This window comes from Nicotiana tabacum, chromosome 12 (assembly GCF_000715075.1).
Source record: "Nicotiana tabacum cultivar K326 chromosome 12, ASM71507v2, whole genome shotgun sequence".
Taxonomy (NCBI): Eukaryota; Viridiplantae; Streptophyta; class Magnoliopsida; order Solanales; family Solanaceae; genus Nicotiana; species Nicotiana tabacum.
This window is the reverse complement of record NC_134091.1, coordinates 118393675-118465763: the sequence shown is the minus strand read 5'-3', so window position 1 is coordinate 118465763 and position 72089 is coordinate 118393675. Positions and strand designations below refer to the sequence as shown.

Sequence of the window (72089 nt, the reverse complement as noted above, 5' to 3'; positions counted from 1 at the left end):
ATAATATACACCGGAGGTGTGTTACAACAGACTAGGTCAGGTTTTTATTGAGTACACTTTTTAGTCATGTAAAATGTTTAAATGATAAATGACTCAGTTGAGGTGTTCAAATGATCGTTATGGACAACTTAAAGGGGCCGTTTACATATTTCACCAACAAAAAAATCTGAAAAACCCGACGAAACCGAACCAATCCCGGTATAATTGGTTTGATTTGATTTTGATAAAATCCGAACTAACCCGGTCCATGTATACCCCTAAATTATCAAGATAGATACAAGAATGTCCAGATACAACACAGTTTAGATACCGTCACATATATATCAATCAACGTTGTCTCAATCTCAAACTAGTTGAGTCGGCTATTGTTTAGACACCCTTCCATAATATACTAACTACCACAATTGTACATGACTTCGCTCAAGAAACCTACAATTACAAAGAGTGATGTCTTAGGGTTAGATGAGAATAAGTATGACGGATCCTTCTCCGACAAGCACGTTCATTGGCAACAACATTGAGACCACTAGCAGAGTAGAGCAGGTTAACTATCAATGATCAGTGAAAATGTAAAGAATTAGCAGTCAGTGTTCCATCCTGTGCAGGAATGCAATACACTGAACTCTAGCACGGTAAAATACAAAAGCATGCAGTGCAGGTAGCTTCAGATCTACAAAAGTCGCTCTCGAGTTCAGCAACATCATAGTTACTTCCCGAAAATATTAGATCGCTATTCCATGCAATAATGGTAAACTCATGAAACTTCTTGAAGTGCTAGACTTAGTTCCTGAGCAGATTTGGCAATGGATCCTCCTCTTCTAAATGAAAAAAGGTACAGAAATAGAGATATGTTAGCAATGTAACCTTTCCACGGACCACACAAGTTGCTTAAGATGCTTTGACATACCTAGAAAGAGCAGGCAGATGGTTCTTGACTTTTTCAAGCTCAATAAAGCAGAGATTGCAGCGCTCCATCCTTTTGTTGTCAATAAGCAATAAAACAGTTCAAACTACATCTAGAAAGAACATATAAGTATAACAAAACATGTAATAATACCTTTTCTCCGCCTCAATATCAACACCAACTGATGTTGGAGTAGACAACGAAGTATAAATCAATGAACCAAATACTTTAGCAAGTTTGAGCAGCATGGTCAATGAAATATCTTGATGCCTAAAGGAAGTGCACCAAGAAGCAAACATGTCAATCATGGAAGCTTTTGAACAATGTTAGCTGAAGAAAACGAAAATAAAGCTCATTTAGTTCTACCTATCCAACTTGCTCTGAAGCAGCCCCGTGAGAAGTGGTAATAGGCATGTGCAAATCTCTAATGTGATAACGTCATTTTTCTCAGTTAAGAAGCTCACTAAATCAGCAAGCACCTGTATAAGCATCAGTAAATGGTAAACTTATGGTGTTAAAAAGGTAAGTACTGAGATAAAAAGTAGGGCACAAAAGCAATAGACTTACAGCATTATCTGCCATCTTCTCCAGTGCACTTACTGCCCCTTTAATATCATGTCTTTGCCAGTACTGGTACACAACCTACAAAAGGTCAAAATCTATATCTGATTAAGCGGACTCTTGAAGACCAATATAACATGGTAGAGATCAGCTGAATGAATCCATCCCCCATCCATCTGCACGTCTTAGCGAGGGCGATTAGCAAGAGAACCTGCAAATGAGTAGGCTAAACATTGCATGCAGGTCATCATCTCATGATAATGCAAATCGCTTATAAGGGACACATAAATTAGTTACAAGGGACTGAAAAAGCTTTATAATAGCCAGACACAAATCGGAGCATCATATAACCACGAGTTTTCCAAATTGTTACCTGTAATTTAGCCAAACGAGATTGCAGCGAGCCAACAAATTGGTTGTGCTGTTCCATCAAGTCAGCAATGGTATCCTCATCGGCAGCAACAACCACCTCACTTACAGCTGAAAGGGGATCTTCTCTCTTTTCATGTATGATTATTGAATTACGATGAGTTAAATTCTGTGTCAGGAAAGACATAGATTTACTATTTTCACATAGATGACTTTAATCCTATGACATTCATGAAAGAAACAACTAAATCATGAACATTACGTGGAAAACTTTTTCAGGTATTAACAGTTGTATGTCCAGCAATCACGTGTCCCAACGCATTGTCTATGTAGCCATAGAAGTGCATGTTTATCTATGAGGTCTCCACAACTACTATAATACTGAATGAAATTGCAGTTGCTGTCCAATATTCTTCTCTAATAATAAGGAAATTTGTCAGCAGTAGAGCTACCAACCAAAATGATAGAGATCAAACAAAACATAGGAAAAGGAAGTTCCAATGATGAATTTAGTTTTCCTTTTTCCCTCAATGGTGGCATGCTAGCTGCCCCACCGCCCTTGTGATTCCCGTTTGAATTAACATGTCGTGGGTTCTACCTTTTGCTCTTTCGGTTGGATAAATTAGGAATCGGGTTTCTGATAATTGTTGTTAGGTAGGTGATTTTGCAGCCTTGTTGATTTTATTATTTTATCACTGAGAGCTTTCAAGTATTATGTTGGGCCAAACATTATCTTGCCAAGCCTGGCAGAGTTTTGACTCAGCTTGGCTTAAGCGCACTCCTAACTATCAATGGAAACCCAAGTCTCCCCTGTTCCTGCACTATCCTTGTCCATGATTGTGAAAGAGCTAATATAACTAAAAATAATTCCACAAGTTATATGTGGAAGCAAATCACACTCTGAAAATACTGAAATGCTTCCACATCCTTTGTATAATCATCATTAAATTAAGCAACAAATGGTTAATATTAGTAAAAGGGGAAAATCTCAATATGAAAAAACATTTCGAATAATAAAAAAGCAGAACAACTCAGATTAGACTCATACCATATTGGTTGGAACCACATCCGGATCAGGTACCGTCCTGACAATGGAGGAAGCAAGACCCTCATAATTAGGAACGCTGTCTCTCTTTTCCCAGTTTGCAACAGTAGACCGTGTCCTTCCTAATTTCCAAATTCAACGCAGTGAGACGAGCTTAATTGAGAAGCGCACTAATGGCAGTAAAGAATGTTCTACCTCTTAGTTGACCTTGCATGGAATAAGGATTCCTATTTAGAATATTTCCACGGGCTTCATCTGGAACAGATGGTAAGTTTTACCAACATAGTTAGTTCAAATTATTCTAAAGAAAGGGAAAAAGAAAAATACATTTGTTGGTAAACACAAAACTATGAACACATCTTTTAAGAAATTGTACTGAGTAGAAGAAAGTGAAAATTTATGGGAAAGAACTACAGAAATGAATAAAGCGAAGGATTAAACAAAAAAGTCTTTTCCCTTCCATAGAAATTATGGTGATTGTCAGTTGAAATAGTCAGAAAATAAGAATGGTGCAACTTACCAGTTACCACTAAAGAATGGTGCTAAACTTCTAGATCTAATAGCGGGCATGTAAGTAATTGATACTGAATGGGAAATTATACCTAACAAAATTTCAAAAAGAAAAAAACCACAACACACAAAAACATAGCAGATGAAAAAGATCAAGAAAACGCACAATCTTCAATTTGGTGTCCGGAGAGCGATTCTGGTGCTGTATCCATTTCATGTTTTGTGGAAACTAAATTCTTGTCATCATTCACGTTTCTATCAGTTGCCGCATTTCCAAATATCGAGCATTTAACAAAAGGGAAAATGTTCCTATCTGCAGGACTGCTACTTTCAATAGCCTTAGGTACTTCAACTTCAGACTGCACTGCAGCAGTTGGCCTCCCAAGGTTTTCGTTGGGAGTAGGAGACTTCCAATCAGATACTTTTGGCTGCAATCTTTGTGGCATTTCCCTTCCTGCAACTCCTCCTTTCCTGCGTTCGGGTGCTAGCTCCATTCTTTCATTATTTCTTGGGACAAGAACAGGTATTATCTCTGACTTATTGACAATAAAAGCATTTTCTGTTGCCTGGGCTTTTGCTGAATTCCTCTTTACACCAGTTGTATTAGGAACTGCTCTTGAGCTGATTGGAGGTGCTCTTGGACCAGTACTGAGATTTATTTTTTGTGAGGTGTCAGGAGTATCCGTGATAGCTTCATTCAAAAGATAAGTGAGAGTCAAATATATTGTGGTAGCCAAACTTAGATAAAAGAAGATAATCAAAGGCTAGTAGCTCGAAAATAAGTCGCAAACAGGGAATTAAAGAAGCAGAGTAAAAACTTAAGATAAGGTGTCAAGCTAATAATGTTAGGCAAACATATTAAAAAGGAAGAGCAGCATACTAGTAATAGTAGTAGAATCCTTCTGAAGATCCTTGTTGTGTGACAAAGAAAGTCTTTCAAAATACTTGGATTCTTTCACAGGATCAGAATTTGGGGAACTTAATAGTCTCCCGAAACTTGCATCTGTAGCCTCCTCAGCCGGAGTGGATAAATTCGCTCTCAAATTGGATTTCACTACTGAGTGACCATTTAATCGTGTAGTACTATCCATTGTATATGGTTCAAGACACTGCAAAAGACAAACACGACAAAGTTAGACATTACTTCAAAATCTCAGAAGAAGCAAAACATCAAAAACAATTTCAATGGAAAAAGGTAACACTTACTGAAATATCGACAACCCACACTCCAACACAACTTTGATTGTAAGAACATCCAAGAAGTTTTCCTTCATGAATACTAAGATCAGACAATGTAGACCAGCCAACATCTACTGTATCATGATACCTAATTGGTTCCCACGAGAAAACCTACAAAGAAGGACTACTTTCTTTAGGGGCACGAAATGCCACAATGTATTAAAAAGCTGTTTCAAGGAACAGCAAATGCATGCCTACCTTCAAATTCTCATGTAAACCACAAAGAAGGGTTCTTCCATCAGTATTAAAGGCCATGCAACGCACTCCTGTTGTCTAGATTTGAGATAAAAACAGTAATGTTTGTTATACTGAAAATTCGAACAGTTACCAAGACCCATGAGAAACATTCAGCAGTTATACTGTAATGACAAAAAGAAGATAGAAGAGAAGAACTCAACAAAGATGACTACAAACCTCAGGTCCAGCAGAACCTATGAGTTCAAAAGTTTCAAGGTCCCAAAATTTAACGGTTTTGTCAGCAGAACCTGGTAAGACAAAAACCAGCAACAAATTATAAGGCATCTGACGACTTTGATGATAAGAGATGATGCAGCCCAACTCTCAAGCGACCCTTTTTAATTAATTTGAGCCCTTTCTTCGATCCTCACACACCTACCCCCACCCCGCCCTGAATTTGGTTAGGTTATCAACACTACTAGCCTGCAACTGAAGATGCAGGCTTCCATTACGTGAGCACGTTATAATTTCTCAAAACTTAATATAGCAGTTTTCACGTCTCAGTTCCCCCTCCCTCTTTCTCAACTGCCAATTTAATCACACAAAAAAAAAAAACTGGTAAAACTTAATCTCCAATAATTTGACACTAAAATGTAGATATCACTTTTAAAATGGGCTTCCTGGTATATTTTCAGCAGAACTGCCGCAGGAGAACCTCAAAGCTAAAGAAACTAATCATTAGTTTTAATATTGGGGGAAAGAGTGCTAATGTTCGGATTTCCTTTATTTTGGTTGAAGAAGGAAAACTCAACTATAAGGAAAGAAGAGAGTATTGCTTCATGGGGCAAGCGACGTTTATATGAAAAACATATTGCTAGGTATCATCTCCTCAACGTATATGCACCAAAATGAGACAAAGCATTTCTATATACTTTTTATGTAAATACTTACATAAGAAAACAGATTTCTTATATAAGTAGACAAAGCAGTTCTATAGATAGTACCCCGAGATGGAAATCAACAGATCTGATTGGACAGAAAAGCACTTATACTGGAGATATTAAATACTGGAAGAACGAAAAATATGAAACAAGAATGAGACTAATCACAGTGGATAAACTTATTTGGAGCGTGAAGAATCAGTAGGCAAAACTTATCAAATCTGGTCATAAGTCCAGCTAATGAGTATACTCTTCTCAATTTGTCATTCTTTTTACCTTATCAAAAGAATTGTCATTTCTTTTTCAAAATGTCTGGGTATTTTTCCCTAAGAATATCGGCATGGGAAAAGTTTAGGTAGTCACTAGATTCAAGTTCTACATAGATCATAGCATACATCAGAGAACTCATTTCAAGAATACAACAAAAGTTGCAGGAGGATGTACAAGACCACAAGAAGTATAACCTTCACTTAAACTCCAGATTTCTGGGAAAAGAACAATGTAGCGCTATGTGACTATGTCAAAGCTTTATCTAACCTGTTGCCAGTAAAAATTCATGAGGATGAAAGTCTATGGACCGAATTTGTCCTTCATGACATTTGAAATCATGTAAAAGCTTTCCTGCAGTCAAATCCCATATCTGCCACAACACTAAATCTATTATCAGGATAACCATACTTAAAGAGCTTAAAAGCTGTTACACACCTACTTGATATCAAGCAAACCAATAATGTCCTAGAAAGAGAGGCACGTGGAACAAAGAGACTACTTGAAAGATTAGTTTTTAAACACGAAAAGCGCAACAAAAAAGTCGACAAGGCTCCTGGGGCTTTTTGCAGAAACCAAACTGCGCGCTCTAAAAAATAATAAAAATTACTTCATATAAATGAACTTAGTAGTTGCAACATCAGAATTGCACTTAAAATTACTAATTTCGAAAACCAATATACAATAATGTCAGTATTAATCTGAATTCAAATTCAATATGTCAAGATGTAATCTCAGACAAGCCACTTCAATCAAAATATGATCTCCTTTTTTTCTTCAATTGATCTGACAAACATATAAATTTGTATAAATTTATTTCATATTTAATTGCCCAAGTAAACTGTATTAAGAGTTACTCTGATTACAAGTCTTTTGTTTTCTAACAAACAGCCTATAAATCAAGAATTGAAGAACACAAAACAAATTAGAGATCAGATAAGGGAACAAAATAAGAACTTTGATAACAAGAGACTAGAAGAAAGATGCAGGCAGAAAGCCCATAACCGTAGCAAAGAAAAGGAATTGCACACCAGAAGAAGAAGAAAGGATCTTCATGAAGAAAGAAGAAGGGAATAAAGAGCAAATCAAGAGAAGCGGAGAAATAAAAGTAGTAAACAAAGAGTCAATCCAAACTGGAAAAGAAAAGATGATGGCACGAATAGAAGACTGAGTGTCGAACTATCATTTTTATAATCATTTAAAGACAGATTCAAAGAAATTCCTTCTCACTTAAAATGCTATGCACTCCATCACTGCAAGCGCACAGTTCTTGCAAGTTGCGTCACTTCACCCATATAAACTGATAACCACTCACTTTGCATCGCTGTCACTTTAAGTGACGAAGCGACACTTTTTAGTAACAGTGGTTTTCATCATGGTCATAAAAATGTATTAAGTACATCCGTCATTCAATCATCCCATGACCATGTTTAAACTAGCAATGGACTAACCTATAACGAAGTAGATCTAAAACAAGTAGTTTCTGTAAGGTGCAGCAAGTTTGAAGTCCATCACCATAAGTGAATGTTTCATAAGTTGGTGAATGGCAATAATCATCTGTCCTTTTTTCTTTCTCTTTTTGAGTTTTGTGGTTTAGACATCATCCAAAACAGTACTAAGAACACTCTGAAATGGCTCCACCCAACCATAAGAAGGCACTTCAACGTGTTAGTTCGCAAATATATTACTGAACAAGGAAAAAAAATAAAAGGGAGAAGTCTGACCTTTACGGTACTGTCTTCTCCACCAGATACAACCCAGCGGCCATCTGGCGTGAACCTGATGGTGTTGACACCTCTAGTGTGCCCTTTGTATGTGTGAGTGCACCCTTTGCGTCTAATATCCCATATCTTTAGATTTGTGTCCAGAGACCCAGATGCAAAGAACTCACCAAAGGGATGGAAGTCCAATGATATACAATTGGATCTATGTCCAGTGAGAGTCCGAACAACTGAGACAGACAGATAGATAAAGAGAGTGAATTTATAAATTTCACAGTAAACAATAAACATTTTCACAAGGAAAAAAGATTATAACAAGCATACTCTTGGCCTCCTCTAAATCCCAAAGCTTGATAGTACCACTTGCTGCTCCTGCAGCTACCAGAACTTCTGAAGAATCAAAGCTAACTGAATCAATTCCGCTTGAATGACCTGACAAACTCTACAGAAGAATACAGATACAGGACCATGTGTAAAAACAAAGGATATCGCCGCTAAAAGTTTGCATCTTAACAAACAAAGAAAATAATAGCGTAAAGGTTAAGCCCCAAACAACAGCCTCAATCATGGAAAATATTTTCCAGAAAGACATTTCTCCCGGTTTCTGAGCCGAGGGCCTCCCGGAAACAGCCTCTCTACCCCTCCGGGGTAGGGATAATGTCTGCGTACACTCTACTCTCCCCAGACCCCACTAGTGGGATTATTACTGGGTTGTTGTTGTTGTTGTAAAGACATTTTCTCCCGCTCTCCAGTACTCTCTAAAAAGGTCATTTTCCTCTTTTAGTTGCCAGAAAAAGACTTAAACATAACAGATTCAGCTGCTTCAAAGTGTAAATTATATTTTATGATTAAGTATTCACCATTTGTACTCATATAGCTTCCTTTTTGGTTAAAGATAAAACACATTATGATCTCAATGCGAATATATACAGAACAAAGGAATTGAAAGTAGAGCTAAAAGAGAAAAAATACTCCAGGAGGTACTAACCAATACGGCATCAGGCTTGCCAATGGACCAGAGGTTAACTTTGTGATCTTCTCCCCCGGTTACAAGAACCCTGGATGATTTCCTCCCTATCTTTAAGCAATTCACACTTAAAGAATGTGCTACAAATTCCTCTAATTACAAAGCATTGTCAAGGTCTGCAAATTATAGCTTCAGTTCTCAAATATACCATTCATTCCCCCCCACCACCACCACCACCCCGTTTCCATAATAACAACAACTAAGCCTCAGTACCAAACAAGTCAGGGTCGACTATACGAATCCTTACTGAACACATTACTCCATTTAAACTCATCCCATGCCAAGATTATGCAAAGAGTTTAAGTTTTATGCACTACTGTGTAAATTTTTCTTTACACCGTCAGGTCACTTAAAAGGTAATTGTAGCTAATTTCAATTAATTAGCACTAACTGGTGACATGTAATAAAGGGTAAGTAATGCTATAACACATTAAATTGCACTCATGATGTAAAAAATTCTACATTATATATACCTTAAAATCTTATGCAAATACTCCCCCTTTTTTACACAATAAACAAAAATCATTAAGAGCCTAATCAAAACTATTTGTCTACCTACTATATCAATCTTCTATATTCATTTAGATCTTTCATTTATTATGAAGAAATTGTGTCCCTATATGATAAATTGCAAGACAAATAACAAAATTAAGAAAATAAAATGAAAATTTAAAACAAAACAAAAAAGGATACGTAGCTTGTAAGCACGTTTAGTGGTTGTCATCGAGAAATCAAAACCAGGCATCAACTTGTTGATTCACAGAGCCAACCGCATTCAATAAACCCCTTTGATTTTCGTCCTTTCAGTTAGAATTTAGAGTCAGTGAAATTCGAAGTGAAATGCATTACGTATATATATTATTGGAGAAATGAGTAGGTTCGGTTGAAAGCTTACAATGCATAAAAGCTGTGAATTTGAGGATTATTCTATGGAGGATAAATTGAAAATTAAAATGGCTTAGAAATTTTAACAATGGCGAAATGCAGAATGAGAAAAAGAAAATTTGAGAAGGTGAAGGAGAAGAAGGAGAAATGGCGCTTTCGAGAAGACAAAGTTAATAAATTAATTTGTAATGTTTTATTTAATCATGGAAATTCAAAATGATTCAGAAAAAATGGAAGTGCAGCCAATCTGAGCCGTTAATCACTGGACGATACCTCATCCAACGGCTGAGATCTGATTGTTATTTTTGTAGAATGACTTTTTAAAATTTTGAACAAAGTAGGTGTTTTATATAATCATTTTTTTTTTACTTTTTAGAAAGGAAAAGGTGAAGTTTAATTATTTAAGGCTTCTACTTTCTTTCTTTCTCAAATTTAAAAAGGGTGTTGTGTATAGTAATGATTAAAGTGTAGTTATCATATATTTAACTCATATGGTTATTTTGTTTCAAATTAAAATTTGTGGTTTATCAACCCTTTATAATTTGAAGTTAGAGAGGGAAGACAAAGGAATAAAGAAAGAGTGAAAGCAATTTGGTGGGAAGACAACTCAAATGGAAATATTGAAAATATTTTAGAGAAATAGTTCCGTAAGGGGTCATTTGATTCGGAATATTATAATTCTGGAATTATAATTCTACATCTTATATGATATACTTAATACTAAGACTTTGCTATAAAATTTATTTTGATATTAATTAATATTCATAACCAAATCTGAAATAAATATAATCCTAAATTTTATACAAAAATTAATACTTTTATCACGATAATCAAAAGACCCACTAGAGCTAAAGTTTTTGTTAGGAGTAGGGCAGTACATTTGGATTTGTCTTTTACTATAATAAGAAAATTATTACCAAAAAATTTTACTTGCACTCAATGTTTACGTCAAACATATGGATGCAAAGACATATTTTTCTCATAGTTATTAACTAAGAATCCTAATCAAACAATAAGAACAACCCACAAATAAATGTTTTGAAAATATATACAAAACAAAAGCCAGAAATATTAAGTAGAAGTGAAATAAAATAATGTGTCATACCTGAGTTATAAAATTGCATTTGTGCATGAACTATCTTTTTTAACTTGCAAAAAAAAAAAAAAAGGTTGGTATTTGTTTCAAAAACTTTTGGATCATTTTCGGCAGTTGATTTTTCTTTTTCTTAGCAAAAAATATTTTTAAAATTGTGTTGTTAGTGTATCTTTTAAATTTGAACCACAGCCTAACCAGTAACCAGAGAAACCAAAGCTAACTTTACCAGAACTAAGCTACCATCATCTCATTAGTTTAACTAAATAACAAAAAAAAAATGGAGCAAAAAGCGAAGAACTTGAACTTCTGTTTTGGTTAGACAAAATTAAATTGATCTACACCTAGTGCGGAAAATAACTTGGTCAATAAAATATATCGATACTTTTTCATTAAGAAGTTTACAAATATTTCTATCAATCTTATAATTTACTTTTTACTTGATAATAAGTAAATTATCTCAATCCCTTGCTACAAGAGAGAAAATGAGATAAACTCATTTTAACATTTTTTGATAACAACTGTCATAAGTTTTGAACATGTAAACTTTCAAGTGTCAAGCCGGATCTGATGTATCATAGGGATTTGCGTGTATGTTCCATATTGGGATTTTCTTTTTGTAATTATTACTATTGCCTTTTGTCTTATTATATTCAATAGTATTTAATTGAGTACAAATGTTATTGTTTTTCAGAAGTAACTGCTAGTATATTACTGAAACAAGAAAATTTAAGTATCTATAGGATCAACGTAGGGCTGTTAAAAATCGAATCGAAATCTATTGGCTTATTGATATTGGATTATCAGAGTAATGGACGGTGAACGGATTGAAATTTTATAATTAACGGTTTGGGGGCGGATTACTCAATTTTCTTATCGGATAAACCATTAACCCGTTAAGAATTTTTATATTTACTTTCCTATGGATTTTGAAGTAGCAAGAACTCCTAAGACTCGATGTCCATTCCAATTTATAACTTTTTCACCCGAATTTTCAATTCTATCCAGCTCATCAAGTCTGTTAGGATGCGTACATGAAGTTTGTTAACAAAATCACCCATAAAAAAGAATTCATTTCAATATTATACCAATTTTTTTTATTTGGTTTATGATGGTAGGTTATAATCTCGTATTTTAGTAGCTTATTGCACTCTAATTTACTATATTTTACTCATGTTGAGCTTTAATTAGTAGTATTTTATACTTATTGTGTGTTTTATGTTGTGTAGACTGATTTTGTAAGTATCAATAATAACCCATATAGAATCGAACTTACGCTGGGTACGAGGTCAGCCTATGATGAAATCCATGTTAATCACTTCCCATTTCCAAGTCGGAATCTCTATAGCCTTCAATAATCCATCGAGTTTATGATGCTCAATCTTAACCTGCTGACAATTAGGGCATTGAGCAACAAACTCTGCTATATCCTTCTTCATTTCGTCCCACCAGTATATTCCCTGATATCATGATACATCTTCGTCGCTCCTGGATGAATAGAATAACGAGAATAGTGAGCTTCTCCGATAACCTAATGGCGCAACCCTGCTACATTAGGAACACATAATCGACCTCGATATCTGAGGACTCCATCTCCTGTAATCTCCAATGGTGTCTTCTCCTTTTGAGGGGTTGTATATATGTAATGAGCTAGCACTTGATCTTCATACTGCGTTCATTCACTTCAGTTACTAGAGAGGATGTTGTCGTGTCCTAAATAGTAACTCTGGTACCACCTGAATCTAATAATCGAACTCCAAGATTAGCTAGCTGATGAATCTCACAAGCTATCTCACTCTTCTCTGGCTGTAAATATGATAAGTTACCCATAGATCTACGGCTGAGGGCGTCGGCTACTACATTCGCCTTTCCTGGATGGTATAAAATATCAACACCGTAGTCTTTTAGTAGCTCCAACCATCGCCTCTGATGTAAATTCAATTCCTTTTGCTTGAATATATACTGAAGGCTCTTATGGTCCGTATAGATATCAACTTGAATGTCATACAAATAGTGCATCCACATCTTTAGTGCATGAATCACCGCGGCTAACTCTAAATCGTGGGTCGGGTAATTCTTCTCGTGGTTTCTTAGTTGTCTAGAAGCATAAGCGATAACCTTACCATGCTGCATCAATACACAACCCAATCCAACGCCCGAAGTGTCACAATAGATAGCATAACCATCGGTCCTTCTGGAAGTGTTAGAACCGGTGCTAAAGTCAATATGTCCTTCAATGCCTGGAAACTCCGCTCACAAGCATCAGTCCACTGAAACTTGGTTGCCTTCTGAGTCAACTTTGTCAATGGTGCTGAAAGGGAAGAAAATCCATCTACAAACCTCCTGTAATAACCTGCCAAACCTAGGAAGCTACGAACCTTTGTCGGTGTCGTGGGTCTAGGCCAAGTCTTCACTGCCTCAATCTTCTGTGTATCGACCCGGATACCCTCACCCGAAATAATATGACCAAGGAAGGCTACAGAATTCAACCAGAATTCATATTTAGAGAATTTTTCGTACAACCTCATTTCTTGTAGATCTCTGAGCACAGTACGCAAATGATATGTATGCTCAACCTATGAACGAGAATAAACCAAAATTTCATCAATAAATACAATCACGAGCAGATCAGAAAGGGCCCGAACACACGGTTCATCAAGTCCATGAATACCGCTGGGGCATTGGTCAAGCCGAACGACATAACACGAAACTCAAAGTGCCCTTATCTGGTCCTGAATGCTGTCTTCAGAATATCTTTCTCTCTAACCCTTACCTGATGGTACCCCGACCTCAAGTCTATCTTCGAGAAATATCTGGCACCCTGCAACTGATCAAATAAATCATCAATCCTCGGGAGCGGGTACTTATTCTTGTTCGTCGCCTTATTCAACTGTCTGTAATCAATACACATCCGCAAGGAACCATCTTTCTTTCTCACAAATAACATAGGTGCTCCCCACGATGATGTAGTGGGTCTGATAAAGCCTTTTTCAAGCAAATACCCCAGTTGTTCTTTCAACTCTCTCAGCTCTGCAGGTGTCATTCTATAAGGAGAAATAGATATCGGCTGAGTATCTGGTAATGTGTCAATAGCAAACTCAATCTCCCGCTCTGGCGGAAGGCTTGGAAGCTCATCAGGAAACTCATTAACCACCGGGATAGATTGAAGGGTCGGTGACTCTGCTTTCACATCCTGTACCCGAACTAAGTGATAAATATAGCCCTTTCTGATCATCTTCCTTGCCTTGAGATAGGAAATAAACCTATCTCTCGGTGATACAGTATTACCTTTCCACTCTAGAATTGGCTCCCCTAGAAACTGGAACCGAACCATCTTTGATCTACAATCAACGTTAGCATAACAAGAAGCCAACCAATCCATACCCATTATAACATCAAATTCCACCATATCAAACTCAATCAGGTCTGCTACTGTAGAACGACTATGAACTACTACTATACGGTCTTTATATACCTGTCTAGCTATCACTGGATCCCCAATAGGTGTAGACACCTCAAAAGGTTCAATCAACTCAGGTTCTATCCCAAACTTACTAGCAACCAACGGAGTGACGTACGATAAGGTGGAACATGGATCAATCAATACATATACATCATATGAGGAGACTGATAAGATACATGTAACAACATCGGGTGATGACGCATGATCTTGTCGACCCGCTAAGGCATAGATACAGTTATGAGGACCGCTCGAGCTAGATGCTCTACTTCTGCCTCTACCACGACCAGTTGGTGCCTGTGAACCTTGCATAAGGGGGCGTACTGGTGATAACGAACTGGCTACAGATCTCGCTGGCTGAACTATACCTGCACCACCTCTTGTCGTACAATCTCTCATAACGTGGCCTGGATAACCACAAGTATAACAAACACCTAACCCTACAAGGCACTGCCTGACATGCTGCTTACCACACTGAGCACATCGTGGCAAGGGTGGCCTCATCTGACTTGACTCACCCCTATACTAAGAACTAGAGGCCCTGAAAATCTGACTGGACCCTCAATATGTGGAACGATCAAATCTCCTACCGGCAAACTGAGGGGGTGCATTAGCCGATGGCTGGGCTGAATACCTCGGGTATTGTTGTCTCTGATCATCTCGAAACTCACCAAAATGACCTGAAGATCTCGCTCTCTTACTCTAGCCCCTATCATGCTCACGATCGGCCCTCTGCTTCTGCTTACGCTCTTCTACCGATGAACTCGATCCTCTATCTTAGCTACAATAGTGGGAGCATACCTAGCCAAAGAATCAAACTAAAGGTTGTACTCCCGAACACTCATATTACCCTGTCGAAGGGTCAAGAACCTATCAAATCTAGACCGTCTAAGCTCTGGTGGCAAATAATTACGAAGAAAAGCCTCTGTAAACTCCTGTCATACTGCTGGAAGAGCATCCTCACCTCTGGACAACTCCCAAGACTCGTACCAATTAATTGCAACATCCCGAAGTCTATAGGAAGCTAGCTCAGCTGACTCAGTCGCAATGGACTTTATTACCCTCAAAGTCCTCTACATCATATCGATAAATACCTGAGGGTCCTCGTTTGGATCTGCTCCAGTGAGTACATGAGGGTCTAAATTAATGAAATCACGAACCCTCGCACTGATGGCCATATCTTCATGACCGATACCTACCTCCTGGCGTCGAGCCTGTGCGACCACTAATTGAGTCAATAGTTGAATAACATCTCTCATTTCCTGACCCGGTGCATCTGGATGAGGAGCTGGGGGTACTGGAGAGGGTGCCGGAGAGGGTGTTAGAGCGGGTGCCCCTCGGATCTCCTCTGGAGAGGGCAGGGTATGTGAAGTCTGAGATAGAGTCCCACTATAAGACTCTCCCCGAGACCTGGTAACTCGTGGTGCTCTACTTGTAGTCTCATCATCCACGGACTTGCCCTTCTGGGCGGCTGTAGCCTTCTTGGGCATCGCTGAAAACATAACATGTTGTTAGGAAAATGAATTCTTGTATCGCATGATCTAAGATAAGAAATAAAAGTAACCATCCTAAATATCTTGTAGCCTCCTGACTATAAGTGTGGCGCACAACACACCCATAAATAAGACTCTACTAGACACGATCTGTAGACAACCCTAGGACAGAACTGCTCTCATACCACTTTTGTCACGACCCAAACCGATGGGCCGCGACGAGTGTCCGAGTTTTACCTATCGAACACCCCTAAGCATTCGTCTAAGATATAAATATGAAATAAGTGTAGGTCATGCATAACATTTGAAAATAAACTACTAATTAATATGAACAACCTACGTGAGAAAACATTCCCAAAAGACACACACACACACACACATACACACACACACACAGATATATATATATATACACACACACACACACACACACACACACTGTCTACAGACCTCTAATAGAGTGTACAACTGTATAAAGGATGGGACCGGGCCCCGTCGTACCCATATATGTATGCAAACACATCGTACCAAAACCCAAAGAAGCTCCGGATCAAATGGAGCACACCAACTCTTGCTGATCAAGGATCCTAAGAAGGGGGACCGTCAGCCTGTCTACCTGCACCTGCGGGCATGAAACGCAGCGTCCCCAGGCAAAAAGGGACATCAGTACGAATAATGTACTGAGTATGTAAGGCATGAAAATCAGTACATAAAAGAATAGATGAAACATTGAGTAAAGAATTCCACATGTGAGTCTAAATAACTTTGTGAATCTAGAAACATTTATAATGCCATGCACGTGCATATAAATGTCGTATCCTGCATAGGTATAGGTGTACATAACATCATCAAGCTTCTGAGGGCATCCCATCATATCATCTCGGTCACTGTGGGAAAATCATCAACGTATACCAGCTGATCATGTGGTGGTGCATATATAATACCGTAACCTTTTCCCATATCACATATACATATAATATACGCGTATATAACGCCTTCTGGTCATGGGTCAATGTACATGTATAAATGCATGAAGTGCATAAGAAATACGTTAATAAGATTTCTCGAATATCATAAAATTAATATGCCTTTCGGACAAACTTTATCAAATGTGTATTTTTCTGAAACCCATGACCAGAGGATATAATAATAATTCACATGGGTAATCAAGAATATAGACACCCCTAGTATTTATATGAATAGATTCATTTATGAAAGTTGCGTATTTTGCTCGTTTCGCTTGTATCATTTGGATCATGCCAAAAAGAAAGAAGGGATAGCCTTAACATACCTCAAGTTGTCAATGCAACTCAACAACAAGCTTATGACAACTAGCACGCCAAACCTATAATAAAGAAATACGTGTACAATTTAGATGGCGATAGTATATTACGTATCTCAAACGATAACTCGATTCTAAAATAAAACGGGCAGCATTTCCCCTGATTTTACTGCTCCCTCAAGCCTACTATAGGCGAGATACAAACATAATACAATCAACAACTCAAAACCAACCTAATTACAATTTTGTACCTTCAATACAACAAAACCCCCAAATATACCATAATACACACAATCAACAAGTTATCAATTAGCATGTAACTACAATGATGAGCGACCAACCTACTACCCTACTATATGTGGCATTTCTCCATGCCCTTTTTATCCTTTCAAACTCCATAAATCAGAAGTACAATAGACAGCCCAAAAGCAATACGAAACAGCCCATAAAACAGTCCACTACAAGTCAAATAACTCGAACTCACGGTTTTCGATCACCGTCCCGTGAGGTCTAACTATTAGGAAATGAATTTATCAACCTTTCTTGATATTTTAAAGCTTAAATACAGAAATTAGTAATTTTTATTAACTATTAAATATATTTCAAAACTCAAACTACAAAGAAAAAGAGAGGCGATATAGCGATACTTACGTCGTAGGGATCATTTTGATGTTATCACTTCTCGATTTCGTACCTAGGATGTTAGTATTATTTGAAGCACTATTATAGAGCTCAAGGACTATTTTTATGATGTTGTCTGGTCGGGTTCTATGTAGAAATGAAGAGAGAGACGAGTTAAGACATATATATCAACTTTTGAAAAGTCAAAAGGTGCTAGCTTGGCACCCTCTCATTCGCTCATCTTCCAGAGTTTATATCTTTTTATCCGGATATCGTATGAATGAACGGTTAAGAGAGTTGGAAACTACATTCCAAGACCTTTAATTTTGTATATAATATGTCCCAAAAATACTTCATATAGTACACAAAAATTAATTTCTCAAAAAGTTCTATTATAGGGCAAATTCTTAGTTGGTTTTTCCGCAACTTTAATCCGATTTTCCCCAAACTTTATATGTTTTATCGAAACATCATATATAGTAATATTATGACTTTAAAATCATTTAAATCATGATTAACAAGTCTCATATTCATTATACGTCACCTTGAGACGCACATGGTGTAACAACTATAACTTTGAGAAGTGGGCAAGTGTTGAAAGATCCCACCCCGATCCAAAATGAGGTGAACTTTGAAAAATAAAGTGAGAAGCAGTTGAAGGGTGATGTTGATAAAAAGAATAAAGGCCCGATGAAAATTGAGAAAAATGAGGAAGAAAAATCAAGAAGGGCGGAACATGATGAGAGCAAGCATATGTCTGTGCTGCCTTTTCCCCCAAAAGTTGAGTCGAGAAAAGATGGACAAGCAGTTTGAGAGATTTCTAGATGTGCTGAAACAGGTTCATGTAAACCTACCATTCACAGAAGTGTTCTCACAAATGCCGGCTTATGCCAAGTTCTTGAAAGAGATTCTGACAAAGAAGAAGAAAATAGAATAGACCTCAGTGGTCAAGCTCACAGAGCATTGCAGTGTAATATTGCAAAACAAACTCCCACAAAAGTGTGGATATCCGGGGAATTTTACCATACCTTGCTCTTTAGGTACTACTAATTTTGATAAGTCTCTATGTGATTCTGGTATCTTAATTAATTTAATGTCTCTATCTATTTACAGGAAACTGGAGAAGGAGATTGGAGAGATAAGGTCTGCACCAATATCTTTGCAGCTGGCAGACCAAACGACTCTAATACCCGAGGGAATAGTTGAATATGTCTTAGTTCGGGTAGATAAGTTTGTATTTCCTGTGGATTTCATAGTGGTTAATATGGAAGAGAAAAATGAGGTCCCCCTCATCCTAGGAAGACTATTCCTAGCAACGGGTAGAGAAATATTAGATATACATGAGAGAAAACTCATGCTTAGAGTGGGCGAGGAGACTGTGATTATTGAGATGGATGTAGAAACGGGAGTAAAAAAGGGAGAAGCTAGCTGATAGTGTTGTGTGGAAAGTGAAGGGCGAGAAAGAGAAGACTGTGGCGAGCGAAAAAGATAAGTGTGGGGTGTATCCAAAGAAGGCCGAGAAGAAGTTGTCTACATGGATATGTGCATTAGTTCGGGCGCAAGGGATGGAGCCCAACTTCGATTCAAATCCCGACTAGATGTTCAGAAAAGTTGTCCTTACCTCTTTCTTTTTATTTGTGTGTCATAGAGACATGACACAATTTAAAGCATGGGGTAGGGATGTATATATGTATAAAATATATAAATATTTGTGTTTGTTTTTTTTGCAATTCATTTGATTGAAAATTTTAAAAATTTTGATTTTTCCCGATAATGGATGTCAATCGACAGGTTTCTTGAGGGATTAAGTCGAAGAAAATCATATATATATGTAATTTTATTTAGGTAGTATAATAATCCCCCCTTGATTTTTTTTTGTCGCGATTCTTTTCTAAGGGTTTTGTTTGAACCGGGTGTAGTTAATTTTTTTTAGGAGTAGGAGACCTTGTGCTGTGATTTTAAATGAAAGCAATATCTTTTGACTTCATTATGCCTTGAGAATAATATGTGCTTTAGTTGTGATGCTTAGTCTTAGTTTTTGACTCTCGTATAAACATCTTAAATTGTATGTTCTTAACTTTGCTTAACTACTTTGATTAGAGTGTCTTGATGAGTCTGATCCTGAGTGAGTTTTGTGTCATATGTGTGTGAGGCTTTGTGTATTCTGTGCAGTACAATTGATGTCTAGAACTTGGCCCGTGTGTTTGCAAGGATAAATAGTAGATTTGTTCAGTCTTGGAAGTGATATAGGCGTTTCTTTGTTGAGCCAGCTATATATGTTACCCACTAAATTGTTATGTATCGTAGTTAACCCCGTTGAGCCTGTAATCATGTTTCTTTGGTAACCACATTACAAACCTTATCTTTTTGAACCATTTACCTCTCGTGAACACTTGAAATTGGTATGATTCTTGTAAAAGTTGAAGTATGGGGTAGTTGGTTTGGCTTTTAAGTGGAAATATTGAAATAAGGAGAAAGGTGCACTGTTGTGAAAAAGTATGAGCCACTTGAATCGAAAAAGAAGATGAAGAAAAAAATAGTTTATATTCATTGATAGTGGTAACTCTTGATGTATTTGTGCTTAAATAATTTGGGAGTTGACATATACGGATGAGAAGATGGAATTATGGTTTGACATAAGTATGGGGTTTAAAGGTTAAGTATATGTATTAAAAGTACTTAGGGAGGTGTAGTTACTCTTATATCTAAATGCATCATACCCGTCCTACAGCCTACATTACAACCAATTAAAGTCATACTCGATCCTTGACTGAACAAACTCGATTAGTAGAGTAGTACACTACGGGCAAGCCTATGGTGGATCTTTTGTGGCATATGAATGTTGTTCTGAGAGTGAGTGAATTCTTTCTATCTTGAGTTCTTAATTATTCTTAACTTTTATTGTGTGTGGAACTACTCTCTATTGTTGTGTGAAGGTACTTGATTCATGAAGGAAAGGTAATGTCATTGATCTCTATGTTAGAGTAAGTGAGCAGGTTGTACAAAATGCGTGGTGCTTTTGAGTCAAATCTTGAACCGAGGATGTTACGGTATTATGCTTAATATGTTCTATTATTCTTGGTATGATGAGTTAAGAGAGTTATTTAAAAAGGCCGTATCTGTGTGAAGTGTAGTTTGATTGCTCGAGGACAAGCAATGGTTTAAGTGTGAGGTGCTGATGGTAGGCTATAATCCCGTATTTTAGTCGCTTATTGCACTCTAATTTACTCCACTTTACTCATGTTGAGCTTTAATTAGTAGTGTTTTACACTTATTATATTTTTATGTTGTGTAGGAGTGATTCCGAGTTATTTAGATGTTATGAATGAATTCAAGCTATTTTGGAGCTTTGAAGTCTAAGTAAAAGCCCAAGGATTAAGTTGGGATCATGTTCGGGGATCAACGGATGATAGTGCACTTTAAGAACGAAACGAAGAATCGAGCAGGCATACTGTGCATTGTCAAGTAAAATGTACATAACTTTTCGTTCAGAAATTTGTTTGGGCTCTACAATATATCGTTGGAAAGCTATTTAAAAGGGCTACAACTTTCATATTTTATATTTTTTCAAATTTTCAACTTTCGCGGCTCATGGGGCGATGCGAGGTGTGGCGCGACTGTGCAAAATCTACCCAGAAAGTGATTTTACAAATGTTCTAGAATTCTCCACAAGCGCGCCGCATGGTGCGGCGCGGCATGCAACACGGTAGTGCAAAAGTCTTAGAGTATTTTCTCAATTCCGATAAAAAGGGATATTTTCGTTTGGGGTTTATTTGGGGAATAGTTAAATACACGGAAAAAATACCATTTCTGCACTTTTGGACTTACCTTAGACCTAGGGAAGCTAAGGAGAAGAGGGAGAAGCAAGAGCACAAGGATTTCATCCCTCCTTCCTCACTCAAGATCCGGGTTTGGATTGTATTTATATGTTTCTCTACTTTTATTTTATTTGTGAAGAACTTCTCCATATCTATGGAGTAGAACCTTTTGTGTTTTGATGGATTTGGTGTATTGATGGTTGTTTGTGGATTATAACTCTATTTTTATGTATTTGAATCATTTTTGGAAGATTTAATTATTGCATCTATGTTCACTTGTTCTTGTAATTGAAAGAGGCATAACTTGTGATATATTTGCACTATGTTGTTGGTTGAGTTCATAGATTCTTCTAAATAATCGAAAGAGGCTAGTTGAATTCTTGATTAAACCTAGTTAGGAGGATAATCGAAAGAGGTTCTCCTAAAGACCAATCCATTACGAATTCTTGCATATCTTCACCGAGCTTAAATTGGTTCATATTGTGAGGTTGAGACTTAATCGAGAGAGTAGTTTCTACTAACAATTGTATTGATAATTAAGTGAATTTGAGAGACTCACTTGAACATTAGAAGTGAATTATCTAGAGTTAGATTCCGAATAATTATCTTGTACTTATCCTATCAACCAATATTTTCTCCCATTGATAACTTCCTTGCTTACCTTTGTTGCGATTATCATTAGTCAATAGCTTAGATTCTTAGTTAATTTTAATTCTTAATTGTATAAATCTCAACTGTTGATCCTCCTGAATAGCAATCGAGCTACAAACTACGATAATATTGTTTAAATCCAATTCTTGTGGACACAATATTATACTATACTATCTTTGACTAGCGAGCACAATTTAAGTGTGTGTTTTGTGCTTGTTAGTTTAGCCGATAAACCGTCATATAATCGTTAATCCGATACCAATCCGTCCGTTGTCTTATTGGATGGCTAGCAGATTACTACATTTATAATCCGATAACCAATAAGCCAAATTGTTAAGCATAATTATCCGTCTGATCTGCCCGATAAACACCCTTAATCACATGGCATCATTTATGATGCAATTTGTGAAATTTTGCTCCTCATGGAATAAACAAATGGAAAATAATCCAAATTTTATATGGACTTAATTCCATAAAATTCTGCATGTCTCTATTTACTATAGCAGGCAAGCTAGTTACATAGATTATAGCTTAGCTAGCACAATGTTTAGCTTTTTTACATTTGGTGTCCGAAACTTATTCATCCGATTAATTTGAATCCGCATCGTAAAAAAAATATTATGGAAGGGTTCCCGGAGAAGACGACTATATTTCCAACTTAAACTCGAGATCTATAGTTTAGAAATAAAGAACATTTATCATTAAAACCTTCCAAATATTTTTGCAAGCCGTCTACCTTCTAGGAAGTAGCCACCTTTTGCACATCATTTCAACTGCACTCTTTGCATCAGATAAATTCTACACTTTCTTTCGGCCATTCTGTATATTTTTTGTTTCCTCAAGAGCATTTTATATATTATATCAATAACGATAGGCAAACTGTAAAATTAGTGGTTGAAATGGTAATAAAAGAAATATTGCATCAAAGTATAAACTTTGTATTATTTAATGAACTAGAATTGTAGATAGTTGTAAAATTATTGAAAAGTAAAATTGGTCAAATATTTTAAACATTTAATAATGGAATGAGTAGCATGAAATATAAATTGCAGTTCACAAGTGTGGAGGCTTAATTGTTGAAATCAATTTGCATATGAGATATGCTTTGGATTAGTTTTTTCTCCTTTTCAGATTCTTTTTTTTTTCCTTGTAAATTTAACATATCTTTGCTTCTTTTTCTGTATGCTATGTCCGCAAACTTCAGATGGGTTTGAAGTTCATTCTCGTTTAGTAAGATTATATTTTTGTCCAATTATTAATTTGCTTACCACAAAGTGGCTAAACTTGTAAATACTTTTTAACCGGAAATAGGCTATTTGTGCACTTTCCCCATGAAGTGGTACCTATATAAACTTCGATGGGCCTAGTGTTAAAGAATTCTCGGCCTCACAAAGCCCAATACGCTGAAGAAGAGAGGAAGGGTCTGTATCGCAACTCCAATGGCGTTATCCTCCGTTGTTATGCCGTCGTTATCTTCTCCGCCGCCACATACGGCGGCGATGTTGAACCGCTCCGGTTCACCGTCGTCGACATCGTCGTTTGCATCATCCAGTGGCCGGCTCACCGGCCCAACGCCACTAGCCGTCGCTTTTATGCCGTTTGTGAGACGGACATCGCTATCGTCCTCTCGCCGGAGTTCACAAATCGTACGTATGGCACCGGAAGAAGAGAAGATGACTCGCCGTTCTCCTCTCGATTTCCCTATCGTAAGCACTTCAAAAACTCCTTTTTCTGGTTATTTAACTTCAATTCAGCTGTGCTATTCTATCTGAAAATAGAAAGTGTTATTTTTTAGATAATATCAGCTATTCGGAATTGCAGTTTAGTTTGGGATAAGTTTAAAACCTATTATATGTAGAAGATAAAAAGTTCAAGTTATATACAGTGTCAGTGCAAAACTGATATCTACAGGTAAGCCTCCTTAATATGTAGGATATGTATTCTTGAAAATAAGACAGATTATGTGTTGTAAGCTTCCTTACATTGCCAGTGTATATGACTTAACTCTTTGTTTAATCTAGTTATAGTTTTTGGTCATTTTAGTGTGAAAGATTGTTATTATAGATGTAGTTATAGATGTATTCTTGAAAATAAGACAGATTGTTGTGATGTAAAACGCCTCGCCTTACGCCCACGCCTTTGGTCATTTAACACACAATCTTTCACAATCAGCGAGGCTTAAGCCCCGAGGCACGGGGCGTAAGCCCCATAGGTATTAAATTTTTAATATTTTATAAAATAATATAATGACGGTAAATATTTATAAACAGGTAAAATTGCATAAAAATTGAAGAAAACTATAAATATGTGAAATATATATGTATATATATGTATATGTGTGTTTGCACGCGCGCGCGCGCGCTCCATTCCCACAAAAAACTAGTCAAAACAATCTATTATACGCTACTTACAAGCACAAGTAACGTGAGTCTAAAAGAATAAAGTTTTCTACATGGAGGAACAAAAAGGATGATTAACCTGCAATTTGAATTTTGAACTTGCTCCTATGAAGGAGAATGGAGTTCGCCCCACACCATCGCCTCGGGGCTCGCCCCGAAAACGTCTTTTAAAACATTGATTGTGATAATGCAATCAAAGTGTCAAATCCTATTAGAAAATAGCAATTTCTTGAAGTTGCAATTTGGTCGTGATAAAGGTTAAAACCTATGATTAGGAGGTAAAAAGTATAGTTTAATCTAGTCATAGTTTTTGGTTTTTAAGTGTGAACAATTGTTTGGTTTGGATGAATTAAATTTTGCAAATGTCTAAGTAGTAATTATTTGAAATTTACAGTTTGGGATGTGAAAAAAGTACAACATTTAATTGGAAGACTAAAAGAGAATGAGTTACTATAATAATTGGTAATTTCAGCTCAAATGATTATTACTCGTTAGATGAATAAATTGGCAAATACTCTCAAACTACCAAGTTATCCTTTCATGCCAACCTATACTCCCCCTGCCCTCATAAAAGATAGTTAATCCCTTTGTTTGACTAGTCAGTCACTCAGTTTTCAAGAGAGCTGTTCTTCTATTAGGCCTGGTCGAAACAAATTAGAATAAAGGTTGTCGACCTATATGGTTAACTTCTCATGCCGAGAAAGTCAGGTATCAGATATATGTAGTTCAATCCCCCTCTCCTTACCCATTTCCAGTTCCAGTGTGTGAAATGATATCCAGTGAGTGAAGTAGTCTTGGTCTGAGGAAAAGATACCCCTACCCACCCCCACCCAAAAAAAAAGAGGGGCCCTCATTGTCTTTATTTAGCCTCCGATCTATTATAGCTCCTTCAGATTTCTCTTTTAGTCCTCAAAGTGGCTATCAAGAGAGTAAGGGGGAAAAAAGTGCTACCAAGAGACTAAGGAGAAAAAAAAAGAGAAGCAGAATAATTTTGGCAGCTCTCCCAAGTCCACATCTGTAGCACTCCTTTCCCTCAGTAACTCTGCTAGTCAGCTGATTCTCTTTTGCTCCTCCATTGGACGCACTACTCCAATGGAGAACATGATTTGAAGGAGGGGTTTCTTTTTCTTTCATGATAAGATAAATGATTGGAAGGAGGGATAGGGGAGGCCGTCGGACTTAGGTGGAGGGAGGGGGAGGTTAGTAGATTTACATATTGCAATCTGCTTCATAGGCTACTCAACATGATCGCTCGCTCGATTTGTCAACCACTGGCCTTTGTGGAGCCCTTACTTGTTTGCAGTGACATCTCTCTCTATCTCTCCTTTGTTTTGCACGATAAGTGGGTCTAGCGACATCTCTCCATAGCCTTTTTCATTCTTTCTAAACCTCCATGGCCATTATTTTAGGAGAGTGCTCATCCTCTTATTAAGAGGTATTGTCTCTTCCAAGTAGCTAACCTTTATATTTCATGAATCTGGTACTATAGAGAGAACACTTTGTCCATGTATATGTAATTTCTTTTGTATAAGTCACTCTTTGTCCAATTAATATGCAGACCTGATTTGCTTCATATATCGAATAGTCAATTAATCTTTCTTAGCGGCAAAGCCTTTCATTGTGTCATTGATAAAAGAGCTTGTGAAATAGTTAGTGACTGGTCCATATTTGCTCCACACAATAGCGACTTTAACCTTAGGGCCACAAAATTGTCTATCATCCTGCCCAATGCTTCCATAAAAAGTATAAACAGAAAGGAAGAGACATGATCTTCCAGCCATAAATCCTGTATGATGGAGAAAGCTTCCGGACCCTTTTTTTTCCTTCTTTTGTTTTAAAGAAAGCTTCTGGATTCTTTGGTATTTATATTCTCATGGAGTCATATTTCCATTTGGGTCGGTTAGCTGCCTTTATACAACCACCAAATGTGTTCACACCAGGTGGGTTCTTAGTTAGTTAACAGAGACAAAGATTTAATACGACTTTGGTCTTTCATTTGTTATTTCTAGTAGTTTCTAAAAAAGCCCTTAGACATGTCTTTGTGGAAATTTTGATGGTCCTCATTAACAACCTTTTTGCAATATGCTACCAGAGGAGTTTGAGCTGATACTGCGTTGTGCTTTCTAGAATAGTACCATCCAAAGCATTTTGATGAAACATGTTTATTGACAGGAATGGGAAAGGCCCAAGCCCGGACGAAGACCGGATATCTTTCCCCAATTCAGTCCCATGAAAACTCCCTTGCCACCTCCTCTGCCAGCTGATCCTCCGGAAGAGGATGAGGAAGAAGAAGAAAAGAAAGAGGAAGAGGAAGATCCTGAGAAAGAAAATCCAGATAAACCAGATGAGTAGTAGCTGCAATCTGATGAATTTGTTCCAACAAGTCAGGCATGCGTCTACTATTGTCATCTTAGCTGTTGCGGCTTATATGCACTGGCCCTAGGCCATGTTCTAGATAGAATTAATGGCACGAAGAGTTCTCGACTTCAAAATTTTGTAATACAGTCTACTATCAGGACAATCAGTAGTGCAATGTAATCTTTGTTTCAACGAGACTCGCATTTACTATTCTTAGCCTACTCGCTGCATCATATGTATGTTGGCTCTATTCATATTGTACATTGAGTTGATGCTATGAGTAGTTCTTGACTTGAAAAATATGGAACAAGGAGGTGCTGTCAAAAATATTTACAAAGTACCTGCAGAATATCCCTTCCTATTCTTAAAGGAAGTCTGAGTTCTAACACTGTTTCGGCATTCTGTTTACACCAAAAATGAAACAAAAGCAAACAGTTCATCTTGGTCTTCTGGATAAAGTTTCTGTTATCTTCAAAACACCTAGCATTTTGCTCTCTCCGACTGTCCACCATATAAACAACTAATTTTTCTACTTGACTCAGTTGATATATCCATTTAGATGAGATCCATTATGAGAGAAAAACGCAACTATCAGGTAAAATTGGGATATAACTTTGAGAGACACTGAAGGGACTGCTGCTTGCAGTTGGTAGTTCCAGTTATTGCGAGACGAAAGTTCAATGAAAAAGAAAACCAATTCAAATAAAAGATCTCTTTTCCTTGTTCTTTGTTAAAGTATGAAATGGTTTATGAAACTGGATGTAAAGAACCTAGTTTCTACCGCAGCTTCAATTAAAAATACAAAATCACACACTTCAAACTGAAACTCGATTCCAAGGAATTGAACTATTTCTCGACACAAGCAGCAAAACTAATCATGAAATCTATTTCTTGTCAGGCCGTATAGCGTACAAGAAAAATGGCTGCGAACTGAAATGCTAGAATACATAAAATTAGAAGAAATCAAATCTACTACATAATCACCTAGGTATGAGAGAGCAAGGAATTATCAGATTTGACAAAAATAAGTTCTGGACACTGGCTTCAAAATGATACATGAACTGCCCACGAACTGGCAGAGAGTACTCTGCTTCATACCCTCTTAAAAAACAAGTGTCCTGAGAAAACTGTCTTTTCTCAGCTTCCTTTGATCATGCGAAATACTTGAGGATTACTACAGCTTCTGTCTCTTGCTTTATCTCCTTCTTGAACCAGAAGATCCTTTACTTCTTGCTTTATCTCCTTCATCGAGTGCTGACTTTTGCCTCCGTTGAATATCTTCAACATATCGGCGCCATAAGGATTCCCTATCTTTTCTAGGCATTTTTGAGTACCTGGGATCGGCTTTGAGAAGAAGTTTGGCTGTTGACCAAGAGTTTGCAACTGTTTTACCATCTTCTGTTTCTCGTGAACAAGCTTCAACAGTTATAACCTCGGCTAGTAAAGCTTTAAACTCCTGTGCGCTCCGCTGAAAATCAAAATACATAGTATGAGAATAAAAAAGGAAAACCATGTACTTGATAAATAAGGAAGTACATAAACTGCGTGAGAAGGACAAACAAAGGTACAACTCATTTAAATGATGCAAACTGCTAGTAACTATGAGGGGCCCATATGACATTTTTCTCTTTGGTAGATCTTAGGTACTTGAACACCAATAAGGCATCCTCATTGCAGTCAAAATCAAACAAGATTTGGAAAGGAAAAACAAGTGAAGAAAGAATGTCAGTACAGGGCTTTGGCAGCCAGCAAATAAAGTTTTTCTAAAAGATTGTTGCTTAGATGTAGTTCTTCAAAAAAATACTGACAATTTCTTATCTGCTATTGTATAAAAACCACTAGGAGCATCAATTATCACAAACTATATTACATTCACTTTCAATATACTTAAGTTAACACTTAACTTATACTCCCCTGTTGCTATGTGCGTAGTTTGACTGGATACGGAATTTTAGAAAGAAGACTTGGCTTATGGAACTTGTGGTCTTAAACATGCCAGGAGACTTTTGTGGCTAAAAAAGCATATCATTAAGGGTAAAAAACAGATAACAAGGATTACATAACTTTAAAAAGACCATCAGTAGTCATCTTACCTCATACAATATCTTCACATGTTCTCGAAAGAGCTTTTCCAAGTCAGACTGATCCAAATGAGGATTAGCTGCACGTCCTTGGGGATCTTTCTCTAATTTAGGTTTTGACTCTGTCCAAGATGCCTTAGGAGCAAGAGAAAGATATCTCAACAATTTGAAGATAAACTGAAAACAAGTACCATCCAGAAAATAAAAAGGAATAACCTTTTCAACAATTCTACCACATAATAAACACAATCCTTCCATACTTCATCAGTAGAGGTAAAGCCAAAAGACAAGAATTTTTAAAGTTAAATAAAATATCATCTGATGAGCACCAAGGGGGAAATCCTATTTACTGCAAGTTTAAAGACCAATTATAACCACGTGCTGCACAGAACAGGTAATTACACAAAATAAGCTCTTCCGAGAAGCCAAGCACCTCCTGTAAAGATGGATAGTACTCTTTCCACCAAACAAAGTTCTTTCAAATTTTATTGTTTCTGAATAAAGATGAGGCGGATCTTCTGGAACTATCTAAAACTGTCTAATCAAGTAATGGAATATGATCCATGACATATGTTCTAAGATATGTCCTTGTAATATTTTTGGGGTCTCTACAAGATAATACCTGAGGATCTTTAATTATTTCAACCAGCAAAGCTTGATAGGATTCAACAGCTTCCTTTCTACGAGCTTTCGACCGCACCCTCTCCACTTCTTGCTCTTCTCTTTCTTTACGTTTTCGCAAAGCTCGTTCTCTTTCCTTCAATTTCTCCTAAAAGCGTCAAGCAGAACACCATTAACGCCTTCAACTGAACAATCACACCAAAATGTAGAATCAAACAGAACCTGGCGTTCTACATTCTAAATTTGCCAAAACTTCAGACCAAATACAGACATACAGATGAAATAAGTAAATGCATTAAAATCACAAAGCACAGTGTTTTTAGTTTTCTACCAGGATTATTTAATAGGGAGAATCAGCAGGAAACCTTAGTTGGAGGCACAAAGACAGTGGCTCGGATCAGCAGAGGGAAGAGGCAATCAGTGAATAAAGACAAATAGACATGATTAAGCTACTAAAATGGGTGATTTATGCTGATTAATGTGTATTTTTTGTTTGAACTACTTTCCTTTATAATGATCACTTTACTGACGAGATTTGAAGTTAAGGGGATAAGTTAGTATTCTATAGCTCCATACACTTTATAAAAGTAATCGGTTAGAGATATAAGTACACGAGGAGGTGAGAAGTGGGACTCTATAAATGGTTAACAATGACCGAGTAGGCCTTGTTAGAGTTTGTTAGAGTCCCGCATTGCTTTAGAGTATGGGCTATTGTCTTATATTGTCCTGCACAATCCTCGACCTTTTGAGCTAATATGGATTAAGTTCAAGGTCTATTTTCTTTACATGGTATTAGAGCCAAAAGTCCCTACTCTCGGTTTGACTTTGCCATATGTTAGGCTCCCCCGTTATGTTATCCATGTTCTAGATGTCTGGTCCGGGCGTGCAGGGAAGTTAGAGTCGGTATGGGCTGTTGTCTCTTTATGTGGTTTTGGGTAATCCTCTCATGACCTAACTTTTGGAGTTGAGTTAGGTTCAAGATCTATTTTATCTAGATATGTTCATATTGGATGTGCGAAGTTTCTTGAGGAACTCGGTGCATGTGGATTCAATGGTAAAAACATAAATCTCACCTTAATTTCAGCTACAAGAAAGCTTTTATTTTTTATCCTGAGATCATTGCATAATGATTTGGCTATCGAATTACTTTGAAGGGGCTGACAGATTTTTTTTGATGAAGTAAAATGATACCATTGATGAGCGTGCATCAGGAGGATGCCAAATAGCAAAAGAGTTACAAAAGAGGGTAAGCTCCAGTACATGAGTGACTAAGCTAAGACCAGGGAGCTAACAAAATTCAAAAAGTTGAAGGGGCTGACAGCTTTATGCCGCAGCTTAATGATTTAGTGGCATATTGATTGGCTGATGAAGTCAAGGGAAGAAGGGAGATAGTTCTATGCTGGTACTTCCAAATTGACTTGAAAGTGAACACGGAAAGTGTGAAAGATAAAACAAAATTTGTGATGTGTGATGGAGGGCGGATTGATAAGAGCGGGTTAAGAGGACTGGCAAAGCTTCTAAGTTGGCAAGCTTTGGAAGAGGCAAATCCCAATTTGGAAAGGGACTGGAAAATAAAGCTTCTAGTTGGGTTCATCTATATCCTCTTATTTGAAATTTAACAATGAGAGTCAACCTACTACAACCCTTCCTTTTCAACCGGACTTGAGACCAGCTATGCTTTGCAAAACTGAAAAAGGTGGAGTTGTCACAATAAAAACTAACTAGACTAAACTTCATCAAAAAAGAAACTAAATAGACAAAACCATTCAGGTCTAAGGTTCACTTGTCAAGCTTGTACCAAGAACATTCAAATTTATTCACAAATAAAAAAGGAAAAACCTACTGCAATGCATATGCACAGAAAATTCCTCATCAAAAAAAAAAAAAAGAAAAAAAATAACATATGCACAGAAAATAAATCTCAGATTGACATCAGTCCATCTAGTTTTCTAGACCACAGTAGGGTAAGATGTCTACATTATACCCACTAGGGTACGGCCTTTCCTGGAAACTGCGTGAATGCGAGATGCTTTGTGCACTGGGCTGCCCCCTTTTTTTAAACATAAAAGCCCTATATTAGAAAGAAAGTTAAGAGGTATCTAACTGCCAACCCCCTCCCCCCCCCCCCAAAAAAAAAAAAAAAAGATATCATTATGATACCTTTGGAGTATCTAATCAATATTCATACAAACAAAAAAGGCAAGTAACAAGAAATCTTAAAACAAAGAAAAGTAAGGCCCCAAAGATGGAAATAAGAGTATTCTCACCTCTTCATCATGTTTTGCTTTTGCAATTCGTGCAACTTCCTGTTCAGCAGACTTGAGTTCCGATAGATAATCATTGAATAAAGCCTCTCTGTCCTCATGCTTAACAGACTTATAACGGGGATCATCTCTTAAGCTATCCTTTACCTAAAATAAGCAGAAAGTTGCAACTTAGGGAGGGAGAAAATATAGTTAATTGCATTTATCCAAGTAAAGGGGGAAAAGGAAAGCTTAAAGTAAACCACAAGGGAAAATATTTATGTCCTCCAAAATGAGCATTTTAAGAAATGGGAAACTTCAAGAACGATATCACCAAATGAATTTTGGAAAGTTTAGCAGTAAGCATGACAACTTCCATTGGTTTCAAGGAGAGACATTATGCGGCTGAATGAGAAAATAAAACAATGTCCAAAATACAAATCATCTTTCTATCTTGTTGATTCGCAGACATGATATTCATCATCTAATTCAAATGGGAGCAATGTCGACATTTGAATTTTATTTTCGTTCCATATAGCAACAACAACAAACCCAGTGTATTTTCTTATAGCAAGATTTTTTAATTTCTAATATTTCATTACTCCCTTTCTTTCAGGTTGATGCCTGCTTGACCTCTGTTCACCTCTAAGATAAAAATATTGATCTAGGATGGTATATTAAATTGCTACATCCAAATAAGGGAAATTAACTGGGGGAGTGAGAAGTGTGACCCTTAAATTTGTGATTATTGTATAAAACAAATGGTGAGACATTCTGGTTTAGGAAAGACAGATATTATTTCGGCATTGCCCAACATAAAACCATGACATTTAATTTGAAATAACGGACTTCTTTTTCCAGAAAGTTTAGGAATTAGTGATAAATTTGATGACGTCGTAGACTTTGAACCAATCATAGTTCAACATGACATGAGTTTTGTGAAATGACCAACTGTATTAGTAAACATGAAGGGAGGTCTGTTAAGCAGATTAAATTGAAGATCAAGTGTAACAGAACTGAGAAATTAAAAAGCTGTAGGCCTCATATATTAGTCTATTTAGACTTGAACAATAAATACTACAAGTTTAATCTTAAATAGAGATGCCAATCCAGACTAAGCATTCAATTTGCAAGCAAGTAAAAAGATCTAAAAGGCAACTAGTTACATTGATATTTTTTTGGCATCATATCTCAACATATAAACCAACCTTTGACCACCGTGTATTTAAGGTAATATCTTCTCGTTCCCGAAGCATGGACTTGAACTGTGATATAGCAGCAGCACGTACAGCATAAGCTTTTTCTTGAGCTGCCTTCCTAAGCTGAAGCACCCTACACATTAAGTAGATTCTTGCCTAAACAACCAGATCAGTAGGAAAAGAAATGGAAATCGAATCATCCTAGAAACAAAAGGTGAAGAACAAATTAAGGCCAGTGAGCAAATAAGATCAAAAGATTAAGTAAGGCGATCAGTCTTCAACTGGTTGAGCATAGTCACAACACAGACTTGCATGGGCCAAAACAAAAAACATGTTCACTTCACATCGAAATCTCTTTTGGTATACGCACCACTCCAACTCGTTAGATCATCAAAAAAGAAAAAGTGGAACAGTCGGGAAGATGGTGCAACACCCCCCCCCCCCCGGGGCAAAGGTATCATGGCCAAGGTGGTCAGTTGAACAGCTTTTGCCAAAAAATTATACCGTGTATATAGGTCAAATGTTACTTTTAACTAATATATTATGGATGCTAGAGAGTTCTCCATGAGAATGTAAAAAACAGAACCGTAGAAAACGGAATAAGGAAAATGAAGACTCTAAGAGAATATATGGAATAATGAGAAAATTATACACAGAAGCTTACCAAGATTAGTAAAAGCCAAGAAGAAACATAGAATAATTCTGCTGAAGCCTTTAACATAAAGAAGTCATATAGGTTACTTAGAGTGCTACTAAGCAACCTAATGGTAAAAGGTGATCCACAAAGGTCAAAAAATTCCATTGGTTCATTACTCGCTGTCTCAAAAAATTTGGCCTGATTGGATTTGCAGGGAATCAGGAAAAAATTGCATATATCAAAATCGGAAAAAGAACCACTATTGGACTCCAGATATGTGAAAACAAGGATGGCCACTATGGAAAGAGGGAATGATTTTTTGAAATGTCAAAATTAAAAGTTGCAATGGTATCACAAAAAGATTACAATAATATAAAGTATCCAATGATTGAAAAAAAAGGGGAAGTAAGTTGCATTCTCCCTGTAAGCGCTTCACAGCACATTCTTGTTGCTGGATATTTCAACGCATTATCTTTAACAATCAAAAAGAAGGAAAAAAAAGAGGGGGGGGGGGGGATGGGGATGTTAACTTTTTCTAAACTAGGGAAAGGGCAATACTATAAATGGTGCATCAAATTCGGAAAAAAATCACTTGTTAAGGCTAATATCAGAAAACATATTAGGAAATAAGTGACACCAGAACTAGTAAATCTAAACCAAGATTGGAACAGCTGACTAATACCTCTCATTCAGCAGCACTTCTCTATCCTTTCGATCTAAGGACTCAAAGCGTCGATCATGACCCCATTTCTTTTTGAATGATTGATAATCAGTGTCCTCGTTGATATCCTGAACATAAGTAAAATAATCAGCAAGTAATGTAAGCCGCTAAAGTTATAGATCATGTTCCAACAAAAATTTCAGCTTTAATTGGAAACAATTTACTCCCTTCACCCTAAAGTGAATATTTACGTTTCCAAAGAAAGCTATATCATTTATTACATTAAACCAAACTGTTTATGATGCTTTCATGATTTATTATCTCCATCCCAGATTCCCCTTTTAACCATAAATTAATAAAGTTTTAACCATGCCAAGTAGAAATTGGGCACTTGACTACCTTAAACAAATAAAGTTTTAATCATGCCAAGTAGAAATTAGACAGACATTCAACTGTGACAGAAGAACTAGTGGAAAAATATTGTGAGATTACATCTGAAAGAACTAAAGAGCGCTTAGTAACAAGATAAACCTCCTTTGCTTCTTCCAGTAAATGCTTGAAGCCCTCCACTGCAGCTTTCTGTGCTGCCCGTTTCTCCTTCCTTTCTTCGTCCGCACGTGTCTTGACATAATGCTCAAACAGAGCTTTTCTAGCACTGTAACTTGGAATAGCCTGGACAAGGAGACCCGCTATTTAGGAAAGCAATGAAGAGAGCACCACAAATAAGAGATGGAAAAAACACTTGGTAACATGATATGTGCATGAATGATTATATGGCAGCTTTGAACCTGGAAGAGGAAATACATACATCATGAACAGACCATATAGTTACTCTCAGAACAAGAGACAAGATCTCAGAAAGTTATTAGCTTGCAGATAATCGATGAAAACAACATAATTTTGGTTAGTGTCCCGCATTAGTCCAGGATATGGGTTGTAGTCACCTCAAATGGTATTAGGCAACCCTCACCTCATGAGCTAGCTTTTGAGGTTGAGTTAGGCTTAAGGTCCATTTTATTAACATAGTATCACCATATCAGAGCCAAGCCGTCCCTATCCCAGATTCCCAGGTTTATTCAATTTTGGGCCTTGATGTTTTGTTATCCATGCTACAAATGTCCAGCCCTGGACGTTTGGGGAGTGTTAGTGTCCCATGTCGGTTGAAGTTATGGGTCGTAATCTCCTTATCTAAGAACCAAAAAGCTCATCAGCCCAGGGGAAAGTGCACGGCATGATCTAGTTTGATCCCAGAAAGACCTTTTGGAAAAATGACTATGGCAAACTGACAACTGATTGCATCTTCCATGTTATAAGGGTAAAGATGTACTTCTCGAATAAGACAAACAATACATGTCTGAGAGCTTCTTTAAAGAAGCAGAAGGTAATTTCATTATTTAGAGCAGAAAAAAGCTATGTTGCGCGGACTCTCTAAAACAGCTGCCGCACCCATGTCGGATCCTTCGAAAATACCATCGACATTTTCGGAGAGTCCAAGCAACATAGGAAAAAAGTCGATGTTATGTACATCTTTCACTTTTTTCCTTCTTTTTTCCTTTTTTTTTTTTTGTTAAGTACATCTTTCACTTTGCGCCAAGAAACTAAGAAGATGCATTCATTATCAGTTTGAAAATTCAAAAGCCTCGATGTGTTTATCAGTTTGAAAGAGAGACACATACAAGGCTACAACCACAAATTTTGACAATAATGTATTAGTATAGTATTTGCAACAACTGAGATGCACTTTCTTCACATGAGTACACTCTACTCGGGAAGAATGCAATGTTAAAAAAATTCCAGGATCCTCCTCCTCCAATCCTTTTAAAGCAATAGGCCATAGCTACCTTTTTTAAGGGTAGTGAGTAGGCCTCATCTACCATAAAGAATGGGAATGTGCCAACTTTTCATGTAACTTGTAGCTTTCTTGGAGATAGGTTGTGCTCCACATATCCTACTCCTTTTTAATCTCACTTTTAAAATTTTGGTTTGTACACACCGAAATTCTGCCTACTTTGAATGACTAGCAGCTTTTGTTAGAATAGTAAGGACCTTATAGTTAAATGGATAATAAAACCAAATTCTGAACCACCTAGTACCTAAGCTAAGCTATTCATTCCCGTTACAGCTACCACATACAACCCAAGAAAGCACTGCATTCCTTGAGGATGGAAGCACAAATATTGCTAAAAGGACATTCAGTTGGCTGATGCAGCAAACTAGAGACGTTAATTCACAAAAATAAGCTCATGCAATGTAGGAAATGTACGATTTATAGAGATAAACCTGTCTTTTAGGAGGTGAAGAAAAGGCCACTAAGTCCCACATAAGTCTTTAGTTTCAACGAACCTTAAAGCGTGGATCAAACACTATCTTCGGTAATTCCTTCTCCCACTTTGAGAATGGTGCTACTCCACGTTCCTTCAGCATCTCCTGTAATTCACACGCATGGGATACATTTAGAACCAAAAAAACAAGACTCACAGGACAAAGATTCGATTGCAAAGCAAGAGACAAAATGATGATATGCCCAAAACCATCTTCAGGGTACTTACAGCAAAGAAGCTTACTGAATAACAATAAAGGAACCATTGGAGGGTGGCAACAGACCTTGAACTTTTCCGAAGTTATAATCAATTTAGAAGTATAAAGTATAAACCAGGTACTTTTAGCACTCACATTCACTTCGGGCCCAAGACTTTAAGGTCTTGGCTTGATATCAAACACAAAAAGCAACAGCAGATGATAGTTCAACCATTCTGATTAAGTTTGAGAATAACTTAAGAAAACCTAGGTGGTTGCAATGAATGACTACCTCTTTTGAATTCACTAAGTGTATGTTTGGATGGAACGAATTGCAAAGAAAGAAAGGAGAAGATACAAAAGATACTAATTGTTTTGTGTCCAAGTATCTGTCAGATTGTGTAAAATATAGAGAAAATGGAGCAATCTCCTTGTTTATTACTGCAAGAAGTAACAAGTATATATACAAGTACATAGAGCCCTAACTATAGAAAGAATAAAAAAAAGGAGATCCTATAAATCTGTTGTGAATCCCTATAATTCTGCTAGCTATGTACATTACATAAAAGTATGTCTATATTCATTCCGTCTACATTCAATCTGTAACACTCCCCCTCAAGCTGGAGCACAGATATTGATCATGCCCGGCTTGTTACGAAGGTAATCAACGCGAATTCCATGCAACGCCTTTGTGAATTAATCAGTTGGTTGCTCTCATGTCTTCACGTAGCCAGTGGATAACGTATCACGTTCTCCTGAATCTTCTCACGAATAAAATGGCAGTCAACCTCAATATGCTTAGTTTTTTCATGATACACCGGATTTGACGCAATATGGAGTGCAGCTTGATTGTCACACCAGAGTTTTGCTGGTGTTAGAGAGTTATGTAAATAACCCTAGTCCACATGGAATAGGAGTAGAATATGTATTGTGTATGGCCATAAATAGGGCTATTGTAAAAGGCTTAATAGAATATCAATAATAAATTTTTCTCCCGTGCATTCTCACATAGTATCAGAGCAACCGTGAGAACATTATCGCTCTTGGACAGTGGGTCGTGGACTCAGGCGCCTCTAATCATATTTCTGGTCATAGGTCAATTGTCAAATATTGTTTATTCACAGTCTCTTCCCAATGTTACTTTAGCCAACAGAGTCCAAACAAAAGCAAAAGGACTTGGACAAGCTAATCCCTTATCCTTTGTCACTTTAGATTTTGTTCTTAATGTCCCTGGCTGTCATTTTAATCTTGCATCTATCAGTCGGTTGACTCGTGCCCTCCATTATGGTATATATTTTATTGATGACTCTTTTGCTATGCATGACTGCAGTACAAGAAAGAAGATTGGCACTGGGCATGAATCACAAAGCATTCACTACCTTGACTCACTCAATACTTCCACAGCATGTCCAGTTACAAATCCTCCAGACCTAACTCATAGACGTTTAGGACATCCGAGTTTATCCAAAATTCAGAAGATAGGTGCCTTGTTGTCTACAATAGATTGTGAGTCGCGTCAACTTAGGAAACATACCCAAGCCACCTTTTTGTGTAATGTTGAGAGTCGTGCAGAGTCGGGTTTTTTAAGTTCATTCTTATATATGGGGTCCTAGTAGAGTCAATTCGGCCTTAAGATTTCGTTATTTTGTTAGTTTCGTTGATGATTACTCAAAATGCACTTGGATTTTCCTAATGAAAGATAGTTCTGACTATATTCCAGAGTTTTTTTGCTGAAATAAAAAACCAATTTGGCGTTTCTATTCGCATTTTTCGCAATGATAATGCCTTAGAATACTTGTCCTCTCAATTTCAGCAGTTATGACTTTTCGGAAAATTATTCATCAGACATCTTGTCCGTATACCCCTCACCAGAATGGGATAGCAGAGAGAAGAAGAGGCACCTCACTGAGACTGCTCGCACACTTCTCATTGAGTCCTATGTTCCGCTGCGTTTTTGGGGCGATGCAGTTCTGATAGCTTGTTATTTCATTAATCTGATGCCTTCATCTTCCATCCAGAGTCAGATTTTGCACTCAATATTGTTTCCTCAGTCACCCTTATACTATCTTCCCCTCGTGTGTTTGAGAGCACATGTTTTGTTCATAACTTAGCTCCCCGGAAAAGATAAGTTAGCTCCTCATGCTCTCAAGTGTGTCTTCATTGATTATTCTCGAGTTCAAAAAGGATATCGTTGCTACTCTTTGTAGGTACCTTGTATCAGATGATGTCACATTTTTTGAGTCTTGACTTTACATTACCTTTTCTGACCACCTTGATATATCTGAGGTCTTACCTATACCGATCTTGAGGAGTTTACGACAGCTCCTTCTACATCTTCAGCCACAAAAGTCTTAGCCATACCAACCATTGAGGAATCTAGTGTTGCTCCTCCTAGATCCCCAGCCATATGAACAACACTTTTGACTTATCGTCGCGTCCACGCCTAGCATCAGGCCCAGCTGATTCACGTCCTACACCTGACCCTGCTCATACTGCGAACTTGTCTCCTTCTAGTTCACCGATTGCATTTCAGAAAGGTATACGGTCCACACTTAATCCTAATCCACATTATGTCGGTTTAAGTTATCATCGTTTGTCATCACCCTATTATGTTTTTGTATCTTCTTTGTCCTTTGTTTCTATCCCGAAGTCTACAGGTGAAGCACTGTCTCATCCAGGATGGCGACATGCTATGATTGACGAGATGTTTGCTTTACATGCGAGTGGTACTTGGGAGCTTGCTCCTCTTCCTTCTGGTAAATCTATTGTTGGTTGTCACTGGGTTGATGCATTCAAGGTTGGTCCGGATGGAAAAATTGATCGGCTTAAGGCCCGCCTTGTTGTCAAAGGGTATACTCTGATATTTGGGCTTGATTACAGCGATACTTTCTCTCCTGTGGCTAAAATACCATCAATCCGTCTATTTCTATCCATGGTTGTTGTTCGCCATTGGCTTCTTTATCAGTTGGACATTAAGAATGCTTTTCTTCACGGTGATCTTGAGGATGAAGTTTATATAGAGCAACCACCAGGTTTTGTTGCTCAGATGAAAGTCTAGTAGCCTGGTATGTCAATTGCGTCGGTCACTCTATGGTCTAAAACAATCTCATCAAGCCTGGTACGGTAAGTTCATTACAATTATTCAGGAGTTTGGCATAATTCATAGTGAAGCTGATCACTCTGTGTTTTATAAGCATTCTGCTTCAAATCTCTGTATTTATTTGATAGTTTATGTTGACAATATTATTATTACTGGCAATGATCAAGAAGGTATTGCTAGTGCCTTGGAGAGCGAGAAGCAGAAAAAAGCGAAGCGCGCGCTTTTTTTCATGTGAAGCGCAATTTAATACTTAAATAAAAAAATATTAAATAAGCATAGATAAATGACCAAGAACTCAATAAAAATAACACATTAAGCGAATGTTTCAATTCTTTAATTAAGAAGTAAATAATATCATTAAATTTCTTTAGCTCAAGCCTATTCCTCTTCTTAGTATGAATCTGCACATAAGTTGTAGAAAGTAATTAAGAGGAGGACTTAGGACAATTGAGATACACTTTAATTTAGTAATAATGTAATATAGCTTCTCACATGTTCATAAACGCTCCAATTTCTCTTGCATCTGGATGAACTACAAGTTAAACTTTGAACTCTAATAGCAAATTGTTGCAAGTTTGGAACTTCATAACCAAATTGCATCCACCATTCATCGGTAGAAGTATTATTTTAGAAGTTAATAACTTAGAAGTTTTTTTGTTTTTGATAAGGTAAATTGTATTAATCAAAAGGGAGGAAAAAAAAACTCCCGTATATAAGAAGTATACCAAAAAGTAGAGAATTTACATCAAAACATGATTCTCTACAAAAGACGTCCAATCTTCTAAACAAGTAGGGGCTATATGAGTGCACCAAAAAGCGATCAAAGATAAAAGACTATTCTTAAGATGTGAAAAAAGAGACTCAATCCCATCAAAAGCTCTCCTATTTCTCTCCCCCAAACTATCCACATGAGAGCTAGCGGGGCGAACTTCCACGCCTTTTACTTTCTTCTTCTACAGGATTCGGCCCAGCTATATAACATTTCCTTTACAGTGCTCGGCATCACCCATTGAACACCAAAAAGATTCAGGATTGCCCTCCACAAACCCGAGGACACAGGGCAATGCAACAAAAGATGATCAACTTCTTCCCCTGAGCTTTTACACATGTAGCACCAACTAACAAGTGTAATTCCTCGCTTTCGCAGATTTTCAGCAGTCAAGATCACTCCCCTCGCCGCTAACCATGCAAAAAAGCACACCTTCGTGGGCGCCTTAGGAATCCAGATCGAGCAATATGGAAAAGTGACCTCCTATCTCACCAACATACTCTGGTAAAAAGACTTTACGGTGAACAAACCATCGCCACGCAACCTCCATCTCCAAGAATCACAAGGTGGCTGGGGCTTGTCTTGCCCATATAGCAGTGACAACAAATTTTGGAGCTCCGCAATCTCCCAATCTTGCATGTTTCTTCTAAATGAGAGGTCTCATACTACCCCCTTCATGCTCCTTGCGAATCTGTTGGACCATCAATTCCTTCTGATTTGAAACTCTGAAGACGTGGGGGAAAGAGACCCTCAGAGTATCCTCTCCACACCACCTGTGATTCCAAAAGCTGATTCTCCTTCCATCTCCCACCCTGTAAGTGATGTTGCCATTGAAGGCTTCCCAATTCTTCATGATGCTCCTCCACATGCCACACCCGAAAGGAGCTGTGATTGCCTTGGTCCTCCAACCCCGTCCCGTGGAATCGTACTTTTCTACTATGACCTCCCTTCATAGAGCATGCTCTTCTATCCCGAATCTCCACAGCCACTTCCCCAATTAAAGCTCTAAAGTGTAAAAACAATTGAAACAACTTGCTCACCTTATGACAATTTGGTTCTGGCTCTAATGGCCGAAGCTAATCCAAGTATTCCATCGGCTGGCATATACTCACCAAGCTCTTCTCCCATTTTGTCTTGTATCGCTTCATCTGGCACCAACCTCGCAATACATGCATGATACCCCTCCACCCCCACCCCCCACTTCTTTATCTAAAGTCTTCTTCTCTTTATTTGTATAAAAGAACCCGGGGATCAAAACATGCCCTCCTACATGCAAAGGTTGATGAAGTTGATCCGTCCACCTTGCATTAATGATTTCAAAAAGTTTCTCAAAAAGCCTCTTATCATGATCAAATGCCTTCTCAATAGCTTCTTTGGCCCTATCCATGGCTTCATAAATGTACTCCATTGGTGGTTTTCTCTCCCCATCCACCAAACGAAGTACAGTAACCAAAGGATTACCAACTTTAAGTGCTTGAACAATGTCATTCCAAAAATATGGACCAACAATATATCTCGCAACTTCTTTCCCAAGAGCTTCCTTTGCACAGATACTCTCACTCTATTCGGCTGACATGAACAAGGTTCGCGAGTTTTTCTTTTGCAAGTAAAAACTATGCAAAGTCATGATAGTTGTTGTGCATCTTGTCTTAGCCGATTTCACCAAATTTCTTTGGTTTGTGTAACTCCTCATCATGTTCAACAACAACGGCCTCTGACTAATGTAAGAATGTATCTTGACCGCCTTAGCAAAAACTGTAGGAAATCAAATTTCATGAAGGTTAAAATAGAAAACTAGAAAGACTTGTTCACCTGTAGAATATGGGGCTAACTTGAAAATGTCACCAAACATCAAGTTGATACAATGTGCAGCACAAGGAGTCCAAAAAAAATTCAGGAACACTCCCTTCAACATGTCACTTGCTTTTTTATTCTCACTTGCGTAATCGGTAACAACTTGTACAACATTTTCCTTTCCAACTTTCAATATAGTCTTCTCAAACAAGTTGTACATTTTATTGGAATCGGTTGAAGAGTCACTAACATCATAAGATTCAAGAAACACACTACCTCTTGGAGAATTCACCAAAACATTAATGACCATTTTCCCATTTTTTGTTGTCCGTTTATCCATCATAATGGAACATCCATAAGTTTGCCATTGCACCTTATGCTCCTCGACAATCTTGTTTGTCTTCTCCACCTCCTTTTTTAAACAAGGAACTCTTACTTCGTGATAGGTTGAGGGGTTTCATTCCTGGGCCATATTGGCCTACGGCCTCAATGAATTCACCAAAACTATCGGTGTAATTGACACAATTGAAAGGGAGCCTCGCATCATACATCTGCCTAGCAACTCTACAACGCGCTCCCTTAAACTCTTCCTACAAGAATCTAAATCAACAACGTCACCTTTCTCTTTTCATTTGGTTTTTGCGAGAAATAAAGATTAAGAGGACCTTTCACATTGCTACCAGTGGATGATCCACTTCCACGTGTTGAATTCTTTCTTTGAGATTTTGAGGGAGGCGACCCCATTGATATATCATTGGCTTCAAAGGCATTCTCATCCATTTGACTATCTTCATCAACAAGATTAACCATAGATGCTCCATGGCTCATTGGATTTTTTAACTCATTTTTTTTCGCAACATACTCTCTCATTTTTTCCTTAACAGAATCCGGAACACTTAGGACATACTTTGACATCTCTAAAACCACCAATTAGATGTTTCTTGTGACAATGTAATCCACCGTTATATATTTTTGACAAAAGATATATTGCACTTTTGTGCTACTTCCAATTGCAACTCCATACGCCCAAGCTGGATCTTTTTTTGGCTTGATGCCATTGAATATAAGATAGAATTTACTACAATCAACAACCAAAATAAAACAGAACTGTTAAAACAGGGCAGAACAGTGAACAACAGAAAACAGAGTAGAAGCATAGTGAACAGCGGAAATTAAAAAAAATACAGAGCAGGAGCATAAAATAGAAAACATGGCAGAACAGAGAAAAGAAGAACTGAAGAAAAAATAAGAGAGAAGAGGAGAGGAGTCGAACAGTGAACAGCATAAATTTTTTAAAAACAAATAGAGCAGAAACATAAAATAGAAAACAGGGCAGAATAGAGAAAAGAAGATCTGAAAAAAATAGAAAAGAAGAGAAAAGAGGAGAGTAGTCGTCGAACAGTAGCATGGTTTTTTTGATAAGGTAAATTGTATTAATCAAAAGGGAGAAAAAACTACCGCATACAAGAAGTATACAAAAAAGTAGAGAATTTACATCAGAACATGATTCTCTACAAATGACGCCCAATCTTCTACACAAGTAGGGGCTATATGTGTGCACCAAAAAGCGATCAAAGATAAAAGACTATTCCTAAGATGTGAAAACGGAAACTTAATCCCCTCAAAAACTTTCCTATTTCTCTCTCCCCAGACTAACCACATGAGAGCTAAACGCCTTTTGCTCGCTTCTTCTACGGAAACCGGCCCAGCTATATAGCATTTCCTTTACAGTGTTTGGCATCACCCATTGAACACTAAAAAGATTCAGAATTGCCCTCCACAAACCCCAGGACACATGGCAATGCAGCATAAGATGATTAACTTCTTCCCCTGAGCTTTTACACATGTAGCACCAACTAACATGTGTAATTCCTCTCTTTCGCAGATTTTCAGATGTCAAGATCACTCCCCTCGCTGCTAGTCATGCAAAGAAGCACACCTTCGTGGGCGCCTTAGGAATCCAGATCGATGAGTATGGGAAAGTAACCTCCTCTCTCACCAACATACTCTGGTAAAAGGACTTTACGGTGAACAAGCCATCGCCACGCAAACCCCATCTCCAAGAATCATAAGATGGATGGGGCATGTCTTGCCCGTATAGCAGTGCCAACAAATTTTGGAGCTCCACAATCTCCCAATCTTGCATGTTCTTTCTAAAAGAGAGGTCTCATACTATCCCCCTTCATGCTCCTTGCGAATTTGTTGGACCATCAATTCCTTCTGGTTTGAAACTCTGAAGACGTGGGGGAAAGAGAACCTCAAAGTAGCCTCTCCACACCACCCGTGATTCCAAAAGCTGATTCTCCTTCCATCTCCCACCTTGTAAGTGATGTTGCCATAGAAAGCTTCCTAGTTCTTCATGATGTTCCTCCACATGCCACACCCGAACGGTGTTGTGATTGCCTTGGTCCTCCAACCCCCTCCCGTGGAATCGTACTTTTCTGCTATGACCTCCCTCCATAGAGCATGCTCTTCTACCCCGAATCTCCACAGCCACTTCCCCAGCAAAGCTCTGTTGAATACCCTGAGATCTTTTACTTCAAGTCCACCCCACTTCTTTGGGGAAGTGACTGTCTGCCAATTCACTAGATGAAACTTTCTAGTTCCGTCTGCCGCATCCCAAAGAAAATTCCTTTGAAGCCGCTCCAGTTTTTCTGTGATGCTCACAGGTGCTTGCAACAGGGATAAGTAATAGGTAGGGATACTCGACAAAGTGTTTTTAATAAGCACTTCCTTACCGCCTTTTGACAAATACCGTTTCTGCCAGCCTGCTAATCGTTTTTCAACCCTTTCAATGACTGAATTCCAAACCGTAGTATCCTTTTGCAAAGCGCCCAATGGTAGACCCAGGTAAGTAGTGGGAAGAGAGCCCATCTTGCATCCGAGAACATGAGACAAAGCATCAATATTAGCAACCTCACCCACTGGAAAAATCTCACACTTGCCGAACAGTAGCATGTAAGGCAGAGAAAATTAGAAGAGGAAGAGAAGAGAAGAAGAGAAGAAGAGAAACTTACCTTGAGAGAAGAAGAGAAGAAGTCGAAGGCTTGCAGCAGTTGAGAGAAGAAGAGAGTTGTCGCTCACTTTGCAGCAGAGAAGCAGAAGTGTTTGGAAGAAATGTGCACAAGTGTATTTGCAACTTTTTTTACAAAAACCCTAGGCAGCCGCTGGACCTCGCTTAAGCAAGCTTTCCTCGTTGTTTTGCCTCGCCTTGCTTCTCGTTTTTTTGCCTGAAGTGTGCACTTATTTACAGATGTCGCGCTTTAGGGCAGAAAAGTGCAGACCCCTCGCCTCGCCTCACTTCTGCGCTTTAAGCGAGAAGCGTGCGCTTTTAATAACACTGGGTATTGCTAAGTTGAAGCAACATCTCTTTCAGCACTTTAAGACTAAGAATCTAGGCAGATTAAAATACTTTCTAGGTATTAAGGTTGCTTAGTCTAGGTCAGGTATTGTGATCTCACAACGGAAGTATGCCTAAGACATTCTTGAGGAGACAGAAACAACAGGTTGTAGACCCGTTGACACTCCTATGGATCTAAATTCTAAACTATTGCCAGGACAAGGGGAGCCGCTTAGCGATCTTGCGAGATATAGGCGGTTGGTTGGTAAATTAAATTACCTCACAGTGACTAGACCTGACATTTTCTTTCCTGTCAAAGTTGTAAATTAATTTATGGATTCTCCCTGTGATAGTCATTGGGATGCAGTTGTCCAAATTCTTTGGTATATAAAGTCATCCCTAGGCAAAGAATTATTGTTCGAGGATCGAAGCCATGAGCAGATTGTTGGATACTTAAATGTTGATTGGGCAGGATCACCTTCTAATAGACGTTCTACGTCTAGACATTGTGTTTTAGTAGGAGGTAATTTGGTGTCTTGGCAGAGCAAGAAATAGAATGTGGTCACGCGGTCTAGTGCAGAGGCAAAATATCGAGCAATGGCTATGGCAACATGTTAGCTAGTTTGGATCAAACAGTTGCTCAAGGAGTTGAAGTTTGGTGAAATCAACCAGATGGATCTTGTGTGCGATAATCAAGACGCCCTTCATATTGCATCAAATCCGATGTTCCATGAGAGAATTGAACACGTTGAGATTAATTATCATTTCGTCAGAGAAAAAATATTCTCAGGAGATATTGCTACAAAGTTTGTGAAGTTGAATGATCAGCTTAGATATTTTCACCAAGTACCTCATTGGTCCTCGTATTAGTTACATATGTAACAAGCTCGGTACATGTGATCTGTATGCACCGGCTTGAGGGGAGTGATAGATTATATTATAGATATGTAAATAAGCATAGTCCCATATGGAATAGGAATACAGTATGTATTGTGTATTGTTATAAATAGGGGCGCTTGTATTATAGTTAAAGTACATCAATAATATAATTTTCCCGTGTATTATTTCTCACAATTTCTAACCATCCCATTTCTGTCCATTCATCACTTCTTTTTTTAATAAGGCAATGTTCGGGCCATTCCTTTCCACGCAGATACAAAAAGTAAATAGTTTCCATTTTGTTCCACTCAGAAGCAACAAATTAAGTCATCAAGTATGACCGTTTGAATTAAAGATTGTAATTTCGTCTCTGTCTCTGCCAGGAGGATTTATGGTCGTCCCAAGTACACCAGTTTGGAACTCAATTTGCCAACAAATTTGACGTAGATAAAACATGTCAAGATAGTTGAATCCCAACTTACAGCAAACAACAAAAAAGATAAATCAAGCACCAGAGTTAATAATTAAAGTATTTATGTTCCAAAACTAGGAAGATGGCATGTTCTATTATAAGAAATGCTTTTATGTCCCAAAAGCAAGCTGTAATAGTAGGAAGCTTGAATTTTTTTTTTGATAAGGTAAATTGTATTAATCAAAAGGGAGAGAACTCCCGTATACACGAAGTATACCAAAATGTAGAGAATTTACATCAGAACATGATTCTCTACAAAAGACGCCCAATCTTCTATACAAGTAGGTGCTAAATGAGTGCACCAAAAAGCAATCAAAGATAAAAGACTATTTTAAGATGTGAAAAAAGAGACTCAATCCCCTCAAAAGCTCTCATATTTCTCTACCCCCGTATTATTCACATGACAGCTAACGGGGCGAACTTTCACGCCTTTTGCTTTCTTCTTCTACGGAAACCGGCTCAGCTATATAACATTTCCTTTACAGTGCTTGGCATCACCCATTGAACACCAAAAAGATTCAGGATTGCCCTCCAAAAACCCGAGGACACAGGGCAATGCAATAAAAGGTGATCAACTTCTTCCCCTGAGCTTTTACACATGTAGCACCAACTAACAAGTGTAATTCTTCTCTTTCGAAGATTTTCATCAGTCAAGATCACTCCCCTCGCCGCTAGCCATGCAAAAAAACACACCTTCGTGGGCGCCCTAGGAATCCAGATCGAGGAGTATGGAAAAGTGGTCTCCTCTCTCACCAACATACTCTGGTAAAAGGACTTTACGGTGAACAAACCATCGCCGCGCAAACCCCATCTCCAATAATCACAAGATGGTTGGGACATGTCTTGCCCATATAGAAGTGTAAACAAATCTTGGAGCTCCGCAATTTCCCAATCTTGCATGTTTCTTCTAAATGAGAGGTCCCATACAACCCCCCCTTCATGCTCCTTACGAATCTGTTGGACCATCAATTCCTTCTGGTTTGAAACTCTGAAGACGTGGGGGAAGGAGACCCTCAGAGTATTCTCTCCACACCACCTATGATTCCAAAGGCTGATTCTCCTTCCATCTCCCACCATGTAAGTGATGTTGCCATTGAATGTTTCCCAATTCTTCATGATGCTCCTCCACATGCCACACTCGAAAGGTGTTGTGATTGCCTTGGTCCTCCAACCCACTCCCGTGGAATCGTACTTTTCTACTATGACCTCCCTCTATAGAGCATGTTCTTCTACCCCGAATCTCCACAGCCACTTTCCCAATAAAGCTCTGTTAAATACCCTAAGATCTTTTACTCCAAGTCCACCCCACTTCTTTGGGGAAGTGACTATCTGCCAATTCACTAGATGAAACTTTCTAGTTCCATCCGCCGCATCCCAAAGAAAATTACTTTGAAGTCACTCCAATTTTTCTGTAATGCTCACCGGTACTTGCAACAGGGATAAGTAATAGGTGGGCATACTCGATAAAGTGCTTTTAATAAGCACTTCCTTACCGCCTTTTGACAAATATCGTTTCTGCCAGCCTGCTAATCTTTTTTCAACCCTTTCGATCACTGGATTCCAAACCGTAGTATCCTTATGTGAAGTGCCCAATGGGAGACCCAGGTAAGTAGTGGGAAAGGAGCCCACCTTACATCTGAGAACATAAGACAAAGCATCAATATTAGCAACCTCACCCACCGGGAAAATCTCACACTTGCCGATATTGATTTTGAATCCTGATACTATCTGAAACCACTGCAGGACCTGCTTCAAGTAGATCAACTGATCCATATCGGCATCACAGAAAACCAAGGTGTCATCCACAAAAAGCAAATGAGAGACTCTTCGGGCACTGAGCACCCCGATCGGAGCTGAGAACCCTTTCAAGAAGCCTCCGCCCACCGCACGATCCATCATTTTGCTCAGAGCATCCATCACTAGAATGAATAGCATGGGGGATAGGGGGTCACCTTGCCTGAGACCCCTGGAGCTGCCAAAGAACAGGTATACTCCTCTACTCTCCCTCAATCCTCCTCTCCCTCTATTTTTTGGTATACTTCTTGTATACAGGCATGTTTTAGCCCTTTTGTTTAATGAAATTTTATTACTTGGGAAGAAAACTGCAGGAAACTTGAAAGAATATGTATCTATGCCAGAAAGCTAATATGAAAATCAAGAGTTATCATATTATGAAGGACAATAGCATCAAAAATATTATACCCCAAATATAGCTCAGCTCCATGAGTATGTTGGAAAGCAAGCCACCAGAGGGGTTGGGGGGGGGGGGGGGGTTCCTAAGTAGTATTGCAGGACACAAGTCCCCTATTTTGGTAGCATAATTTCAGTGTAGAACAGGTATACTCCCTCAATTTCATTTTATGAGCAATGTTAAAAAGAGAGCTATTGAAAAGAGAATTTAACACAGAAAATAAACAGTGAAAATACAACGTGGACATCTGCAAATGTATCTCAGATTTCCAAAAGGGGTCATATGCATAGAAGATTTGCGGAGTTTTTATAGAAAAGCAAGGGAGTAAACATAGATTATTATAAACCTCGAAATATAAAGCTCATCAAGAAAGGCTTAAGTAATTCGTGGTGGGATGATATTAATACTTCAAGAATCTAAGCTATATCTAAAGGAGGTGTAAATTTAATCACTTCCACACTACCCAAATCATGTTTTGGAGGAACATTGATGCATGGGTCATAGAAAAAGTACTAGAAGCAAAAGGGTTTTAATGCTAGCACTGAGATGGAGGTGAGAAGGAATAGGCCAAGTCTTTTCTTTGTTCCTAACAGCAAATTAAGTCAGAAACCAGTGTCTAGAACATGTTAGCATCAAAATAAATATTTTGGAAAAATGTCAACAGAAACTAGATGTATAAGTAGAACAAAAGTATATAGATGAATGTACTTATATATGCATAAAATTTACATAGGTCATAAAGTCATGAAAACAGCAAACTAGAATTGCTACAAAGTAGCATATTCTCCAAAAGAGAGAAGGAAAAAGAAACCTTGAATTGGATGATACAGTCCTCTTTGGTTGGTACACTCTCATCATCTTCTGAATCGGAAGAGGACTCAGACATATTGCCATTGTCATTAGCTTCTTTTGACTTCTCTTTGCTATTTTCTTTTTGTGGAGCTCTGACTGTAGATTCAAGTGCTTCTGATCCATTTAGCTCAGATGATATTACTCCTGAAGAGGCTGGGGCTGGTGAAGAAACAGCAGTCGTAGCACCAGCATCCATTAACTTCTTTTTTACAAGATCCAGTGCAGAAGATCCTGGAACAACTGAAGATCTTAGAGTTGTTGCATCACGACCACCTGTATTAACAGCAGGAATGCTCAAACTAATAGGAGAAGATCCTTTTTCAGTTAATGCATTAGCATTAGGCATTGACATTGATTGAGCCTGCAAAGCATCAGCATCATGCTTCTTTTTCAACTCTGTCACGTCATTAGGAATTTGCCAGCTGCTTAACTGGGTAAGAAGGCATACAAGGAAAAAAGACATTAGAAAAAGTATTCAGTTACGTTTACTGTCTTTAAACTAATTCACCAAGAATCAATGTCAGAATGTACAACTCAATTTCTCATTAAGGAAGATTTGAAGGAGCGTGGGTATGGTTGCCAAGGAGATTCAGACGTTTCTGGAGTTTTGTGTAGTTGTGGTGGAATTTTTTTTGATAAGGAATTGACTGGAACAAAGAGAACTACTTTATTTTGTAAGTACATAGTAAAAGCTATCCTTTTTGTGAATTTCGTTTTTAAATATATTATCGTTATAATCTTTTGTATCAAACAATTGAAGTAATATATCAAAAAATCATAACAAAAAGGTTTTAAGACGACGTAGGACAGCTCTTAAACAACCATTTTGGAACATTCTCTACTTTTATACAGTTGCTGCTTTCGTCTCTGCTAAACTTCATGGATACTAAAAAAGTTTACTGTTATTGTGATTCAAGAATCAGAAACTGAAAGTCAAAGAAATCAGCACTTCACTGTGCTTCACTAAAACAAATATTATTTATACTATTATCTAAAAAGTTGCCCAACTAAATATTATTTGAGCATAGGGCTGAATGTTGTACTACAAGACACTATTCAACCAACATTTGTAAGGTTTTCCCAGTAGTAAAAAGGTCCAATGTGCCCCAAATTATTTTTATTGAACAAGTTTGGGCATAAAACCTGTATACAAGGGGTATACAAAAAAGTAGAGTACATAAATATATGATTCTCTACGAATAACACCCAATCATCTAACAAAGAGGAACTTCATGGGTGCACCAAAAAGAAATAAGGGATAAAAGGCTACTTTTCTATTGTACAAGCCCCTATATTATTAATTTATTGAGTGTAACAAACTACAAAAATCAAAAATCTTTTGTAACGAGAACAAGTCATGCCTTGATTCACATTTTATTTAACTAACGAACAGTCTGTCAAGCTTAGCTCGATCAACAGTGTATATAGCCATTACAGTTTTCTTTGAAACAAAAGATGGAGTTTTCTAAGAATCTCGGCCTTGTAGAAAAGATGGTAAAAAAAAATAGAAATGTCGTAACCGTATTATCTGACCCGCCCATTTGCTAGTACTAGTTATGTCCAACATAATCCTCCATATGCATCAGTCTATAAAATTAAGAATATACCCACTGCAAGTTAGCTCGAATAAGCAAAGTGACGGTCAAGTGAGATTACACACCTAAATATGGACAATTAGATATCTGGGCTCGGCATTCTAGGAGAAGGGTATAATAGATGAATATATAACACATCGAACTAAAATAGACCCTTGTGGTCCAACCTTCTCCGGACCCGCGCATAGCAGGAGCTTGGTGCACCGGGCTGCCCTTTTTAGTTGAAATGGAAAAGTGCTATGAGAGTGTTGGGCGATAGGAGTATAACTACCTACCAAGGTGCAAGGCAACTTCTATAGAATGATTGACCAGCAACTTTACAAGGCAATGGCGTAACCAGGAATCTCGCCAAGGGTGTTCAAACTTTAAAGAAGTCAATAATTGTTTTTCTCGATGAATGGTGCACCAAAATTTTTATATCAAACTACGCAACATTTAGCTAAATAATAAAAACACTTGTATGAACTATAAATTTATAAATCAAAACTAACATTAAAAAACCACAATAGAAATTTTACTAAAGTAAGCATAAAACAAAAGGAAAGAGAGTCGAGAGGGTTTGTAGTATGCAGAGAGCTTTTGTTGAAGAAATTTTTGTAGAGCTTGACTTTTAAATTACAAAATTTGTTTAAGTAGCAACTTTTAATTTTAAAACTACTTTTAAGATTAGTTATTTGTTTTAACACAAAACTTAAGTTTTAAGAGTTATTTATTAGGAAATTTTTTAGATTGAAAAGAGTCAAATAAACCTCATACGGTGGTCTCTGTTTAGTTCTGGCAAACAAAATGGCCAAATAAAATGTTTAGACAGGGATTTGAGCCTGTGAACAACACCTCACTTTGAACACCCTAGACCACTGGACTGCCTCACTCAACTATGTTAAAGGTGTTCAAAATGTAAGATATACCCATATAAAGTAGTATTTGATCTATATAAACAGAATGTTCGCTTGACTACCCGTGGAATAGTGGGGCTATGCCACTGTTACAGGAAGTGAAAGTTAGGCCTCAAGGACCAACACATCACAAGATGAGTCTCACAAAAATGCAAATGTTAAGATAGATGGCACTAAATACAATATTAGACAAGACAATAAATGATCACACCAGAAGGCGCAAGCAGCACACACAGAGGATAGGAGACAAGATTGGTTGAGATGGTTTGATAATATCCTACATTGACCTCAACATGCATCTGCCCGTAACTACGAAACTATGATGATTGAAGGGGAACTGAGGTAAACTTAAAATCATACAAAAGGAACTTGATGGTTTGGTAATATCCTACATGGACATGAAAATGTATCTGATAAGGGAGAAAAAGAACACCCAATATGATTTGATAGACTATTTCAGACCTCAGGCCATTCTATGCCAAAAGATGCATGCCAAATGAAACAAAATTAATGAGAGTCAACCTCTTTGTAGGGCAGAGAATAAGGTGATTGACCATACCTTTGTTTTAGTGTTATAGTAGTATTTTTGTCCATCATTGGTAGTAACCAATGCCCAATCTGTACCAGCCAACTTTTCCCTGATTATAGGTAAACAAGTTGGAATGGTTAGTAGAGCTGGTAAAGCTTGCTTCAGCATTAATAGATGCTTGCAAACAAGAACCGCAGAGCTCAAGTAATATTTGTTTATGAAAAGAAACTTTCATAAAAAACAAGTAAGCAAGCAAAAAGGAAAAAGAAAACTTAAAGATCAAGTGATAAACTCATCATAGAATTGATTTACACAATGAAACATGGGCGGTGAAACTCCTAAGGACTAACTGCTACTCCAACAAGAAAAACAGGGTAATATTCTGACATCAAACGGGCATGAATCCAAAGTGAAGTATACTCCTTACTGATGTTCTGCCCATCTTTTTTTTATCTTTTCCGATAAGTAGGGTAAAAATTAATTAATAGAGTACCAAGGTGGTACAGCAACAACTGTTCTGCCCAAATCTTTCTACGATAGACACCCTTCACGAGACAACCTAGGCTTACACTGTTAATCAAATCTCTTGTTAATGACACTATTAATCAGTTCTATGATGAAGAGAATTGAACTCCATGTAATCCTTCATTCTAACCTCTGTAGAGACACCTGTACCAGTATTGAATAAAGGGCAGCCTGGTGCACGAAGCATCCCGCCTTTATAGATGAAGAAATTGGCTTTATAATCAATTACAGCATATTGTTGTTCACGTCATCACGAAGAACAATTAATGAAGTTTGATGTGTGTGCTAATTACTGGCATTGATCTAAGAAAAGCAAAAGATGAAAGCAAATCTCGGTTCAAGAGGTACAGTTGCTTAAAACTTGCTCTGAGGATCTTGCTGAACTATGAAGTTTAACACTACGCTTTGATTAACAAGGAATAAAAGCTAGCTAGCTATTGCCTATTATTTAAGGCTTTACCCTTTAGCTGAACATTCTCTTTTGCTTGGTAGTATCCAGGTTGAGTAGTCCTCTATTTTCATTTTACTCCATTTGATTTCCAAATAAACTGTTCTTATCAACACTGGAATGCATGCATGGCATACACCCTCCTCGAAGTATTGAATACAAAATTAGATATGTTCAGTTGTCCACATAAGACTAAAATCTTTGTGTGTGTGTGCGCGCGCGTGTGTGTAGGGATAGGTAAGTAAGAAGTTGTAATAATGAGTTTCGGCACTAAGATGGTGCAGTGTATGTACAAGATTACAGTTGCAAGAACTTAGTCCCTATGTTAAAGAAGATTTATATAACTTATTGCAGCTAATAATGCAACCGAAGAAAAGTTCAAAAGTTTTTAGAAAGACAAATGTGAAGCATACAATGACCGAAAAGAATTTTTTTTGATTGTTTATAAAGATTGAAAAGAAATTTCAGACCAGAACAAGATGCAAACTGATAGCACAGCCAATGAGAAACATCATACAATGGAAAGAAACAAAAGAGAAGCATCATATGCAGACACTCATGAATCATGAAGCCTAAGAATCTGAGAATGCAAGGAGCACAGATTTCTCTGGAAAACAATGGTGTATTGAGCTCATTGACAGATCCCTGCTGGCATATTATCAAATATCATCCATTTACAAATAAAGATGGGTAGTCTTTTCCTATAGGATAAAAAGGGCTAGTTGCTTCAGTATAATTTGAGCAAACTTGCAAGTGTTCACCAACATAAAAAAATGGCAAGTTAATGAACTCCCAGCTAGCATATAATGTTCGAGTAAAATATTTACATTCTCAATATGCATGTTCCAATAGATCACTTGAAGAACATTGCATGTATACGAATATGCTTAAGCAGTCGGACTATGTAGAATAAGTCATCAGATACGAGGGTGCATTCACACAAACATAATGAATTTATTTAGAAAAACAAAATACAATAGTACGGGTCAATAAACTTATTATTACTATAGAGATTTACCATGAAACGGGAGTTGGCTGCGCAGCGACTTTGGCCGGCTGCACCAGAAGGGGAAATTGTCAGGTGCTATTGTAGACAGACATGCATGGATGACTAAAAATGTGTGAATAAAGAAGACAATTTACTCTAATAAATAAAAAGGGCAAACAGTGACAAAGGTAGGCGACAGCCAGATTATTGTAGTTAAAATTCGTGTGCAATGTCGATATAGATAATGGAACTGAAATTTCTAGAACCACCCTGTAGCCAAATTAACCATAACCAAGCCAAAAAATGATCATCTCAACAAAAGTTCCACTCTTGCTTCTTCTAAACAACAGTAGTCATCACCAAAGAAGAAAATAAACTGTGGACAAAGAAACACATGTTATCAAGAATACTCAAAAATCACAACCAGATGACGTGAATGAAAGCATATCACTTTTGCTTTTATTGCATGTAAAACAGTCAAGGATTTGGTGCTTCTAAGATGACCATGGATCACAAATTAATTAGAGATTTTTTTTTCCAAAAAACAAGAAGCAAGAGGATAAGTTACATGACCTTTGAATCGTTCAGAAGGGAAGAAAGATTTGCAAGTAAAAATGGCCAAGCGTATACTCCTTGTACAAAATTTTCTGAAGAAGAGACATTTATCAGAAGAGAATCAGAAGTAGAAAGACTAATGCTAATATAAGAAGTGGAAAGGGAGACAAGACCTCTTGTTTCTTTATCATCTTAGTTTCATCAAAAGAGGGAACTCCAAGGGAAGAAAGTAGCATCCTCATGAAAGAAAGAAGATCTAGAAGAGCTATGAGTTAAAAAATTAATAGAACTATCAGCTAGGTAACTCATTTAGGCAGCGCCCTGACCTACAGGCCTAAAAAGAAATCTAGTACTCTACCAGATTGCCATTACCCATTTCCAGATGAAGAATACACCTACTAATTAAGCATCTGCTTCACAGTTAAAGACAGAAAGTGATATTCATACCTCTCCGCTAAAGCCAGCAGGTTTCTCATAAGTAGATTCTCCAGTCAAAGAATTATAGTAGTATATGGCTCCTGTTTCCGTCCGGTGAGCAGTCCAGGTCTCCAGTTGTTCACTGGTTGGAGCTCCTTCTATAGTGTCAGCATCATTTACATGCTTAGCGCTGTCTGAAAAGGGGAAAAAAGGAAAGGAAAGGCCATATGCTGTGAAATGAAGAATGGATAAATCGAAAGGATATCATTAAAGAAAAGATTCAGCATACCAACTCCAGGAGGTAATTCTGGCTGCAACCCTAAAGCAGGGATTGACTGGGTAGCAGTAGTCGGCACTCCAGGTGGAGTTGCCACGGAGGCGACACCAGGAGGTCGAGTGTCGGGCAATGTCGCTGAAGAAAGTGGTGCACCAGTAGCTGACAAAGGAAAGGGAACAGCAAAACCTGCGGGGTGTGATGGAAATGGTGGTCTTAGCATGGTAGTGACAGGTGAAGGCTGCAACCAAGGTCCCTGGAGAGTTGGAGCCATAGGAGAGGCAGAAAGATAGGGAGAGTATATTTGTTGCTGAACAGGTGGATTGGCCAGAACAGGAACAGGAGGCCCATTGGGCCTTAAGGATAAAGAAGGACCTCCAGGTGAAGCTGTAGCAGTCATGTTGGAAGATGAAGGTATAACTGGACCAAGACCAGGAGGACCAGGTGTAACAGGACTCCTAGGCACTCCAGCTGGAACCTGAAATTGAGGTGCGTGGGGCATTCTTATATTTGGAGAGCCCAAATGAGAAGTTGGAAATGCAGCCGTCGAAGAACCAGAACTCATGTGACCAGCCTGTGAAAAAGACTGCATGAAAGAAGGTGGAAAAGTCATTGCTCCCATTTCGTGTGCAATGTCAACTCTTCTATTCTGCAGCTAGAATAAGATCAAACAGATGTGAAGTCATGATCAGTTGTTTGAATTGCTTACAATAGAAAAAGCTCTGGATTTCATTTTATATATATTAGACCAGCTAATCTTTTTACTTCAAGGGACATAGCTTTGTAATAACACATACTGGTTTCATTGTTTGATCAGTCTGCACCATTTGAGGACTTCCATTGAAAGACAAGTTCGAACCACTTAACGGGGAGGCTGCAGGTGCAGCACTTCCAGGTATGAATGAGCTTAACCTTGTAGACACCAGAGGAAGAGGAGGCTGCAATGATGCAGCAGGAGATGCATTGTTTACATCCACTAGTTGATTAGGAGCAACAGACTGCCACAAACCAATAGGTCTAGTCAGACACAAGTCAATCCCAGCAAAAAGTAAAAATTAAATTAAGAAAATAAAAGCAGTCACCTGAAGACACAAGGGAGAATCCTAGGAAAATACATGAATACGGTTTTTATAATTAGTGGGAAAGTTGATTGTGCAAATGATGACTTGGACCTCCTAACAAGATTAAGACTTTAATAATTCATGACCCCAATACAACAGTGCATCCCCCACACGTGCCAGCAGCAGAGGATGAGGGGAAGCAAAAAAGTAACAGATATTTCAGAGCAATCTTCTAAAGAAAACTACACAAAAGGACATTTCAAAAGAAAGCAACATATTGTCTTTAGAATTGATACGAACAAAGTTGCCAACTGCTTTAAAAGCTAAATCACACAGAAACACATAGCTTCATAGGAAAAATCACATAAATGAAATAGCATACTGCAATCAAGGACTTCTATTATTCTGGATCTGTTAAATCCTATCTTCTTAAGAGATGCACAAAATAAAGAGCAAAACCAATAAGTACCTTTTTATGGATTAGCAATCTTTAAATGTCCATGTAAAGTTTCTAAGTAATTTGATTTTGATAATAGACAGCAATTGTGCTCTTCCTGAATTGTAGAATGCACTTCTAAACCAAATGAAACCTGAGGTACAATGCAAAGGTATCTAGGAGAAATTCTTAAAACTTGTCATTTATTTCTTTCTTTTTGAAAAAAAAGAATCTCTTCTCGATATTTGCTTACTGTTTTGAAGCCCATACCTTCAAAATATTGTTTTCCTGTATGAAGGACTCAATACACACATCCCGTTCTTCACAATGCTACATCCTACAATGTCCAGCTAACTTCACTTACTCTTACTCTGATAATTGCAGGATTACAGGTCAAAGATTCAACTCCAGCTTCAGGCTTTTAGCGACATATCCGTGTTAAATTTACCCACTGAACATTTACCTGGGTCTAATATACACACGTCACACAAACTTACCACTTTAATAGGGTTGGCCATGCAATAGAAAACAGTAGTCCTCATATGAACCTATCCCCCCACCACCACCACCAACAATAAATAAAAAAAAAATACAGCCACTGACAACATGTAACACGTTCTGACAAAATGTATTAGCCAAAATGTATGGCGTAATATTACTGTCATCAATCAACAGAAACTAACCCTCAATGGTAGGCCACCGGAGAAATTGTTATCAGCTTGTGAAATGTTGTATGAAAATGAAGAGCCAACATTTGCAGACTGGCCGGGAATGGGAGGTTGGAGCGATGCTGAAGAACCTGAGGAAGTTGATGGAATGACCTGCAATGAAAGACAAGTAATTCATAGTTCTCTCCAGTTGAACCACTGCATCTCCAGAAACAAAAAAAGTAAAAATTGACTAACAGGACTTGAAGATGACTGTTGAGAGCTTCCAGAAGGGACACTAGCATTCACATAAGAGAAAGAAGCCCGACCAGCGCTATATCCAGGAGGGGGGATAAATTTCCCTTGGACCGCTTCCTGAGTTGAATCTGCATTTGGAGTCGCAGAGCTTGTAGTTGGTTCTCCAGTTGCTAAACTCATACCAGATGTTTGTGAACTTGAAGACTGCATTTCCTGGGGCAGCCAAGCTGGGGATGCCATTTTACTGCAAAAATTACTTGAAGAAATAAAAGGTATGATACTTTATTGCCGCTTCTTTGAGTTTTTTCTTCTTTTTTTTTTTTTTTGCTTTCATCTATTTGGTTGAGATGTCGTGTTTTATTTCAAATTTAAAAGAAAAGAAGAGAGATGGAAGGAGAGAGAGGGAAGAACAGTTACAGGGAAAGGTTTTTCTTTCTTGATAAGGAAAGCAATATAAAGTTACAGGAAAAGATTAAGGTCTTCTTTCATAATGGAATACAATGACAAAGGAAATGCATGTCCACTTAAGAAGACGCTCCCTCTGCCGCAGGATGATGGTTACTCTCATCTCCCTAGAGTTAAACTAATTCATAGTATTTCACACCATACTTTTCAAATGCAGTAGTATGCAACTCATAATAGTTCCCAAGTAGTTTCCAAGTCTCTAAAAAAATAGTTTCAAAGAGAAATTTTTTTGATCTGGAAAAAATATTTTCAAAGAGAAATCAAATGTGGCTCACATATAAAATAAGGTAAAATTGACCCTTGATAGGTGAAAAATGACAAATTAAAATGGGAACAAAAGAATCGCCATATATTAACTCACTACTCGCCAATATCTCTTACTTTTGCAATTTCATAGTACTAGTTTAGGTTAGACGTATGAATCCTCTATATCCATTCCTTCTATTAGGGCCTATTTCATTCCACTAATAAACAATTAGAAACTACTCGCGTCACTTTCATTCATAATTTGAGAACCATAAGGGCATATGGCTTGGAGATGCAATATAAAGTACGTAAAATATAACAACAATAAATGTGGTTAGGGCACCGCTATTGGTCCAGTTAAACGACATTAAAATTTGAACTACTAAGCAAGTGAAATACAAAAGAAAGCTTTGTGCCTCGTTTTTAATTACCTGATCTCTCTTTTTCCTCTCTATCAATTCAAAATTGTTGTAAATTCAAATATTAAGTTCCATATCTAATATTTTATTCCTCGAGTCCAAATTAGTTGGGGTGTGCTACATGAATCCTCTATATCCATTCTGATCAATTCAGGTTTATTTTTAAAAAATATGCACGAGGATGTTGAGATAAACGTGTGGGCATACCAGGAGAGAGATGGTCTGAAATGAAGGTATTCGGGACAAGGTGGGAATGGCCTCCGTGGTGGTTAAGATGCGGGAAACGAGGCTGAAATGGTTCAAGTATGTGAAGAGAAGATGCACAGAGCCCCCAATGAAGAGGAGTAAGAGGTTGTCATTGGCGGGGCGAAAGAGAGGTAGAGGTAGGCCGAAGAAGTATTGGGGAGAGGTGATTAGGCAGGACATGGCACATCTTCAGCTTACCAAGGACATGACCCTTGATAGAAGGGTATGGAGGTCGGAAATTAAGGTTGAAGATTAGTAGGTAGTCGAGTATATTTCCTTTCCATACCAGTAGTTCTGTTACTATTCTCGTATTTCCTTTTTTCTTAGATTTCTAATACTACCTAATGTTGCTTCTTCGGTTTTATTATTGTCTTATTGTTGTTACTGCTTCCTTTTCTTCTTTATTACTGTATTTCTTTTTCTGTAATGATGTGATTATGCTTGCTTTAGCCGAGGGTCTATCGGAAACAACACAACTTCTTTACATGCACAAAATAGGAGTAAGGTATGCGTACACACTACCCGCCTGAGACTACACTTATAGGATTACATTGGGTATGTTGTTCTTGTTGTATGCATATGAAATAGGTATTACAAGTACTCCTTTCATGTTACATTACAAGAGTAGAGAAATGTCAAGAAAGCCTAATTAATGCTTTTCTTTATCAGATCAGTTAATCAATGAACTACCTCATCTCGAACTAGTTGGAGTCCTACATATCCATTCAGTTTAATTCGAGCTTATTTCTTCCCAATACCGGTTATTAATCTATACTTTTAGCCAGCAGATCAAGAATTTTAAGTTTAATGAGTTCTAAATTAATAATTTTAATATATTAAATGTACTTTTTCAGACAAGTACTGGGTTTGGACCAAAGCTAATGGGTTAAAGGCAATTAAAGGGCTTTACCCAAATTTCACGAGCCCTATGGCTAGGGTTATAGTAACTATACTCAAAACATATGGCCATATGACGAATGCATATGTGTTGCTATCCAATAGAGAGAGAGAAAATGATAAGCGGAAACGTACACAGAGAGAGAGTGAAAAAACGAACCTGTAAATAGAAGAATGAGAGGAACTGAGCGATTAGTTTATATAATGGAGAGAAGACATGCAGAGACGATAGCACGCTGCCCGTTGGTTGTGTGTGTGCGCGAAAGAGATGTCGAGAGAGGAGAAAAATTGTGAGGGATCGGGGGCTTTGAAAGTAGATTGATTTCAAGTGTTCAAAGGATCGGGGAGTCGTTTGGTTTAATTTTATTGAGATTACTACACCCTAAAATCATTTAGCACAAGCTTATAACCAAAATAAGTCATTTTTTAAGCCCTTACACGGATTGACCGTATTGTATATAAATTAAAAATTAGGTAATTTCCTCAATTTTTCTTCTTTTAACTCGGTCGATTTTTTATTGTTAGTTGACATTCTATCTCAATGAATACTAATTTATTTAATATTTGTGTTTAAATAATAAAATAAAAGTATAAGTTCCTAAAGATGATCATATATGTTAATAGTATATAATAGCTCAATAAATAAATAAATTAAATAATATTCAAAAGACTAGTATAGTAGTTCTCCTTCTTACTTGCTTTATTGTCAAAAAAAGTCATAGGAGTAGCGTTTGATTAAAAGGTAAAAAGATCGTTCAATTTTACCTGAGGATTTAGGTACGTGCATTACTTATTATAAAATTTATGTCGAGATAGTTTACCAACAATTAAAATTTTTTTACTCATCTTTTACTCATTTTTCGATACTGCTAAAGTTATAGCCTTATTCTATTGATACCTTAGTAATCACATAGGCATCCGAACTAGATTATTATTAATTTTTTTGCTCGATTGTTATTTTATTTTACTTATGATTTTTTTCTAAAATAATTCATTTTCCTATTCTCTTATTTCTTTATACAGAATATATATTGATCAACTTTTTTACCATTGAAAATAATTTTACATTTAAAAATAATTATCATATAATTATTTCTTAATATTTAGACAATCTAGTGGACAAAATATTTGAGTATACTTCAAATTCTAAGTCCTTATTGTTCCTCAATACGAATTATCATTAATTTTTCCTTTTTTCTTTAATCAAAAGTTTGACTTAGGTGTACAATTTTTTACATGCCCTCTTAAATATTAGCCATAAAATTGTTGGATCAATTAGTTACTTTAGTTTCAGTAAAAACACACGTTAATTTACTCTTTTCTCATGAAAAGTAACATAAAAGAATTATAATTATGTAACATATATAGTTCAAATAAGAACAAGATTTAAGTACGGTACAATTTTAATTGACTTTAAAGTCCTAAATTTTAAGATTTTCTATCTAGTTCAAATGGGAAAAGATTTAATAACCAATATTTTTGTCAATTTCAAAGTATTAAATATTACACCAAGAGTTACCACTATCGAGGAAAATTTTTTTCACAATCATACACTTATTATTATTTTTTATTCTTTGTGAGAATTGTAATATAAAAATTAATAATGCAATGATTGTGAATGTATAATGTTGGGATAAGTAATGCATGAAATATTAATTTAGGGATTAGTAATGCAAGAAATATTATGTTAACGAGAAATATAATAATACTTAATGTTATGCTAACAAAAAGTTTAGTTAATGTGATAATCTGATATGTCATTTTGAGTTTTAGCCTTCATTTATGTGTTCTGAGATCTCGAATAGTTCCATTTAAATTTTCTTAATTTACGTGCACAGTGGATCCATATCGTGATTTGGAACTTGGATGTATGCCAGGAATCGAATTCGGAAGTCCCTAATTTGATTTAACATGATTTGTTGAAAACTAGTAATTTGAAGGTTTAAAGAATTCCTAAGTTTGATCGTAGGTTGACTTTGTTGTTACCGGATTTGGATTTCGGTTTCAGAACTCGGTACACTATTTATGACTTAACTGTAAAATTTGATGCAAAACGGAGTTGATTTGACGTGATCCGGACGTCCAGTTGTAAATTCGCATGTTCTTGAGTTTCTTTGGAAATATCATTCATTCTGGTATCTGATTCGTAGTTCTAAGTGTTATTTTGGATTTTTGATCGTGCGAGCAAGTTCATATGATATTATTATACTTGTGTGCATGTTTGGTTTGGAGCTCGAGGAGCTCGGGTGAGTTTCGGATAGGCTACAGATTGATTTTGAACTTAGAAGGTTGATGGTTTTCACTGTTGTTGAAGTGGTGTGTTGTTCTTCGTGATCACGAAGCCACTCCCGCGATCGCGAAGGGTAACTTGGGTTGGGGTGGTTTTTATTCTACTCGAACGCAGAGAAGCGGCTGCGAACGCGAAGCATCGGAGGGATTAACCTTCGCGAACGCGACCCTTCACTCGCGAATCGGGGTGCTTATCGGGCAGATTGGGCCTATATTTAGACTAACGGTTTGGCTTATCGATTATCGGTTTATAAATGTAGTAATCAGCTAGCCAACCAATAAGACATTGGGCGAATTGATATCGGAATAGCAATTATCGGGCGGTTTATCGGATTATCCATTAAGAATTATTTTTGAAGTAAAGCATCACATCTGCTTTATCTTTGCAGTGATTCTGAAAATAATGGCCAATAAAAAGAATTCTCCTTTGAATTTTATTTTAATGAGCATAAAAACAGGCAAGGACCTTTATAGCCATAATTCTTCCCCGGATGAAGTAAATGAAACCCTTTGTATTAAAAATTGAACTAACTGAGTAAGATTAAAAAATTAAAATTAAACCCCAATAATGGCGCTCTTCAAAGGCGAAATTAGTAAAGCTAAATTTTCTTGACTTTGCTTTGTCTTTGCAAACCAAATTCATTCAAAGCTAGAGTGGGTGTAGTATTTGGGCAACGAGATTATCTTAACTGTTACATGCTTTAATTTCCTTCAATAACGTAATTTGTTACTTATCATTAGTTATTCTTGTATTGAAATGTTCGACCCTTCCATGACTCAGTGATTAATTGCTACTTGCTTTAGTTGTTTTACCTGTACTTTTTAATTGTCACGCACTTGACTTGTCTCGTTGCTATTGTATTATTTGTAGCATTCCTTTCATTTGTACATGGTTCCTTTATTGCGTTACTTTCATATTATTTAATCGAAGATATTCTTGTGAATTGAACTGTTGGATTGATTGAATTTATTGAATTTATTTATAGATCGGGTTGTATGCCGCAACGGTTAATAAGGGAGAATTTTGATATTGATATGGTGGGATCGGGTTGTGCGTTACAACGGTTGTGTATGTAATACTTGATATTGATAAATTACGATGTGGTGAAATAATGGAGGATTATGAAATTGATTCTGATGATATGGTGGGATCGGGTTGCGCCCTGCAATGGATTTTATATGTGATTCTTGATATTGATATGGTGAAATAAGGGAGATTTTTGTCTGTACGGAGGGATCGGGTTACATGCCGCAACAGATTGTGTGTGTTGTATTCATTGTTGTTATTGTGTTGATTTCCAGTGTTGTTACATGAAATTATGAGATCGGTTATTCCGGGTTCTCTGATTACAAGAATTGAGTTCAATTTTTATACAGATCATTTATTTTTTGCCCAAATCATATTATTATTATTATTATTATTATTATTATTATTATTATTATTATTATTATTATTATTATTATTATTATTATTATTATTATTATTATTATTATTATTATATATTATATAATTTCTATAAATAATTAGAATAAAAAAAACCTCGTCACTATTTTGTCGAGGTTAGGCTCAACACTTACAGAGTACATAAGGTCGGTTGTACTCATGCTATACTCTGCACTTGTGCAGATTTTGGAGTTGGTCCTAGCGACGGTCAATAGATTGCTCAGATCCAGTGTTTGACGGAGACTTGAGATACAACTGCACAACATTCGCAGCCCTGAAATCCCCATTCTACATTACTTTAGCTATTTATTTCGATTCAGACAGTTATGCTTTTATTTAGACTATTATTTGTAGTACTCTAGTCGCTCGTGTACCTATGATACCAGTTCTGGGATTTGTATCAGAATATCGCCATGTATGAGATTTATCTTCTTTATTTCAATTTATTTAGCTTATTGGTCTTCATTTGATTTGAATTGTTAAAAATGGTTAATAACTACATCTAACGTTGGCTTGCCTGGCAAGTGAAATATTAGGTGCCATCACAATCCCGAGGGTGGGAATTTCGGGTCGTGACAAGTTGGTATCAAAGCACTAGGTTGCCTAGGTCTCAGGAGTCATGAAAAAGCTTAGTAGAGTCTGGGGGATCGGTACAAAGACATCTGTACTTATCTTCCAGAGGCTATGGAGTTTAGGAAAAATTTCACTTATTTCCTTCTCTATCGTGCGATTTTATTCTATCATTGATGATTCAACCATTCTATTCTTGTTCTATTGCAGATGGCGAGAACACACCCAACATCTGCAGCCGGACAGGAGCCGGATCCCCCTATGACTGCTACTACCAGGGCCAGAGGCCGAGGCTGTCACGACCCAAAACCTAACATGTCGTGATGGCGCATGTCGATGGTACTAGGCAAGCCGACGTTCCCAAAATACTCCAATAATTCAATAGAAAAAGTAGTTTAAAACCTTTTCATATCAGAATTTTTTCATAAAAAACAAAGTTGAACTCAATATAGAATCAAAATGCGGAAACTAGCCCCAAACATCGGGGTGTCACTAAGTCATGAGCATCTAGATAATCAAACTAATACAACCAGTGTCTAAGTATAAATACAAGACAGAAAGAAATATAGAAGGAGAGACAAGGTCATGCGGATGCCGGCAGCTACCTCGTAGTCTTCGGTACTCGATCCGCCCGAACTTAATGACCTCCGTGATCAAACACACCTCGATATGCACATGAAGTGCAGGGTGTAGCATGAGTACAACCAACTCAGCAAGTAACAGAAATAAATAAGGAATTGAGAAGCAGTGGCGAGCTATATAATACAGTTCATTTTTAATAATTCCAGCAAGGATTAGACATACTTTCAAATTCGACAGTTTAAGTCAAATCAGTTTTATATAGTTAAAATGCAGGTACTCCAGATATAGAAACTTTCAGAAATTTCACAACAAAGACAGATAGAAAGCATCAACAATTGAAAAGCAAGTACATCCTCCCAGAGCAACAGTCACTCAAACCCTCAACAACTCGGCACTCAACTCTCAACCCTCAATGCACATGCTCAATAGGTACATGCGCTCACTGGGGGTGTTCAAACTCATGAGGGGCTCCTACAGCCCAAGCGCTATAATCTGTACGGACAACTCACATGCCATAGTATAAATATCTAGACCCGCACGGACAACTCACGTGCCCTAGTATAAATATAAGGATCCGTACGGACAACTCACATGGCATAGAATAATACCTCACAACCAGGCCTTCGGCCTTACTCAGTCATGAACCTTTCTAGTCTCATAGCTCTCAATAAAGAAAGGGAAAACATCCCAAATCAAAGTGTTACAGTATATCATCAGGGAAAAATAACAGAGACTGGGTAAACATGTACAAGAATCACTATGACTGAATATAACTACCATGAGCAGGAATATAGCCTAAGCATGATCTCTAACATGAAAGGCAATCAAGTTTCTAGTAGACAGGAATGCATATAAATACAAATAAAGGCTATTAGACTTCATAGTCTCCCGGGACAGACTAAGTCTCAATCCCTCACGGCGTACACCCACACGCTTATCACCTAGCATGGGTGCCACCTTCAAACAGTCACATTATACCAACTCCGGGTTTCATACCCTCGAGACCAGATTTAAAACTGTTATTACCTCAACTACGTAGAACTCCTACTCCGAAATGCCCTTTCCTCTCGAATCGACCTCCAAATGACTCGAATCTGGCCACAAGCAATAAAATACGATCCATATGAGCTAAAGGAATGAACCCCACAAGGAAAATATCAATTTATAGGCCAAATCCCAAAATTCACTCAAACCCGGCCCCTGGGCCCATGTCTCGAAATCCAACAAAAGTCACAAAACCCGAAAGCCCATTTACTCACGAGTCTACCCCATACTAAGTTTATCAAAATCTGATATCATTTGGTCCCTCAAATCCCCAAATTACTCTCTCCAAAATTCCAAGCCCTAACCCCTTATTTCACTTCAAAAATCCTACTAATTAGGTGGGAAAGTTAACGAGAAAACACCATAGCTAATGATAATAGATCTTAAGCAACTTACCTCAGTGAATATCCTTGAATCCCCTTCAAAAATCACCCCAAAAGCTCCAAAGTCCGAATTGAAAATGGTGGAAATGAGCAAAAATCCCGAAGTCCCCTATCTATAGGTTCTGCCCAGGTTTTCGCACATGCGGCTCAAAAATTCGCACCTGTGGAGCCGCTTTTGCGCACAAATCTATGCATCTGCGGACAATCACTTAAGTGCCCATCTCCGCGCCTGCGCCCCCTATCCGCTTCTGCGACCTCGCAGGTGCGGAAAAGACCTCGCACCTGCGGCCACTGCCAGTCCTCCTCACTTCTGCATCTGCGACTCAGCCTCGCATCTACGGGCTCGCAGATGCGACCAATCTTACACACCTACTGTTCCAGCCCAGGTCCTCTATGTCCGCATCTGCGGCTCACTAAGCACACCTGCGGCTCCCCCTCCGCAGGTGCGAAAATACCAGTAGCAGCAGCTTCAACTGCATTTTTTCAACTTCAAACAATCTGTTAACCACCCGGAATCACTCCGAGCCCCTCGGGACCTCAACCAACCATACCAATAGATCATATAACAACATACAAACTTAGTCGAGCCTTCGAATCACTCAAAATAATATCAAAATACCAAATTACCCTCGAATTCAAGCCTAAGAACTTCTAAACTTCCGAATTCCACAAACAATGCCGAAACCTAACAAACCACGTCCAAATGACCTCAAATTTTATAAACACGTCACAAATGACACCAAGAACCTACTCTAACTTTCGGAAATCCATTCCAAATCCGATATCAAATTTTTCACTACCGACCGAAATCGCCAAATTTCTAACTTTTACCAATTCAAGCCTAATTCCATTACGAACCTCCAAATCACATTCTGGACGTACTCCTAAGTCCAAAATCACCTAACGGAACCATAAAAATTCAAATCCGAGATCGTTTACACATAAGTCAACATCCGATTGACTTTTCCATCTTAAGTTTTTACTTTAGAGACTAAGTGTCTCAATCCACTTCAAAACTACTCCGGACCCGAACCAACTAACCCGTTATATCATAATATAGCTGAAAAGTACAAAAGGAAGCAAAAATAGGGAAAATGGGGCTATAACTCTCGAAACGACCGTCCAGTTCGTTACAGAGGTAGAGGTAGAGCTCAGCCTAGAGCTCGAGCAGCAGCACCTGCAGTGGAGCCTCAAATTGATCATGAGGAGGAGGTCCCAGCTCAGACCGTTCCCGTCGGACTAGCTCAGGTCCCAGAGGGATTCATATCCACTTTAGTGCTTCAGGACGCCCTTGTATGTTTGGTGGGCCTTATGGAGAGCGTGGCCTAGGCTGGTGCATTCCCGGTGGCACCAACCGTCTCTCGGGATGAGGGAGGAGCATAGACTTCTGCTACTCACACCCCGGAGTAGGCGGCTCCCTTGTATCAGACTCCAACAGCCCAACCACTTGGGGTGGTTTAGTCAGTTGTTGCGGCACAAGCCGGTGATAGGCCCGCTATATCTTCTGAGGCCTTGTTGAGGTTGTATAAGTTCACCAAGCTCTTTCCTGTTTATTTCATTGGTTCATCTTATGAGGACCCATAGATTAACTGGATTGTTGTCACGTGATGTTGCACAATATGAATATAATTGAGACCAATGAGGCCGACTTTGTAGTGTTTCAGATGACTAGTTCTGCCAAGAGATAGTGGAGAGATTATATGTTGACTAGACTAGTTGGTTTGCTTACGCTTACCTGGGATCAGTTTTCACAACAATTTATAGAGAAGTTCATTCCTGTCACTATAAGAGAGGATTACCATAGGCAGTTCGAACGTCTTCAACAAGGAAGTATGAATGTTACCCAATATGAGACTCGATTTGTGCACCTAGCCCGCCATGCCATTGTTTTACTCCATATTGAGAGGGAGAGAGTGAGGAGATTCATTGATGGGCGCACTTTCAGTATCAGGTTATAGATGGCCTAGGAGACTGGAGATGATATCTCTTTCCAGAGGGCCGTAGATATTGATAGACGGATCGAGATGGTTCGTGGTCAAGAGAGGGGACCGGTGTCTGATAAGAGGCCTCGTCATTTCGGTAGTTTCAGTGGTGCCTCATCTGGAGGTAGGGGTACGTTTTGTAGAGGCCATCCTCCTAGGCCATTTCAGTCAGCGCTTCAAGCGTCCCTCAGTGCTGCAGGTAGTCGTGGTCCTTATGTATCTCGTCCTCGGCAGCCAGCCTTCGGTGCACCATCAGCTCCTATTAGTGCACCTCCGATCCAGATCTATCATCGTGGTTATCCGGGTCGTTCGGGTCAGCTTCAGCATCCACCGTAGCAGGATGGGTGTTTTGAGCATCCACCATGCCATTGTTTTACTCCATATTGAGAGGGAGAGAGTGAGGAGATTCATTGATGGGCGCACTTTCAGTATCAGGTTATAGATGGCCAAGGAGACTGGAGATGATATCTCTTTCGAGAGGGCCGTAGATATTTCTAGACGGATCGTGGTCAAGAGAGGGGACCGGTGTCTGATAAGAGGCCTCGTCATTCCGGTAGTTTTAGTGGTGCCTCATCTGGAGGTAGGGGTACTTTTTGTAGAGGTCATCCTCCTAGGCCATTTCAATCAGCGCTTCAAGCGTCCCTCAGTGCTACAGGTAGTCGTGGTCCTTATGTATATCGTCCTGGGCAGCCAACCTTCGGTGCACCATCAGCTCCTATTAGTGCGCCTCCGATCCAGATCTATCATCGTGGTTATCCGGGCCGTTCGGGTCAGCTTCGGCTTCAGCATCCACTGTCGCAGGATGGGTGTTTTGAGTATAGAGGTACTGGTCACATCATGAGGTTCTGACTGTGATTGTTGAGCAACATGCCATATCATAGTTCTCGTGCCATGGTCCCAACACCAATTGTTCCATCGCTCGCTCAGCTAGCTTGAGGCAGGGGTAAGGCAGCTAGAGGTAGGGGTCAAGTAGTTAGAGGTGGAGGTCAGGCCATTAGAAGTGAAGGCTATCCAGTTAGAGGCCATCCGAGAGATGAAGGTCAGGGTGGTGGGGCCCAACCCCGATTTTATGCATTCTTAGCTAGACCTAAGGCCGAGTCATATGACGTCGTCATCACAGGTATTGTTCCAGTTTTCCATATAGATGCTTCAGTTCTATTTGATCTGGGATTTACTTACTCCTATGTGTCATCCAATTTTGCTTCATATCTAGTTGTGCCTCGTGATTCTTTGAGTGCTCATGTGTATGTGTCCACGCTTGTGGGAGATTCTATTGTTGTAGATCGTGTCTATCACTCGTGTGTGATTACTATTGGGAGTCTTGAGACTAGTGTAGATCTTTTACTTCTTGATATGGTAGACTTTGATGTTATTTTGGGCATGGATTGGCTGTGACCTTATCATGCTATATTGGATTGTCACGCCAAGACAATGACCTTCGCCATGCGGGGGTTGCATCGATTAGAGTGGAGAGGGACTCGTGGCCTTTCTACCATTAGGGTTATTTCTTATGTCAAGGCTCGACGTATTGTCGAGAAAGGATGTGTATCCTATTTGGCCTATATTTGCGATTCTTGTTTGGAGGTTTCTTCCATGGATTCGGTACAAGTTGTGCGTGAGTTTCCAGAGGTGTCTCCTGCAGATCTGTCGGGGATGCCACCCGACAAAGATATTGACTTTTGTATTTGGCTCTGGGCACTCAGCCCATTTTTATTCCATCATATCGTATGGCCCCGCTTGAGTTGAAGGAATTGAAGGTGCAATTGTAAGATTTTCTTGATAAGGGATTCATTAGACCTAGTTTCTCGCCTTGGGGTGCGCACGTGTTATTTGTGAAGAAGAAAGATAGTTTGATGAGGATGTGTATAGACTGTCGGCAGTTGACCAAAGTCACTATCAAGAATAAGTATCTGTTGCCGAGGATTGATGACTTATTTGATCGGCTTCAGGGTGCCAAGGTATTTTCAAAGATCAATTTGAGGTCTGGCTACCATCAGTTGAAGATTAGGGCATCAGATGTCCCTAAGACAGCTTTTCGGACTTGGTATGGGCATTATGAGTTCCTAGTAATGTCATTTGGGTTAACAAATGCCCCAACAACATTTATGGATTTTATGAACCGGGTATTTAAGCCCTATTTGGATTCTTTTGTGATTGTATTCATTGATGATATCTTGATCTACCCCCGTAGTCGAGAGAAACATGAGTGGCATCTTCGGATTGTACTTCAGACTCTAAGAGATAGTCAGTTATATGCCAAGTTTTTAAAGTGTGAGTTTTGGTTAGACTCGGTCGCCTTTTTGGGGTATGTTGTATCGGTCGAGGGCATTAAAGTGGATCCTAAAAAGATTGAGGCAGTTCAGAACTGACCTAAACCTATTTCATCTATGGAGATTCGGAGTTTCCTAGGTTTGGCGGGTTATTATCGCCGGTTCGTGGAGGGGTTTTCATCCATAGCAGTCCCATTGACTAGATTGACCTAGAAGGGTGCTCCATTCAAGTGGTCCGATGAGTGTGAGTTGCGCTTTCAGAAGCTCAAGACTGCTTTGAATATGGTGCTAGTGTTGGTGTTGCCCACATGTTCAGGATCTTACACGGTGTATTGTGATGCATCTCGTATTGGGCTCGGTGCAGTATTGATGCAGGATGGTAGGGTGATTACATACGCACCACGACAATTGAAGGTTCATGAGAAGAATTACCTTGTTCATGACCT

General features: G+C 38.0%; 3 protein-coding genes across 10 annotated transcripts; 1 reads left to right on the top strand and 2 right to left on the bottom strand.

Moving 5' to 3' along the window:
* Positions 1-218: 218 nt before the first annotated feature.
* On the bottom strand, positions 219-9804 carry LOC107831503 (katanin p80 WD40 repeat-containing subunit B1 homolog KTN80.4-like). 3 transcript variants are annotated; one of them, XM_016659268.2, is made up of 19 exons: positions 9657-9794; positions 9455-9561; positions 8723-8853; positions 8059-8176; positions 7738-7964; positions 6284-6386; positions 5043-5113; positions 4827-4901; positions 4596-4739; positions 4270-4498; positions 3556-4080; positions 3075-3134; positions 2883-3001; positions 1839-2003; positions 1472-1546; positions 1271-1383; positions 1058-1174; positions 908-976; positions 219-818 (listed from the first exon to the last, which is right to left on the bottom strand). In XM_016659268.2, the coding sequence occupies exons 2-19, from the start codon at positions 9504-9506 to the stop codon at positions 755-757; spliced, it is 2457 nt and encodes an 818-aa protein (XP_016514754.2). In that variant the 5' UTR covers positions 9507-9561; positions 9657-9794; the 3' UTR covers positions 219-754. The 3 variants fall into 3 exon arrangements, with proteins under 3 accessions (XP_016514754.2, XP_016514755.2, XP_016514756.2); XM_016659269.2 differs by having other exon boundaries at positions 219-815; positions 9455-9804; XM_016659270.2 differs by having other exon boundaries at positions 1839-1964; positions 9455-9804.
* A 13624-nt stretch (positions 9805-23428) lies between these two features.
* Positions 23429-27016, top strand: LOC107831504 (uncharacterized). Its single transcript, XM_016659272.2, has 2 exons — positions 23429-23770; positions 26636-27016. The coding sequence occupies exons 1-2, from the start codon at positions 23504-23506 to the stop codon at positions 26813-26815; spliced, it is 447 nt and encodes a 148-aa protein (XP_016514758.1). The 5' UTR covers positions 23429-23503; the 3' UTR covers positions 26816-27016.
* A 616-nt stretch (positions 27017-27632) lies between these two features.
* LOC107826384 (pre-mRNA-processing protein 40C) lies at positions 27633-61463 on the bottom strand. 6 transcript variants are annotated; one of them, XM_075226906.1, is made up of 17 exons: positions 61240-61463; positions 58807-59062; positions 58585-58722; positions 57202-57402; positions 56420-57059; positions 56161-56324; positions 55189-55226; positions 53228-53306; positions 50137-50607; positions 36607-36690; positions 34795-34935; positions 34285-34391; positions 32975-33098; positions 31791-31934; positions 29525-29671; positions 28915-29037; positions 27633-28289 (listed from the first exon to the last, which is right to left on the bottom strand). In XM_075226906.1, exons 2-17 carry the CDS (start codon positions 59044-59046, stop codon positions 28017-28019), a joined length of 3114 nt encoding a protein of 1037 aa, XP_075083007.1. In that variant the 5' UTR covers positions 59047-59062; positions 61240-61463; the 3' UTR covers positions 27633-28016. The 6 variants fall into 6 exon arrangements, with proteins under 6 accessions (XP_075083007.1, XP_075083005.1, XP_075083004.1 ...); XM_075226904.1 differs by having other exon boundaries at positions 34756-34935; positions 61240-61462; XM_075226903.1 differs by having other exon boundaries at positions 34756-34935; positions 58807-59050; positions 61240-61462.
* Positions 61464-72089: the final 10626 nt, after the last annotated feature.

Excerpts from the sequence above, each read along its gene's own strand:
- LOC107831503 (XM_016659268.2), bottom strand. The coding sequence starts at position 9,506 with ATGCCTGGTTTTGATTTCTCGATGACAACCACTAAACGTGCTTACAAG. Across the intron at positions 7,965-8,058 it reads GGATTTAGAGGAGGCCAAGA|TTGTTCGGACTCTCACTGGA; the intron begins GTATGCTTGTTA and ends TGTCTGTCTCAG. Across the intron at positions 4,902-5,042 it reads TAGGTTCTGCTGGACCTGAG|ACAACAGGAGTGCGTTGCAT; the intron begins GTTTGTAGTCAT and ends TCTCAAATCTAG.
- LOC107831504 (XM_016659272.2), top strand. The coding sequence starts at position 23,504 with ATGGCGTTATCCTCCGTTGTTATGCCGTCGTTATCTTCTCCGCCGCCA. Across the intron at positions 23,771-26,635 it reads CTCCTCTCGATTTCCCTATC|GAATGGGAAAGGCCCAAGCC; the intron begins GTAAGCACTTCA and ends GTTTATTGACAG.
- LOC107826384 (XM_075226904.1), bottom strand. The coding sequence starts at position 59,046 with ATGGCATCCCCAGCTTGGCTGCCCCAGGAAATGCAGTCTTCAAGTTCA. Across the intron at positions 55,227-56,160 it reads CTGCTGGCTTTAGCGGAGAG|CCGGCCAAAGTCGCTGCGCA; the intron begins GTATGAATATCA and ends CTTCTGGTGCAG. Across the intron at positions 34,392-34,755 it reads GCTCTTTAGTTCTTTCAGAT|GATATCAACGAGGACACTGA; the intron begins GTAATCTCACAA and ends ACTTATGTTCAG.